The sequence below is a fragment of the Coregonus lavaretus genome, assembly GCF_964263955.1.
Source record: "Coregonus lavaretus genome assembly, contig: HAP1_SCAFFOLD_252, whole genome shotgun sequence".
In the NCBI taxonomy this organism is placed as follows: domain Eukaryota; kingdom Metazoa; phylum Chordata; class Actinopteri; order Salmoniformes; family Salmonidae; genus Coregonus; species Coregonus lavaretus.
This window is the reverse complement of record NW_028162386.1, coordinates 431,709-503,797: the sequence shown is the minus strand read 5'-3', so window position 1 is coordinate 503,797 and position 72,089 is coordinate 431,709. Positions and strand designations below refer to the sequence as shown.

Sequence of the window (72,089 nt, the reverse complement as noted above, 5' to 3'; positions counted from 1 at the left end):
CCTACTATACTATATACACCTTACCCATGCCCTACTTTACTATATACACACCTTACCCATGCCCTACTTTACTATATACACACCTTACCCATGCCCTACTTTACTATACACACCTTACCCATGCCCTACTTTCCTATATACACCTTACCCATGCCCTACTATACTATACACACACCTTACCCATGCCCTACTATACTATACACACACCTTACCCATGCCCTACTATACTATACACACCTTACCCATGCCCTACTTTACTATACACACCTTACCCATGCCCTACTATACTATATACACACCTTACCCATGCCCTACTATACTATACACACCTTACCCATGCCCTACTTTACTATATACACCTTACCCATGCCCTACTTTACTATACACACCTTACCCATGCCCTACTATACTATATACACACCTTACCCATGCCCTACTTTACTATACACACCTTACCCATGCCCTACTTTACTATATACACCTTACCCATGCCCTACTATACTATACACACCTTACCCATGCCCTACTTTACTATACACACCTTACCCATGCCCTACTATACTATACACACCTTACCCATGCCCTACTTTCCTATACACACCTTACCCATGCCCTACTTTACTATACACACCTTACCCATGCCCTACTATACACACCTTACCCATGCCCTACTTTACTATATATACACACCTTACCCATGCCCTACTTTACTATACACACACCTTACCCATGCCCTACTATACTATACACACCTTACCCATGCCCTACTTTACTATATACACCTTACCCATGCCCTACTATACTATACACACCTTACCCATGCCCTACTATACTATACACACCTTACCCATGCCCTACTTTACTATACACACCTTACCCATGCCCTACTATACTATACACACCTTACCCATGCCCTACTTTCCTATACACACCTTACCCATGCCCTACTATACTATACACACCTTACCCATGCCCTACTATACTATACACACCTTACCCATGCCCTACTTTACTATACACACCTTACCCATGCCCTACTTTACTATACACACCTTACCCATGCCCTACTTTACTATATACACACCTTACCCATGCCCTACTATACTATACACACCTTACCCATGCCCTACTTTACTATACACACCTTACCCATGCCCTACTTTACTATATACACCTTACCCATGCCCTACTATACTATACACACCTTACCCATGCCCTACTATACTATACACACCTTACCCATGCCCTACTTTACTATATACACACCTTACCCATGCCCTACTTTACTATACACACACCTTACCCATGCCCTACTTTACTATACACACCTTACCCATGCCCTACTTTACTATACACCTTACCCATGCCCTACTTTACTATACACACCTTACCCATGCCCTACTATACTATATATACACACCTTACCCATGCCCTACTATACTATACACACCTTACCCATGCCCTACTATACTATATACACACACCTTACCCATGCCCTACTTTACTATATACACACCTTACCCATGCCCTACTTTACTATATACACACACCTTACCCATGCCCTACTATACTATACACACCTTACCCATGCCCTACTTTACTATACACACACCTTACCCATGCCCTACTTTACTATACACACTTTACCCATGCCCTACTTTACTATACACACCTTACCCATGCCCTACTTTCCTATACACACCTTACCCATGCCCTACTATACTATACACACCTTACCCATGCCCTACTTTACTATATACACACCTTACCCATGCCCTACTTTCCTATACACACCTTACCCTTGCCCTACTATACTATATACACCTTACCCTTGCCCTACTATACTATATACACCTTACCCATGCCCTACTATACTATACACACCTTACCCATGCCCTACTATACTATACACACCTTACCCATGCCCTACTTTACTATACACACCTTACCCATGCCCTACTATACACACCTTACCCATGCCCTACTATACTATATATACACACCTTACCCATGCCCTACTTTACTATACACACCTTACCCATGCCCTACTTTACTATACACACCTTACCCATGCCCTACTTTACTATACACACCTTACCCATGCCCTACTATACACACCTTACCCATGCCCTACTTTACTATACACACCTTACCCATGCCCTACTTTACTATACACACCTTACCCATGCCCTACTTTACTATATACACACCTTACCCATGCCCTACTTTACTATACACACCTTACCCATGCCCTACTTTACTATACACACCTTACCCATGCCCTACTATACACACCTTACCCATGCCCTACTATACTATATATACACACCTTACCCATGCCCTACTTTACTATATACACACCTTACCCATGCCCTACTTTACTATACACACCTTACCCATGCCCTACTTTACTATACACACCTTACCCATGCCCTACTTTACTATACACACCTTACCCATGCCCTACTTTACTATACACACCTTACCCATGCCCTACTATACTATACACACCTTACCCATGCCCTACTATACTATATACACCTTACCCATGCCCTACTTTACTATATACACACCTTACCCATGCCCTACTTTACTATATACACACCTTACCCATGCCCTACTTTACTATACACACCTTACCCATGCCCTACTTTCCTATATACACCTTACCCATGCCCTACTATACTATACACACACCTTACCCATGCCCTACTATACTATACACACACCTTACCCATGCCCTACTATACTATACACACCTTACCCATGCCCTACTTTACTATACACACCTTACCCATGCCCTACTATACTATATACACACCTTACCCATGCCCTACTATACTATACACACCTTACCCATGCCCTACTTTACTATATACACCTTACCCATGCCCTACTTTACTATACACACCTTACCCATGCCCTACTATACTATATACACACCTTACCCATGCCCTACTTTACTATACACACCTTACCCATGCCCTACTTTACTATATACACCTTACCCATGCCCTACTATACTATACACACCTTACCCATGCCCTACTTTACTATACACACCTTACCCATGCCCTACTATACTATACACACCTTACCCATGCCCTACTTTCCTATACACACCTTACCCATGCCCTACTTTACTATACACACCTTACCCATGCCCTACTATACACACCTTACCCATGCCCTACTTTACTATATATACACACCTTACCCATGCCCTACTTTACTATACACACACCTTACCCATGCCCTACTATACTATACACACCTTACCCATGCCCTACTTTACTATATACACCTTACCCATGCCCTACTATACTATACACACCTTACCCATGCCCTACTATACTATACACACCTTACCCATGCCCTACTTTACTATACACACCTTACCCATGCCCTACTATACTATACACACCTTACCCATGCCCTACTTTCCTATACACACCTTACCCATGCCCTACTATACTATACACACCTTACCCATGCCCTACTATACTATACACACCTTACCCATGCCCTACTTTACTATACACACCTTACCCATGCCCTACTTTACTATACACACCTTACCCATGCCCTACTTTACTATATACACACCTTACCCATGCCCTACTATACTATACACACCTTACCCATGCCCTACTTTACTATACACACCTTACCCATGCCCTACTTTACTATACACACCTTACCCATGCCCTACTATACTATACACACCTTACCCATGCCCTACTTTCCTATACACACCTTACCCATGCCCTACTTTACTATACACCCCTTACCCATGCCCTACTTTACTATATATACACACCTTACCCATGCCCTACTATACTATACACACCTTACCCATGCCCTACTATACACACCTTACCCATGCCCTACTTTACTATACACACCTTACCCATGCCCTACTTTACTATATACACCTTACCCATGCCCTACTATACTATACACACCTTACCCATGCCCTACTTTCCTATACACACCTTACCCATGCCCTACTTTCCTATACACACCTTACCCATGCCCTACTATACTATATATACACACCTTACCCATGCCCTACTATACTATACACACCTTACCCATGCCCTACTTTACTATACACACCTTACCCATGCCCTACTTTACTATATACACACCTTACCCATGCCCTACTATACTATATACACCTTACCCATGCCCTACTATACTATACACACCTTACCCATGCCCTACTATACTATACACACCTTACCCATGCCCTACTATACACACCTTACCCATGCCCTACTATACTATATACACACCTTACCCATGCCCTACTTTACTATACACACCTTACCCATGCCCTACTATACTATACACACCTTACCCATGCCCTACTTTACTATATACACACCTTACCCATGCCCTACTTTACTATACACACACCTTACCCATGCCCTACTTTACTATACACACCTTACCCATGCCCTACTTTACTATACACCTTACCCATGCCCTACTTTACTATACACACCTTACCCATGCCCTACTATACTATATATACACACCTTACCCATGCCCTACTATACTATACACACCTTACCCATGCCCTACTATACTATATACACACACCTTACCCATGCCCTACTTTACTATATACACACCTTACCCATGCCCTACTTTACTATATACACACACCTTACCCATGCCCTACTATACTATACACACCTTACCCATGCCCTACTTTACTATACACACACCTTACCCATGCCCTACTTTACTATACACACCTTACCCATGCCCTACTTTACTATACACACCTTACCCATGCCCTACTTTCCTATACACACCTTACCCATGCCCTACTATACTATACACACCTTACCCATGCCCTACTTTACTATATACACACCTTACCCATGCCCTACTTTCCTATACACACCTTACCCTTGCCCTACTATACTATATACACCTTACCCTTGCCCTACTATACTATATACACCTTACCCATGCCCTACTATACTATACACACCTTACCCATGCCCTACTATACTATACACACCTTACCCATGCCCTACTTTACTATACACACCTTACCCATGCCCTACTATACACACCTTACCCATGCCCTACTATACTATATATACACACCTTACCCATGCCCTACTTTACTATACACACCTTACCCATGCCCTACTTTACTATACACACCTTACCCATGCCCTACTTTACTATACACACCTTACCCATGCCCTACTATACACACCTTACCCATGCCCTACTTTACTATACACACCTTACCCATGCCCTACTTTACTATACACACCTTACCCATGCCCTACTTTACTATATACACACCTTACCCATGCCCTACTTTACTATACACACCTTACCCATGCCCTACTTTACTATACACACCTTACCCATGCCCTACTATACACACCTTACCCATGCCCTACTATACTATATATACACACCTTACCCATGCCCTACTTTACTATATACACACCTTACCCATGCCCTACTTTACTATACACACCTTACCCATGCCCTACTTTACTATACACACCTTACCCATGCCCTACTTTACTATACACACCTTACCCATGCCCTACTTTACTATACACACCTTACCCATGCCCTACTATACTATACACACCTTACCCATGCCCTACTATACTATATACACCTTACCCATGCCCTACTTTACTATATACACACCTTACCCATGCCCTACTTTACTATATACACACCTTACCCATGCCCTACTTTACTATACACACCTTACCCATGCCCTACTTTCCTATATACACCTTACCCATGCCCTACTATACTATACACACACCTTACCCATGCCCTACTATACTATACACACACCTTACCCATGCCCTACTATACTATACACACCTTACCCATGCCCTACTTTACTATACACACCTTACCCATGCCCTACTATACTATATACACACCTTACCCATGCCCTACTATACTATACACACCTTACCCATGCCCTACTTTACTATATACACCTTACCCATGCCCTACTTTACTATACACACCTTACCCATGCCCTACTATACTATATACACACCTTACCCATGCCCTACTTTACTATACACACCTTACCCATGCCCTACTTTACTATATACACCTTACCCATGCCCTACTATACTATACACACCTTACCCATGCCCTACTTTACTATACACACCTTACCCATGCCCTACTATACTATACACACCTTACCCATGCCCTACTTTCCTATACACACCTTACCCATGCCCTACTTTACTATACACACCTTACCCATGCCCTACTATACACACCTTACCCATGCCCTACTTTACTATATATACACACCTTACCCATGCCCTACTTTACTATACACACACCTTACCCATGCCCTACTATACTATACACACCTTACCCATGCCCTACTTTACTATATACACCTTACCCATGCCCTACTATACTATACACACCTTACCCATGCCCTACTATACTATACACACCTTACCCATGCCCTACTTTACTATACACACCTTACCCATGCCCTACTATACTATACACACCTTACCCATGCCCTACTTTCCTATACACACCTTACCCATGCCCTACTATACTATACACACCTTACCCATGCCCTACTATACTATACACACCTTACCCATGCCCTACTTTACTATACACACCTTACCCATGCCCTACTTTACTATACACACCTTACCCATGCCCTACTTTACTATATACACACCTTACCCATGCCCTACTATACTATACACACCTTACCCATGCCCTACTTTACTATACACACCTTACCCATGCCCTACTTTACTATATACACCTTACCCATGCCCTACTATACTATACACACCTTACCCATGCCCTACTATACTATACACACCTTACCCATGCCCTACTTTACTATACACACCTTACCCATGCCCTACTATACTATACACACCTTACCCATGCCCTACTTTCCTATACACACCTTACCCATGCCCTACTATACTATACACACCTTACCCATGCCCTACTATACTATACACACCTTACCCATGCCCTACTTTACTATACACACCTTACCCATGCCCTACTTTACTATACACACCTTACCCATGCCCTACTTTACTATATACACACCTTACCCATGCCCTACTATACTATACACACCTTACCCATGCCCTACTTTACTATACACACCTTACCCATGCCCTACTTTACTATATACACCTTACCCATGCCCTACTATACTATACACACCTTACCCATGCCCTACTTTCCTATACACACCTTACCCATGCCCTACTTTACTATACACCCCTTACCCATGCCCTACTTTACTATATATACACACCTTACCCATGCCCTACTATACTATACACACCTTACCCATGCCCTACTATACACACCTTACCCATGCCCTACTTTACTATACACACCTTACCCATGCCCTACTTTACTATATACACCTTACCCATGCCCTACTATACTATACACACCTTACCCATGCCCTACTTTCCTATACACACCTTACCCATGCCCTACTTTCCTATACACACCTTACCCATGCCCTACTATACTATATATACACACCTTACCCATGCCCTACTATACTATACACACCTTACCCATGCCCTACTTTACTATACACACCTTACCCATGCCCTACTTTACTATATACACACCTTACCCATGCCCTACTATACTATATACACCTTACCCATGCCCTACTATACTATACACACCTTACCCATGCCCTACTATACTATACACACCTTACCCATGCCCTACTATACACACCTTACCCATGCCCTACTATACTATATACACACCTTACCCATGCCCTACTTTACTATACACACCTTACCCATGTCCTACTATACTATACACACCTTACCCATGCCCTACTTTACTATATACACACCTTACCCATGCCCTACTTTACTATACACACACCTTACCCATGCCCTACTTTACTATACACACCTTACCCATGCCCTACTTTACTATACACCTTACCCATGCCCTACTTTACTATACACACCTTACCCATGCCCTACTATACTATATATACACACCTTACCCATGCCCTACTATACTATACACACCTTACCCATGCCCTACTATACTATATACACACACCTTACCCATGCCCTACTTTACTATATACACACCTTACCCATGCCCTACTTTACTATATACACACACCTTACCCATGCCCTACTATACTATACACACCTTACCCATGCCCTACTTTACTATACACACACCTTACCCATGCCCTACTTTACTATACACACCTTACCCATGCCCTACTTTACTATACACACCTTACCCATGCCCTACTTTCCTATACACACCTTACCCATGCCCTACTATACTATACACACCTTACCCATGCCCTACTTTACTATATACACACCTTACCCATGCCCTACTTTCCTATACACACCTTACCCTTGCCCTACTATACTATATACACCTTACCCTTGCCCTACTGTACTATATACACCTTACCCATGCCCTACTATACTATACACACCTTACCCATGCCCTACTATACTATACACACCTTACCCATGCCCTACTTTACTATACACACCTTACCCATGCCCTACTATACACACCTTACCCATGCCCTACTATACTATATATACACACCTTACCCATGCCCTACTTTACTATACACACATTACCCATGCCCTACTTTACTATACACACCTTACCCACTCCCTACTTTACTATACACACCTTACCCATGCCCTACTATACACACCTTACCCATGCCCTACTTTACTATACACACCTTATCCATGCCCTACTTTACTATACACACCTTACCCATGCCCTACTTTACTATATACACACCTTACCCATGCCCTACTTTACTATACACACCTTACCCATGCCCTACTTTACTATACACACCTTACCCATGCCCTACTATACACACCTTACCCATGCCCTACTATACTATATATACACACCTTACCCATGCCCTACTTTACTATATACACACCTTACCCATGCCCTACTTTACTATACACACCTTACCCATGCCCTACTTTACTATACACACCTTACCCATGCCCTACTTTACTATACACACCTTACCCATGCCCTACTTTACTATACACACCTTACCCATGCCCTACTATACTATACACACCTTACCCATGCCCTACTATACTATATACACCTTACCCATGCCCTACTTTACTATATACACACCTTACCCATGCCCTACTTTACTATATACACACCTTACCCATGCCCTACTTTACTATACACACCTTACCCATGCCCTACTTTCCTATATACACCTTACCCATGCCCTACTATACTATACACACACCTTACCCATGCCCTACTATACTATACACACACCTTACCCATGCCCTACTATACTATACACACCTTACCCATGCCCTACTTTACTATACACACCTTACCCATGCCCTACTATACTATATACACACCTTACCCATGCCCTACTATACTATACACACCTTACCCATGCCCTACTTTACTATATACACCTTACCCATGCCCTACTTTACTATACACACCTTACCCATGCCCTACTATACTATATACACACCTTACCCATGCCCTACTTTACTATACACACCTTACCCATGCCCTACTTTACTATATACACCTTACCCATGCCCTACTATACTATACACACCTTACCCATGCCCTACTTTACTATACACACCTTACCCATGCCCTACTATACTATACACACCTTACCCATGCCCTACTTTCCTATACACACCTTACCCATGCCCTACTTTACTATACACACCTTACCCATGCCCTACTATACACACCTTACCCATGCCCTACTTTACTATATATACACACCTTACCCATGCCCTACTTTACTATACACACACCTTACCCATGCCCTACTATACTATACACACCTTACCCATGCCCTACTTTACTATATACACCTTACCCATGCCCTACTATACTATACACACCTTACCCATGCCCTACTATACTATACACACCTTACCCATGCCCTACTTTACTATACACACCTTACCCATGCCCTACTATACTATACACACCTTACCCATGCCCTACTTTCCTATACACACCTTACCCATGCCCTACTATACTATACACACCTTACCCATGCCCTACTATACTATACACACCTTACCCATGCCCTACTTTACTATACACACCTTACCCATGCCCTACTTTACTATACACACCTTACCCATGCCCTACTTTACTATATACACACCTTACCCATGCCCTACTTTACTATACACACCTTACCCATGCCCTACTTTACTATACACACCTTACCCATGCCCTACTTTACTATATACACCTTACCCATGCCCTACTATACTATACACACCTTACCCATGCCCTACTTTCCTATACACCCCTTACCCATGCCCTACTTTACTATACACCCCTTACCCATGCCCTACTTTACTATATATACACACCTTACCCATGCCCTACTATACTATACACACCTTACCCATGCCCTACTATACACACCTTACCCATGCCCTACTTTACTATACACACCTTACCCATGCCCTACTTTACTATATACACCTTACCCATGCCCTACTATACTATACACACCTTACCCATGCCCTACTTTCCTATACACACCTTACCCATGCCCTACTTTCCTATACACACCTTACCCATGCCCTACTATACTATATATACACACCTTACCCATGCCCTACTATACTATACACACCTTACCCATGCCCTACTTTACTATACACACCTTACCCATGCCCTACTTTACTATATACACACCTTACCCATGCCCTACTATACTATATACACCTTACCCATGCCCTACTATACTATACACACCTTACCCATGCCCTACTATACTATACACACCTTACCCATGCCCTACTATACACACCTTACCCATGCCCTACTATACTATATACACACCTTACCCATGCCCTACTTTACTATACACACCTTACCCATGCCCTACTATACTATACACACCTTACCCATGCCCTACTTTACTATATACACACCTTACCCATGCCCTACTTTACTATACACACCTTACCCATGCCCTACTATACTATATACACCTTACCCATGCCCTACTTTACTATATACACACCTTACCCATGCCCTACTTTACTATATACACACCTTACCCATGCCCTACTATACTATATACACACCTTACCCATGCCCTACTTTACTATACACACCTTACCCATGCCCTACTATACTATATACACCTTACCCATGCCCTACTTTACTATACACACCTTACCCATGCCCTACTATACTATACACACCTTACCCATGCCCTACTTTACTATATACACACCTTACCCATGCCCTACTTTACTATATACACACCTTACCCATGCCCTACTTTACTATACACACCTTACCCATGTCCTACTTTACTATATACACACCTTACCCATGCCCTACTTTACTATATACACACCTTACCCATGCCCTACTATACTATATATACACACCTTACCCATGCCCTACTTTACTATATACACCTTACCCATGCCCTACTATACTATATACACCTTACCCATGCCCTACTATACTATATACACCTTACCCATGCCCTACTATACTATATACACCTTACCCATGCCCTACTTTACTATACACACCTTACCCATGCCCTACTATACTATATACACACCTTACCCATGCCCTACTATACACACACCTTACCCATGCCCTACTATACTATACACACCTTACCCATGTCCTACTTTACTATATACACACACCTTACCCATGCCCTACTTTCCTATATACACACCTTACCCATGCCCTACTTTACTATACACACCTTACCCATGCCCTACTATACTATACACACCTAACCCATGCCCTACTTTACTATACACACCTTACCCATGCCCTACTTTACTATACACACCTTACCCATGCCCTACTATACTATACACACCTTACCCATGCCCTACTTTACTATACACACCTTACCCATGCCCTACTTTACTATACACACCTTACCCATGCCCTACTTTACTATACACACCTTACCCATGCCCTACTTTACTATACACACCTTACCCATGCCCTACTATACTATACACACCTTACCCATGCCCTACTTTACTATATATACACACCTTACCCATGCCCTACTTTACTATATACACCTTACCCATGCCCTACTTTACTATATACACCTTACCCATGCCCTACTTTACTATACACACCTTACCCATGCCCTACTATACTATACACACCTTACCCATGCCCTACTTTACTATACACACCTTACCCATGCCCTACTTTACTATACACACCTTACCCATGCTCTACTTTACTATATACACCTTACCCATGCCCTACTTTACTATACACACCTTACCCATGCCCTACTATACTATACACCCCTTACCCATGCCCTACTATACTACACACACCTTACCCATGCCCTACTATACTATATACACCTTACCCATGCCCTACTTTACTATATACACACCTTACCCATGCCCTACTTTCCTATACACACACCTTACCCATGCCCTACTATACTATACACACCTTACCCATGCCCTACTATACTATATACACACCTTACCCATGCCCTACTATACTATATACACACCTTACCCATGCCCTACTATACTATATACACACCTTACCCATGCCCTACTATACTATATATACACACACCTTACCCATGCCCTACTATACTATATATACACACCTTACCCATGCCCTACTATACTATATACACACCTTACCCATGCCCTACTATACTATACACACCTTACCCATGCCCTACTATACTATACACACCTTACCCATGCCCTACTATACTATACACACCTTACCCATGCCCTACTTTACTATACACACCTTACCCATGCCCTACTTTACTATACACACCTTACCCATGCCCTACTATACACACCTTACCCATGCCCTACTTTACTATACACACCTTACCCATGCCCTACTTTACTATACACACCTTACCCATGCCCTACTTTACTATACACACCTTACCCATGCCCTACTTTACTATATACATGCCTTACCCCCACCAGTTCCTGCTGCACACGTGGCCTATCAGGGCCAAGAGAAACCACAGCCTCCACCACCCTGTGAAATGTTCAGTAGGGAACAAAACATTTTCCACCGCTAACTGTAATCTGATCCTGACAGACCACAGAAAACTAACGCTGTTCTTAACTGAACAGAATAAAGGAACTGAGTTAAACAATGTCTTTATTTCAACTTTTAAAACAACTTGAACAACAAGTATAGTGACATTGAGTTGAAGATAGTGGTGATCTCAGCAGGCTGCTGGTATGCTGATGGCTTCGGTCTTCCCACTGCTCTGCTCCACACAGCTCACATGGAGAGATCCGTCCCTGAAACACAGGTCAGACCCAGTAAACACACAGACACCGGGTCCAGTCCACAGCTGGTTAGACCCAGTAAACACACAGACACCAGGTCCAGTCCACAGCTGGTTAGACCCAGTAAACACACAGACACCAGGTCCAGTCCACAGCTGGAAGCAGTGTGCTGCTGGGCGTTACCTCTTCATGGTTACCACGGCATCAATGTCATGGTTGTCCTCTTTGGTCTCCAGGTCTCTCAGAACAATCTGCAGACAAGAGGGAGACCTGTTGGTTCTCTGGTGGAGGGGTGTGTGTGTGTGTGTGTGTGTGTGTGTGTGTGTGTGTGTGTGTGTGTGTGTGTGTGTGTGTGTGTGTGTGTGTGTGTGTGTACACGTACCTTGGCCAGTCTCTCTGGCTGCTCTGTGGTTTTCTGGTAAAGCTCCAGACAGAGGGATGCCAGGCGGCCGGGACCGGACAGGATGTGATGTCGCCGAGCAGGAAGGGGCGTGCCCGAGGGGAGGAGCACAGAGAACACCTCAGCCCCAGTTTCATCCACCTCCTGTCAATCACAAAGATTAGCCAATCAGAAGCTACTCTACTAGTCACTGATCTCTCTGTGTGTGTGTGTGTGTGTGTGTGTGTGTGTGTGTGTGTGTGTGTGTGTGTGTGTGTGTGTGTGTACCTTGAGCAGAATGTCTGAGACACAGGCTTCCACGGTAACAGACTCGGGGGAGGAGCCAATCTCCCGGCCAACTAGAAGGCCCGCCTCCATCGCTGCGCCGACAGCAATGACCTCATCAGGAGGGGCGGAGCTGAGCAGCTCCACGTCAGCGAACAGATCTTTGATCATCTGCTGCAGCCGAGGAATCCTCGCAGATCCCCCGCATAGAACCACCTAGAACACACACAATTAAAACCCCTGCATAGAACCACCTAGAACACACAGAATCCCCACATAGAACCACCTAGAACACACAGAATCCCCACATAGAACCACCTAGAACACAGAATCCCCACATAGAACCACCTAGAACACACAATCCCCACATAGAACCACCTAGAACACAGAATCCCCACATAGAACCACCTAGAACACACAGAATCCCCACATAGAACCACCTAGAACACACAGAATCCCCACATAGAACCACCTAGAACACAGAATCCCCACATAGAACCACCTAGAACACACAGAATCCCCACATAGAACCACCTAGAACACACAGAATCCCCACATAGAACCACCTAGAACACACAGAATCCCCACATAGAACCACCTAGAACACACAGAATCCCCACATAGAACCACCTAGAACACAGAATCCCCACATAGAACCACCTAGAACACACAGAATCCCCACATAGAACCACCTAGAACACACAGAATCCCCACATAGAACCACCTAGAACACACAGAATCCCCACATAGAACCACCTAGAACACACAGAATCCCCACATAGAACCACCTAGAACACACAGAATCCCCACATAGAACCACCTAGAACACACAGAATCCCCACATAGAACCACCTAGAACACACAGAATCCCCACATAGAACCACCTAGAGCACACAGAATCCCCACATAGAACCACCTAGAGCACACAGAATCCCCACATAGAACCACCTAGAACACAGAATCCCCACAGAACCACCTAGAACACAGAATCCCCACAGAACCACCTAGAACACAGAATCCCCACATAGAACCACCTAGAACACACAGAATCCCCACATAGAACCACCTAGAACACACAGAATCCCCACATAGAACCACCTAGAACACACAGAATCCCCACATAGAACCACCTAGAACACACAGAATCCCCACATAGAACCACCTAGAACACACAGAATCCCCACATAGAACCACCTAGAACCCCCACATAGAACCACCTAGAACACACAGAATCCCCACATAGAACCACCTAGAACAAACAGAATCCCCACATAGAACCACCTAGAACACACAGAATCCCCACATAGAACCACCTAGAACACACAGAATCCCCACATAGAACCACCTAGAGCACACAGAATCCCCACATAGAACCACCTAGAACACACAGAATCCCCACATAGAACCACCTAGAACACAGAATCCCCACATAGAACCACCTAGAACACAGAATCCCCACAGAACCACCTAGAACACAGAATCCCCACATAGAACCACCTAGAACACAGAATCCCCACATAGAACCACCTAGAACACACAGAATCCCCACATAGAACCACCTAGAACACACAGAATCCCCACATAGAACCACCTAGAACACAGAATCCCCACATAGAACCACCTAGAACACACAGAATCCCCACATAGAACCACCTAGAACACACAGAATCCCCACATAGAACCACCTAGAACACAGAATCCCCACATAAGCAGTTGACACTCAGTCGGTACAACACACAGAACAAAAATATAAACGCAACATGTAAAGTGTTGGTCCCATGTTTCATGAGCTGAAATAAAAGATCCCAGAAATGTTCCATACCCACAAAAAGCTTATTTCTCTACAGTTTTGTGCACAAATGTTTTTACATCCCTGTTAGTGAGCATTTCTCCAAGATAATCCATCCACCTGACAGGTGTGGCATATCAAGAAGCTGATTAAACAGCATGATCATTACACAGGTGCACCTTGTGCTGGGGACAATAAAAGGCCACTAAAATGTGCAGTTGTCAAAACTTAATGCCACAGATGTCTCAAGTTGAGGGAGTGTGTAATTGGCATGCTGACTGCAGGAATGTCCACCAGAGCTGTTGCCATAGAATGTAATGTTAATTTCTCTATCATAAGCCGCCTCTCCAACGTTGTTTTAGAGAATTTGGCAGTACGTCCAACCCGCCTCACAACCGCTGACCACGTGTAACCACGCCAGCCCGGGACCTCCCCAGACCACGTGTAACCACGCCAGCCCAGGACCTCCCCAGACCACGTGTAACCACGCCAGCCCAGGACCTCCCCAGACCACGTGTAACCACGCCAGCCCAGGACCTCCCCAGACCACGTGTAACCACGCCAGCCCAGGACCTCCCCAGACCACGTGTAACCACGCCAGCCCAGGACCTCCCCAGACCACGTGTAACCACGCCAGCCCAGGACCTCCCCAGACCACGTGTAACCACGCCAGCCCAGGACCTCCCCAGACCACGTGTAACCACGCCAGCCCAGGACCTCCCCAGACCACGTGTAACCACGCCAGCCCAGGACCTCCCCAGACCACGTGTAACCAGGCCAGCCCAGGACCTCCCCAGACCACGTGTAACCAGGCCAGCCCAGTACCTCCCCTGACCACGTGTAACCACGCCAGCCCAGGACCTCCCCAGACCACGTGTAACCACGCCAGCCCAGGACCTCCCCAGACCACGTGTAACCACGCCAGCCCAGGACCTCCCCAGACCACGTGTAACCACGCCAGCCCAGGACCTCCCCAGACCACGTGTAACCACGCCAGCCCAGGACCTCCCCAGACCACGTGTAACCAGGCCAGCCCAGGACCTCCCCAGACCACGTGTAACCAGGCCAGCCCAGGACCTCCCCAGACCACGTGTAACCACGCCAGCCCAGGACCTCCCCAGACCACGTGTAACCACGCCAGCCCAGGACCTCCCCAGACCACGTGTAACCACGCCAGCCCAGGACCTCCCCAGACCACGTGTAACCACGCCAGCCCAGGACCTCCCCAGACCACGTGTAACCACGCCAGCCCAGGACCTCCCCAGACCACGTGTAACCACGGCAGCCCAGGACCTCCCCAGACCACGTGTAACCAGGCCAGCCCAGGACCTCCCCAGACCACGTGTAACCACGCCAGCCCAGGACCTCCCCAGACCACGTGTAACCACGCCAGCCCAGGACCTCCCCAGACCACGTGTAACCACGCCAGCCCAGGACCTCCCCAGACCACGTGTAACCAGGCCAGCCCAGGACCTCCCCTGACCACGTGTAACCACGCCAGCCCAGGACCTCCCCAGACCACGTGTAACCACGCCAGCCCAGGACCTCCCCAGACCACGTGTAACCACGCCAGCCCAGGACCTCCCCAGACCACGTGTAACCACGCCAGCCCAGGACCTCCCCAGACCACGTGTAACCACGCCAGCCCAGGACCTCCCCAGACCACGTGTAACCACGCCAGCCCAGGACCTCCCCAGACCACGTGTAACCAGGCCAGCCCAGGACCTCCCCAGACCACGTGTAACCAGGCCAGCCCAGGACCTCCCCAGACCACGTGTAACCAGGCCAGCCCAGGACCTCCCCAGACCACGTGTAACCACGCCAGCCCAGGACCTCCCCAGACCACGTGTAACCACGCCAGCCCAGGACCTCCCCAGACCACGTGTAACCAGGCCAGCCCAGGACCTCCCCAGACCACGTGTAACCACGCCAGCCCAGGACCTCCCCAGACCACGTGTAACCAGGCCAGCCCAGGACCTCCCCAGACCACGTGTAACCAGGCCAGCCCAGGACCTCCCCAGACCACGTGTAACCACGCCAGCCCAGGACCTCCCCAGACCACGTGTAACCACGCCAGCCCAGGACCTCCCCAGACCACGTGTAACCAGGCCAGCCCAGGACCTCCCCAGACCACGTGTAACCACGCCAGCCCAGGACCTCCCCAGACCACGTGTAACCAGGCCAGCCCAGGACCTCCCCAGACCACGTGTAACCACGCCAGCCCAGGACCTCCCCAGACCACGTGTAACCACGCCAGCCCAGGACCTCCCCAGACCACGTGTAACCAGGCCAGCCCAGGACCTCCCCAGACCACGTGTAACCACGCCAGCCCAGGACCTCCCCAGACCACGTGTAACCACGCCAGCCCAGGACCTCCCCAGACCACGTGTAACCACGCCAGCCCAGGACCTCCACATCCGGCTTCTACACCTACAGGATCGTCTGAGACCAGCCACCCGGACAGCTGATGAAACTGAGGAGTATTTGTCTGTATTGAAGGCCTTGTGTGGGGGGAAAACTCATTCTGATTGGCTGGGCCTGGCTCCCCAGTGGGTGGGCCTATGCCCTCCCAGGCCCACCCATGGCGGTGCCCCTGCCCAGCCATGTGAAATCCATAGATTAGGGCCTAATTTAAGTTATTGCATGTTGTTCAGTATATAGTATTGTAATTTGCACTGTACTATGTATTAGACCTAGATAGTGTGTATGTACTGATATGTAGGCTGTCGTTCTGTACTATGGATTAGACCTAGATAGTGTGTATGTACTGATATGTAGGCTGTAGTTCTGTACTATGGATTAGACCTAGATAGTGTGTATGTACTGATATGTAGGCTGTAGTTCTGTACTATGGATTAGACCTAGATAGTGTGTATGTACTGATATGTAGGCTGTAGTTCTGTACTATGGATTAGACCTAGATAGTGTTTATGTACTGATATGTAGGCTGTAGTTCTGTACTATGGATTAGACCTAGATAGTGTTTATGTACTGATATGTAGGCTGTGTGATATTTTAAATGTATGTATTTCAGTCCTTGACTAATAATGTTCTGTACTATGTATTATGTCATGTTTCATGTGGACCCCAGGAAGAGTAGCTGACGCTTTTGCAGCGGCTAATGGGGATCCTAATAAATACCAATAGAACCACCTAGACCACAGTTAGAACCCCCACCTAGAACACACACAGAGACACACAGAACCACATTTAGAACCCCCTAGAACACGCACAGTTAGAATGCCCACATTGAACCACCTATAACAGTTAGAACCCCCACATAGAACACAGAAGCACCAAGAACACAACCCACACCATTTAGAACCCCCACAGATCCACCAAGAACACACCGACATTAGAACCCCCACATGGAGATTCAATTGGGGCCGTATTCGGTATCCTTCGGACTTCCCTACCCCTAAACTTAACGCTTACCGTAACCAACATTACCTCTAAACTACTTGCGTGCGCACCTCCTCCAGGACTGCTGCGCAGACGCATGAGAATGACCTTCACTGAGTTCCGACACATTAGTTTGCACTATATAGATCACCGTTTTTTTCTATGATCGAATCAACATTATATCAGGCCGTTTTCAATGCAACAAACCAAAACAAATCTAACTCTGCAAGATTGAGTGATTTTATTGTAGGCAGAGCCAGAGCCAACGGAGTAGAATTCTATCGGCGGGGGTTGAGTCCCACGACCCGTCTTTCAATCACCCGCGAGTGAATGCGCTTTTCAGATCAGAGCGCAGAGACGCGCGTCTGCACCTTTCTACATATTCTTTGCTAGTTAGCGAGTTATTAGCCCAGTTGTAGTTAGCGAGTTATTAGCCCAGTTGTAGTTAGCGAGTTATTAGCCCAGTTGTAGTTAGCGAGTTATTAGCCCAGTTCTAGTTAGCGAGTTATTAGCCCAGTTCTAGTTAGCGAGTTATTAGCCCAGTTGTAGTTAGCGAGTTATTAGCCCAGTTCTAGTTAGCGAGTTATTAGCCCAGTTGTAGTTAGCGAGTTATTAGCCCAGTTCTAGTTAGCGAGTTATTAGCCCAGTTCTAGTTAGCGAGTTATTAGCCCAGTTCTAGTTAGCGAGTTATTAGCCCAGTTGTAGTTAGCGAGTTATTAGCCCAGTTCTAGTTAGCGAGTTATTAGCCCAGTTCTAGTTAGCGAGTTATTAGCCCAGTTCTAGTTAGCGAGTTATTAGCCCAGTTGTAGTTAGCGAGTTATTAGCCCAGTTCTAGTTAGCGAGTTATTAGCCCAGTGCTAGTTAGCGAGTTATTAGCCCAGTGCTAGTTAGTGAGTTATTAGCCCAGTTGTAGTTAGCGAGTTATTAGCCCAGTTGTAGTTAGCGAGTTATTAGCCCAGTGCTAGATAGCGAGTTATTAGCCCAGTGCTAGATAGCGAGTTATTAGCCCAGTTCTAGTTAGCGAGTTATTAGCCCAGTTCTAGTTAGCGAGTTATTAGCCCAGTTCTAGTTAGCGAGTTATTAGCCCAGTTCTAGTTAGCGAGTTATTAGCCCAGTGCTAGATAGCGAGTTATTAGCCCAGTGCTAGTTAGTGAGTTATTAGCCCAGTTCTAGTTAGCGAGTTATTAGCCCAGTTCTAGTTAGCGAGTTATTAGCCCAGTTATAGGTAAGTATAGGTCAGCAATGGGGAGTTGCTGCTTCCTACATGAGCACAAACCGTGTAGGCTACATTTCAAGCTGTCTGAAAAGCCAGTCAGGTAAAAAAAAAAGCTTATGTCTTAATTAAAGGGGCAGTGTTGTATTTTGAGAAAGGCTTGAATGTGCAAATAAGCCAATAGGCAGAGGGGTAGCCCACATTGTCGAATTCTCTGTATGGTAATCATTACTTTTATTTTGTAAAGTGGTTTCTTGCATCATACAACAATGACATTTACAGTCACCTAATTGGCCCACGGTGTTACAGACCAAGTAAAAAAAATAATTAAATGTCAAGTCCTTCATAATGTAGAAACGTTAAGTCTCATGCAACGTAGGTCTGCATTGAACACTACATATATGCTACATCATAGAAATCAAAAGCTATGTCCATGTGAAAATGTTATGGGATTCGCTCCATTGGTTATGTTGGTAGGCCTACATTATGCTCAGATAGCCACAATAACCTATTGGCTACTGTCTAAAACTGTCAGGGTTCAGCCTGTTGGCTACTGTCTAAAACTGTCAGGATACAGCCTGTTGGCTACTGTCTAAAACTGTCAGGATACAGCCTATTGGCTACTGTCTAAAACTGTCAGGGTACAGCCTGTTGGCTACTGTCTAAAACTGTCAGGATACAGCCTGTTGGCTACTGTCTAAAACTGTCAGGGTACAGCCTGTTGGCTACTGTCTAAAACTGTCAGGATACAGCCTGTTGGCTACTGTCTAAAACTGTCAGGATACAGCCTGTTGGCTACTGTCTAAAACTGTCAGGATACAGCCTGTTGGCTACTGTCTAAAACTGTCAGGATACAGCCTGTTGGCTACTGTCTAAAACTGTCAGGATACAGCCTGTTGGCTACTGTCTAAAACTGTCAGGATACAGCCTGTTGGCTACTGTCTAAAACTGTCAGGATACAGCCTGTTGGCTACTGTCTAAAACTGTCAGGATACAGCCTGTTGGCTACTGTCTAAAACTGTCAGGGTACAGCCTGTTGGCTACTGTCTAAAACTGTCAGGATACAGCCTGTTGGCTACTGTCTAAAACTGTCAGGATACAGCCTGTTGGCTACTGTCTAAAACTGTCAGGGTACAGCCTGTTGGCTACTGTCTAAAACTGTCAGGGTACAGCCTGTTGGCTACTGTCTAAAACTGTCAGGGTACAGCCTGTTGGCTACTGTCTAAAACTGTCAGGGTACAGCCTGTTGGCTACTGTCTAAAACTGTCAGGGTACAGCCTGTTGGCTACTGTCTAAAACTGTCAGGGTACAGCCTCATTGTTCACTAAACGCGCCCCCGGAAGTTGCACAAAATTCTCAATGTTCAAGTTTCCGCTCACAAGATAAAAAATTTGCTCAGTGCCCCAAAATAGAGGGGAACATTGACCGTAACCATTTAAAAATGTCAACTTCTATGTGGGTAAGGACGTCCCACGGATCCCGGATTGAACGAACCCAATTTAATCTCCGTTTACGTAGTACAAGTAAAAAGTCGGTGGTTTTAGTCGCTAAAAGTATGCATATTTTCAGAATTGACATTTTTACAACAAATCGACTGATGGTGACTCAATGTTGTTGCTAGCAAATCCCTTGACCAGTCATCAAACCTCAACTCTGCCTCGATATAAGAGAAAAGAGTTCAGGGTTCCTCAGCCACTGGCTAGCTAGCTAATAAATGTACTGAGTCAGACCAAACGTAGCTAGCTAGTAAATGTATTGAGTCAGACCAAACGTAGCTAGCTAGTAAATGTATTGAGTCAGACCAAACGTAGCTAGCTAGTAAATGTACTGAGTCAGAGCAAACGTAGCTAGCTAATAAATGTACCGAGTCAGACCAAACGTAGCTAGCTAGTAAATGTACTGAGTCAGAGCAAACGTAACTAGCTAATAAAATGTACTGAGTCAGACCAAACGTAGCTAGCTAGTAAATGTACTGAGTCAGACCAAACGTAGCTAGCTAATAAATGTACTGAGTCAGACCAAACGTAGCTAGCTAATAAATGTACTGAGTCAGACCAAACGTAGCTAGCTAATAAATGTACTGAGTCAGACCAAACGTAGCTAGCTAATAAATGTACTGAGTCAGACCAAACGTAGCTAGCTAATAAATGTACTGAGTCAGACCAAACGTAGCTAGCTAATAAATGTATTGAGTCAGACCAAACGTAGCTAGCTAGTAAATGTATTGAGTCAGACCAAACGTAGCTAGCTAATAAATGTACTGAGTCAGACCAAACGTAGCTAGCTAATAAATGTACTGAGTCAGACCAAACGTAGCTAGCTAATAAATGTACTGAGTCAGACCAAACGTAGCTAGCAAATAAATGTATTGAGTAAGACCAAACGTAGCTAGCTAATAAATGTATTGAGTCAGACCAAACGTAGCTAGCTAATAAATGTATTGAGTCAGACCAAACGTAGCTAGCTAATAAATGTATTGAGTCAGACCAAACGTAGCTAGCTAATAAATGTACTGAGTCAGACCAAACGTAGCTAGCTAATAAATGTACTGAGTCAGACCAAACGTAGCTAGCTAATAAATGTATTGAGTCAGACCAAACGTAGCTAGCTAATAAATGTACTGAGTCAGACCAAACGTAGCTAGCTAATAAATGTACTGAGTCAGACCAAACGTAGCTAGCAAATAAATGTATTGAGTAAGACCAAACGTAGCTAGCTAATAAATGTATTGAGTCAGACCAAACGTAGCTAGCTAATAAATGTATTGAGTCAGACCAAACGTAGCTAGCTAATAAATGTATTGAGTCAGACCAAACGTAGCTAGCTAATAAATGTACTGAGTCAGACCAAACGTAGCTAGCTAATAAATGTACTGAGTCAGACCAAACGTAGCTAGCTAATAAATGTATTGAGTCAGACCAAACGTAGCTAGCTAATAAATGTACTGAGTCAGACCAAACGTAGCTAGCTAATAAATGTACTGAGTCAGACCAAACGTAGCTAGCTAATAAATGTACTGAGTCAGACCAAACGTAGCTAGCTAATAAATGTACTGAGTCAGACCAAACGTAGCTAGCTAATAAATGTACTGAGTCAGACCAAACGTAGCTAGCTATACAGCCTGGTACCAGTGATGGTGTAAACCTAGATCAGCATGTTTGTCCAACAGTATCTTCTAAATCAAAGAGGAATAAGTGAAGCATGAATATGTTACCAACATCAGAGAGCTGTATATAAATGACGAGATGCTCATGTCTTTGCCCTAACAATAGGAGTCGTCCCAAAGGCTGGAAGGCAGGCAACAAGCTTAGGTCCAAAATAAGCCCATAGAAACACATTGGGCTTATTTTGGACTGATTTTGGCAGAGTGAAACCTCTCACTGTGCTACTTCATGTAGCCTGAGAGGAAGACGCGAAGAGAACATTTAATGTAGCCAAAGATTACAGGGTCCCCTAGGAAACACTGACCAACACTATGGTTCCTACACCGTCAACTCCTCCCTGGCTTTTTCATTCGTTGTCATGCCAACGCTGTATTCAAAGTGCCCACTATTATATTCTAACTATAGAATTAGAATATTCACCTTTTTACCCCCCCATTATTCCAAAAGTTCACCCAAGTGTTTGATCTAAATCGCAATATCTGGTTCTAAATAAGGCCTATATTTTTGCCCATATTGAGCAGCCGTACGTGGCAGCGTGGAAATGCAGAAATGGATTAATGATTTTTGGTTGAAGTTTAATTGAACAGTATAAAACAAAATCAGAATGGAGAAAGATCCATTTGAAATCACTTTAAAAGTTATGTGTTGCCACCCTAGGGTCACGCACTACTCAAAACATACTTAGAACTAGGTACTCACATCTGAGCCATCTTTGTTGCAGGTTCATCGTAACACTTGAATAACACGAGAAAAGAGAAACCTGCACACTGCTCTTGCTAGTATCACTGTTCTTTATTCATTTAGCAGATGCTCTTATCCAGAGTGACTTACAGTTAGTGAGTGCATACATTTTTTTTTTTCATTCCATACTGGCCCCCCGTGGGAATCGAACCCACAACCCTGGCGTTGCAAGCGCCATGCTCTACCAACTGAGCTACACGGGGCTATTATTCAGCTTACATATCGGCCTCAAGGCCTTCAGAGCTTTTGTGAGTGTGTTTAATTTGCACCCTTATGTAGACATTGCTCCACCCACATCCGTTCAGTGAATTGAATGGGGTTTGAGTCAAGGAATAAATATGTACGTTTTCATAAAATCATTGGGTACAGTGCAGGATAAAAAAACGTCAGAGTAGGCTGAAGTGGTTTAACGACAAGGTATTCATTCATGTTGACATTTACAACAACATGCATTTCATCATTAAGACCTTTTAGGGAATCATGTCTGGAGGATGAAAACCAACGAGTATTTCGATCACCTCCCCTGTCGGATGTCTCGACTTTCTCTATGCCACAAAATAACTAAATGTAGACGTCATGTTTTTATTCATTAAAATGTACTGCGACAGGATAATCCCTGACATTTCTCCTAAATGAATTTATGTTCACTAATTCTCTGAAATAACGAGTTTTCTATATAACACAACCCACATGGACATTTAATCATGGAGATAACATGGGTGGAGGAGCACGTAATAAATGGAATTTATTTGGGACCCTTAGTTGGAAATATTCACGCGTCATCATATCGTTGCACTGTGAGCCGCCTCTGCATTTATAGCTACTATTCAGAAGAGGATGCAAGTCTGGCTTATTTTCTTTAGTGGCTGGAAGTTGGCATGGACCAACTGGTCTTCTCTCCTATAGACAATAAGTGGTGGGTTCTTCAATTCAGCTGGCAAAGCACATGATAAAACATGCCAGTGTTTCTTGCTGGTCCCATGATAAAACATGCCAGTGTTTCTTGCTGGTCCCATGATAAAACATGCCAGTGTTTCTTGCTGGTCCCATGATAAAACATGCCAGTGTTTCTTGCTGGTCCCATGATAAAACATGCCAGTGTTTCTTGCTGGTCCCATGATAAAACATGCCAGTGTTTCTTGCTGGTCCCATGATAAAACATGCCAGTGTTTCTTGCTGGTCCCATGATAAAACACGCCAGTGTTTCTTGACAGCATCTCCCACGTTGCGCCAGTTCAAAGTTTATGTGGTGGTGAACATTCCAGTGTTCATCTCTTGTTTTCCCTAGTGCCATATTAAAGAGCTTCATTTACACATTGTGGAGGGTAGCCTCTTATCAGAAACCTGTTGCGCATCTCTGCTGCTTTTTCTAGATAACTCTGGAGTGGCATATACGGGCAGACTGAAACTGGCTACTTCCAAGTCCTCTTTTTAAAATGTCTCTGGGTGGAAGCTGTCCCCGGTAATATAGTATCTCTGTCCGTTACTTTTCTGTAGAGTTGTAAACAGGGTTCCAATTGATTTCTCAATCCACATATCGGGGTAATGAACACGTTTAATACATTTTACACACACACACACAGTACCAGTCAAATGTTTGGACACACCTACTCATTCAAGGGTTTTTCTTTATTTTTACTATTTTCAACATTGTAGAATAATAGTGAAGACAAAATGAGGTAGTCACCTGGAACGCATTTCAATTAACAGGTGTGCCGCCTTAAAAGTTAATTTGTGGAATTTCTTTCCTCCTTAACGCATTTGAGCCAATCAGTTGTGTTGTGACAAGGTAGGGGGGTATACAGAAGATAGCCCTATTTGGTAAAAGACCAAGTCCATATTATGGCAAGAACAGCTTAAATAAGCAAAGAGAAACGACAGTCCATCATTACTTTAAGACATGAAGGTCTGTCAAGCCGGAAAATTAAGAACTTTGAAAGTTTCTTCAAGTGCAGTCAAAAAAACCATTAAGCGCTATGATGAAACTGGCTCTCATGAGGACCACCACAGGAATGGAAGACCCAGAGTTACCTCTGCTGCAGAGGATAAGTTCATTAGAGTTACCAGCCTCAGAAATTGCAGCCCAAATAAATGCTTCACAGAGTTCAAGTAACAGATGTCAACATCAACTGTTCAGAGGGGACTGTGTGAATCAGGCCTTCACGGTCAAATTTCTGCAAAGAAACCACTACTAGAGGACACCAATAAGAAGAGACCTGCTTGGGCCAAGAAACACGAGCAATGGACATTAGACCGGTGGAAATCTGTCCTTTGGTCTGGAGTCCAAATTTGAGATTTTTGGTTCCAACCACGTGTCTTTGTGAGACACGGTGTGGGTGAACGGATGATCTCCGCATGTGTGGTTCCCACCGTGAAGCATGGAGGAGGAGGTGTTATGGTGCTTTGCTGGTGACACGGTCTGTGATTTATTTAGAATTCAAGGCACACTTAACCAGCATGGCTACCACAGCATTCTGCAGTGATACGCCATCCCATCTGGTTTGCGCTTAGTGGGACTATCATTTGTTTTTCAACAGGACAATGACCCAACACACCTCCAGGCTGTGTAAGGGCTATTTTACCAAGAAGGAGAGTGATGGAGTGCTGCATCAGATGACCTGGCCTCCACAATCTCCCAACCTCAACCCAATTGAGATGGTTTGGGATGAGTTGGACAGCAGAGTGAAGGAAAAGCAGCCAACAAGTGCTCAGCATATGTGGGAACTCCTTCAAGACTGTTGGAAAAGCATTCCAGGTGAAGCTGGTTGAGAGAATGCCAAGAGTGTGCAAAGCTGTCATCAACGCAAAGGGTGGCTACTTTGAAGAATATAAAATATATTTTATTACTTTCTTGGTTACTACATGATTCCATATGTGTTATTTCATAGTTTTGATGTCGTCATCATTATTCTACAAGGTAGAACATAGTAAAAATAAAGAAAACCCTTGAATGAGTAGGTGTGTCCAAACTTTTGACTGGTACTGTACGTTATTATAATATTTATGAAATGCACATTGTTCTAACATTTGTTTTTCCTCGACTCCAAACACATTCGATGCACTGAATGGATGAGGGTGGAGCAATGTCTACACAAGGGTGCAAATTAAAAACTCAAAAGCACTGATGGAGGCCTTGAGGCCGATACGGAAGCTGAATAAAGAACAGTGATACTAGCAGGAGCAGTATGCGGGTTTCTCTTTTTTCACATGATTTAAAAACAAAATATTGTGCTATTATATTTTGGCCATATCAGCCAGCCCTAGCTAACAGCCTAGTACTAGACCATACAGGAGGTGACCAGGACAGAACAATACAACTGGAAAAGAACAGAACACTAGCAACATACACAGATCACATTAAGAGAAAGCCAGTTTGTTGAGCTCAGACTTAAAGGCAGTGGGTTAGGGTTAGGGTCTGGGGCATGCAGAGGTAGAGCCGGGGGCCGAGACAGCAGAACGCTCAGTCACCCATTGTTTTTAGGAGGGTCTCTGGGACTGCAAGGAGACTGATCATTTGACCGGCGTAAATGTGAAGTCTGTTTGGGGCTGCGGAGTTCAATGAGGTATTGGGGACCAGAGGCACTGAGGGGTTTGGAGACTAACAGGAATATTGCTGTGAGGACCCTGGCAGCCCTATTCTGCAGCCAGTGGAGAGAGGCTAGCATGGGGTGATGTTGGCAGATCTCTGGGTTCCTGTGAGGACCCTGGCAGCCCTATTCTGCAGCCAGTGGAGAGAGGCTAGCATGGGGGTGATGTTGGCAGATCTCTGGGTTGCTGTGAGGACCCTGGCAGCCCTATTCTGCAGCCTGTGGAGAGAGGCTAGCATGGGGGTGATGTTGGCAGATCTCTGGGTTGCTGTGAGGACCCTGGCAGCGCTATTCTGCAGCCAGTGGAGAGAGGCTAGCATGGGGGTGATGTTGGCAGATCTCTGGGTTCCTGTGAGGACCCTGGCAGCCCTATTCTGCAGCCTGTGGAGAGAGGCTAGCATGGGGGTGATGTTGGCAGATCTCTGGGTTGCTGTGAGGACCCTGGCAGCCCTATTCTGCAGCCTGTGGAGAGAGGCTAGCATGGGGGTGATGTTGGCAGATCTCTGGGTTGCTGTGAGGACCCTGGCAGTGCTATTCTGCAGCCAGTGGAGAGAGGCTAGCATGGGGGTGATGTTGGCAGATCTCTGGGTTGCTGTGAGGACCCTGGCAGCCCTATTCTGCAGCCAGTGGAGAGAGGCTAGCATGGGGGTGATGTTGGCAGATCTCTGGGTTGCTGTGAGGACCGTGGCAGTGCTATTCTGCAGCCTGTGGATGCTTGAGGGGAGACCACCAGGGAGAGCATTGCAGTAATCGAGTCGGAAGGTGACTAGGGAGTTGACCAGCCTCTCCAGATCAGGTTTAGAGAGAACAGGACTGAGTCGGTGATGTTTCTCAGGTTAAATAATGATTATTTATGTGGCCCGAGAAAGTCCAAATAGCCGGCTAGCTAGAGAGTCCAAATAGCCAGCTAGCTAGAAAGTCCAAATAGCCAGCTAGCTAGAAAGTCCAAATAGCCAGCTAGCTAGAGAGTCCAAATAGCCAGCTAGCTAGAGAGTCCAAATAGCCAGCTAGCTAGAAAGTCCAAATAGCCAGCTAGCTAGAAAGTCCAAATAGCCAGCTAGCTAGAGAGTCCAAATAGCCAGCTAGCTAGAGAGTCCAAATAGCCAGCTAGCCAGAGAGTCCAAATAGCCAGCTAGCTAGAGAGTCCAAATAGCCAGCTAGCTAGAAAGTCCAAATAGCCAGCTAGCTAGAAAGTCCAAATAGCCAGCTAGCTAGAGAGTCCAAATAGCCAGCTAGCTAGAGAGTCCAAATAGCCAGCTAGCCAGAAAGTCCAAATAGCCAGCTAGCTAGAGAGTCCAAATAGCCAGCTAGCTAGAGAGTCCAAATAGCCAGCTAGCTAGAGAGTCCAAATAGCCAGCTAGCTAGAGAGTCCAAATAGCCAGCTAGCTAGAGAGTCCAAATAGCCAGCTAGCCAGAAAGTCCAAATAGCCAGCTAGCTAGAGAGTCCAAATAGCCAGCTAGCTAGAGAGTCCAAATAGCCAGCTAGCTAGAAAGTCCAAATAGCCAGCTAGCTAGAGAGTCCAAATAGCCAGCTAGCTAGAGAGTCCAAATAGCCAGCTAGCTAGAGAGTCCAAATAGCCAGCTAGCTAGAGAGTCCAAATAGCCAGCTAGCTAGAGAGTCCAAATAGCCAGCTAGCCAGAAAGTCCAAATAGCCAGCTAGCTAGAAAGTCCAAATAGCCAGCTAGCCAGAGAGTCCAAATAGCCAGCTAGCCAGAGAGTCCAAATAGCCAGCTAGCTAGAGAGTCCAAATAGCCGGCTAGCTAGAGAGTCCAAATAGCCAGCTAGCTAGAGAGTCCAAATAGCCAGCTAGCTAGAGAGTCCAAATAGCCAGCTAGCTAGAGAGTCCAAATAGCCAGCTAGCCAGAGAGTCCAAATAGCCAGCTAGCTAGAGAGTCCAAATAGCCAGCTAGCTAGAGAGTCCAAATAGCCAGCTAGCCAGCTATCAAGCCAAACAAGTTGACTGTTCATCCCGCAAAATAATGTAAATGTTATTTGTTTTAAGTAACAATATGTCCAGTATTTACAGAGCTCTATGCCTATGCTACTTCAGTGCCATGGCAACTTCCAAGCCCATATTAGGTAGGTAGGGGTCAGGTAGGTAGGTAGGTAGGGGTCAGGTAGGTAGGGGTCAGGTAGGTAGGGGTCAGGTAGGTAGGGGTCAGGTAGGTAGATAGGGGTCAGGTAGGTAGATAGGGGTCAGGGTTACCTTGTTGATGTCACTAGTAGAGAGCCCAGTTGTCTCCAGCAGGGTTCTGATTGGTTGGACACTCTTGTTGAACAGGGACGAACACAGCAGCTCAAAACGGGCCCTGAGAAAAAACACAAGAGCATGACTTTCCTGTGGCATTGTATGAAGAGGAGGATTGTGGTGGGTAAGAGAGCAGGGGCTTGTGGGTAGTGTAGTCACCTGGAGACGTTGCAGTCAAAGTCCATGCCGTCGTGTAGAGAGTCAACGAAGCAATTGGCAGAACCCAGCGTGGAGAGAGAATGTTTGGCCATGTCTGCTCCATTCATCAGCTTCAACATGGCCCGCGCACTACGACTAACATCCTGTTTAAACGACCTACAGACAGACGCACAGCATTAAAACCAGTGGATCAGATGTAGGAGACTAAGTTCTCTCATGTCACCCCGCTCCTCTGCACACTCCACTGGCTTCCAGTCGAAGCTCCCATCCACTATAAGACTATGGTGCTTATCTACAGAACAGCAAGAGGAACTGCCCCTCCCTATCTCCAGGCTATGCTCCAACCCTACACCCCAACCAGAGCCCTCTGTTCTGCGACCTCTGGTCTCTTGGCCCTCCCACCCCTATGAGAGGTCAGCTCCCCCTCAGCCCAGTCCAAGCTCTTCTCTGTCCTGGCACCCCAATAGTGGAAGCAGCTTTCCCCTGAAGCTAGGACAGCAGAGTCCATGCCCCTTTTTTCCTGCTAGAAATGCTCTGAATTTGGGCTGACAGGCTAAGCTAACAGGCTGAGCTAACAGGCTGTACCGTTTGAACTCTGCAGCCAGGTGTGTGTGTGTTACCGTTTGAACTCTGCAGCCAGGTGTGTGTGTGTGTGTGTGTGTGTGTGTGTGTGTGTGTGTGTGTTACGGTTTGAACTCTGCAGCCAGGTGTGTGTGTGTGTGTGTGTGTGTGTGTTACCGTTTGAACTCTGCAGCCAGGTGCTGTGCCAGGGCGATAGTGAAGCTCTCTCCTCCGATGCTGTGGTCTGTATGTGTGTTCAGAACCCGGAACATTCCACCGTTCACTTGCAGCACCGTCACACTCAGAGACGTCCCACCTAGTTTATACACTAGGACATGACTACACACACACAATGACCAGTTATACACCAGGACAGGACCAGTTATACACCAGGACAGGACCAGTTATACACCAGGACAGGACCAGTTATACACCAGGGCAGGACCAGTTATACACCAGGGCAGGACCAGTTTATACACCAGGACAGGACCAGTTTATACACCAGGGCATGACCAGTTTATACACCAGGGCATGACCAGTTTATACACCAGGGCATGACCAGTTTATACACCAGGACAGGACCAGTTATACACCAGGACAGGACCAGTTTATACACCAGGGCATGACCAGTTTATACACCAGGACAGGACCAGTTTATACACCAGGACAGGACCAGTTTATACACCAGGACAGGACCAGTTATACACCAGGGCATGACCAGTTTATACACCAGGACAGGACCAGTTATACACCAGGACAGGACCAGTTTATACACCAGGGCATGACCAGTTTATACACCAGGACAGGACCAGTTATACACCAGGACAGGACCAGTTTATACACCAGGACAGGACCAGTTTATACACCAGGGCATGACCAGTTTATACACCAGGACAGGACCAGTTATACACCAGGACAGGACCAGTTTATACACCAGGACAGGACCAGTTTATACACCAGGACAGGACCAGTTTATACACCAGGACAGGACCAGTTTATACACCAGGGCATGACCAGTTTATACACCAGGACAGGACCAGTTTATACACCAGGACAGGACCAGTTTATACACCAGGGCAGGACCAGTTTATACACCAGGACAGGACCAGTTATACACCAGGACAGGACCAGTTTATACACCAGGACAGGACCAGTTATACACCAGGGCAGGACCAGTTTATACACCAGGGCAGGACCAGTTATACACCAGGGCAGGACCAGTTTATACACCAGGACAGGACCAGTTATACACCAGGACAGGACCAGTTTATACACCAGGACATGACCAGTTTATACACCAGGACAGGACCAGTTATACACCAGGACAGGACCAGTTATACACCAGGACAGGACCAGTTTATACACCGGGGCATGACCAGTTTATACACCAGGACAGGACCAGTTATACACCAGGACAGGACCAGTTTATACACCAGGACAGGACCAGTTTATACACCAGGGCATGACCAGTTTATACACCAGGACATGACCAGTTATACACCAGGACAGGACCAGTTTATACACCAGGACAGGACCAGTTTATACACCAGGACAGGACCAGTTTATACACCAGGACAGGACCAGTTTATACACCAGGACATGACCAGTTTATACACCAGGACATGACCAGTTTATACACCAGGACAGGACCAGTTTATACACCAGGACAGGACCAGTTTATACACCAGGACATGACCAGTTTATACACCAGGGCATGACCAGTTTATACACCAGGACATGACCAGTTTATACACCAGGGCATGACCCGTTATACACCAGGACAGGACCAGTTTATACACCAGGGCATGACCAGTTTATACACCAGGGCATGACCAGTTTATACACCAGGGCATGACCAGTTTATACACCAGGACATGACCAGTCTATACACCAGGGCATGACCAGTTTATACACCAGGGCATGACCAGTTTATACACCAGGACAGGACCAGTTTATACACCAGGACATGACCCGTTTATACACCAGAAGGAGTAGTGGGTACCTCTTCCCAGATGGACAGTCCTGTCCGATGCCGTATGCCAGTAAAGCAGCTGCTGGCTCGTGGATCAGCCTCAACACCCGGAACCCTGCCGCCTCCGCAGCCTCCCTCAACGCCACCTTCTGAGCATGTGCGAACTCGAAGGGGACAGTGATGACAGCCTCCGTGACATCAGCACCCAAGGCCGACTGAGCCGTCTCTATGGAAACAACAATAGATGGGAGGTCCAATCCCAGGTGGACCTCTTGTACTACACCCTCCCCCTAGACATCTGACAGGTTTCACAGGTGGATGCAGTTGGGAACAGAGGAGATGGAGTAGAGGGGATGCAGGGGGGAACGGAGGAGGAGATGGAGTAGAGGAGATGGAGTAGAGGGGATGCAGGGGGGAACGGAGGAGATGGAGTAGAGGGGATGGAGTAGAGGGGATGCAGGGGGGGAACGGAGGAGGAGATGGAGTAGAGGGGGAACGGAGGAGGAGATGGAGTAGAGGGGGAACGGAGGAGGAGATGGAGTAGAGGGGGAACGGAGGAGGAGATGGAGTAGAGGGGATGCAGGGGGGAACGGAGGAGGAGATGGAGTAGAGGGGGAACGGAGGAGGAGATGGAGTAGAGGGGGAACGGAGGAGGAGATGGAGTAGAGGGGATGCAGGGGGGGAACGGAGGAGGAGATGGAGTAGAGGGGGAACGGAGGAGGAGATGGAGTAGAGGGGGAACGGAGGAGATGGAGTAGAGGGGATGCGGGGGGCGGAGGAGGAGATGGAGTAGAGGGGGAACGGAGGAGGAGATGGAGTAGAGGGGATGCAGGGGGGAACGGAGGAGGAGATGGAGTAGAGGGGATGCAGGGGGGAACGGAGGAGGAGATGGAGTAGAGGGGATGCAGGGGGGAACGGAGGAGGAGATGGAGTAGAGGGGATGCAGGGGGGGAACGGAGGAGGAGATGGAGTAGAGGGGATGCGGAGGAGGAGATGGAGTAGAGGGGATGCGGGGGGCGGAGGAGGAGATGGAGTAGAGGGGGAACGGAGGAGGAGATGGAGTAGAGGGGATGCAGGGGGGAACGGAGGAGGAGATGGAGTAGAGGGGATGCAGGGGGGGGAACGGAGGAGATGGAGTAGAGGGGATGCAGGGGGGAACGGAGGAGGAGATGGAGTAGAGGGGATGCAGGGGGAACGGAGGAGGAGATGGAGTAGAGGGGATGCAGGGGGGGGACGGAGGAGTAGAGGGGATGCAGGGGGGGACGGAGGAGGAGATGGAGTAGAGGGGATGCAGGGGGGAACGGAGGAGGAGATGGAGTAGAGGGGATGCAGGGGGGAACGGAGGAGGAGATGGAGTAGAGGGGATGCAGGGGGGAACGGAGGAGGAGATGGAGTAGAGGGGATGCAGGGGGGAACGGAGGAGGAGATGGAGTAGAGGGGATGCAGGGGGGAACGGAGGAGGAGATGGAGTAGAGGGGATGCAGGGGGGGAACGGAGGAGGAGATGGAGTAGAGGGGATGCAGGGGGGGAACGGAGGAGATGGAGTAGAGGGGATGCAGGGGGGGACGGAGGAGGAGATGGAGTAGAGGGGATGCAGGGGGGAACGGAGGAGGAGATGGAGTAGAGGGGATGCAGGGGGGAACGGAGGAGGAGATGGAGTAGAGGGGATGCAGGGGGGAACGGAGGAGGAGATGGAGTAGAGGGGATGCAGGGGGGAACGGAGGAGGAGATGGAGTAGAGGGGATGCAGGGGGGGAACGGAGGAGGAGATGGAGTAGAGGGGATGCAGGGGGGGAACGGAGGAGATGGAGTAGAGGGGATGCAGGGGGGAACGGAGGAGGAGATGGAGTAGAGGGGATGCGGGGGGGAACGGAGGAGATGGAGTAGAGGGGATGCAGGGGGGGACGGAGGAGGAGATGGAGTAGAGGGGATGCAGGGGGGGACGGAGGAGGAGATGGAGTAGAGGGGATACAGGGGGGGAACGGAGGAGATGGAGTAGAGGGGATGCGGGCGGGGGAACGGAGGAGATGGAGTAGAGGGGATGCAGGGGGGGAACGGAGGAGGAGATGGAGTAGAGGGGATGCAGGGGGGGACGGAGGAGGAGATGGAGTAGAGGGGATGCAGGGGGGGACGGAGGAGGAGATGGAGTAGAGGGGATGCAGGGGGGGACGGAGGAGGAGATGGAGTAGAGGGGATGCAGGGGGGGACGGAGGAGGAGATGGAGTAGAGGGGATGCAGGGGGGGACGGAGGAGGAGATGGAGTAGAGGGGATGCAGGGGGGGACGGAGGAGGAGATGGAGTAGAGGGGATGCAGGGGGGAACTGAGGAGATGGAGTAGAGGGGATGCAGGGGGGACGGAGGAGGAGATGGAGTAGAGGGGATGCAGGGGGGAACGGAGGAGGAGATGGAGTAGAGGGGATGCAGGGGGGGAACGGAGGAGGAGATGGAGTAGAGGGGATGCAGGGGGGGACGGAGGAGGAGATGGAGTAGAGGGGATGCAGGGTGGAACGGAGGAGGAGATGGAGTAGAGGGGATGCAGGGGGGGACGGAGGAGGAGATGGAGTAGAGGGGATGCGGGGGGGAACGGAGGAGATGGAGTAGAGGGGATGCAGGGGGGGACGGAGGAGGAGATGGAGTAGAGGGGATGCGGGGGGGAACGGAGGAGATGGAGTAGAGGGGATGCAGGGGGGGACGGAGGAGGAGATGGAGTAGAGGGGATACAGGGGGGGAACGGAGGAGATGGAGTAGAGGGGATGCGGGCGGGGGGGCGGTGAGGCTAGGTGGAAGCAGTTGGAGAATAGTTGTAACTTTCCGTCTGATAAACTCGGTGGAAGTTTCACCATATTGCTTAGACCCATTCAATCATCTCAGATCTCCACTAGGGCATAGGGCATAGTGTCTAGGGGTGGATTTGGGATTGGGCTGGGGACAGAGATGGGAGGGGGCGGATGTGGGATTGGGCTGGGGACAGAGATGGGAGGGGGTGGATTTGGGATTGGGCTGGGGACAGAGATGGGAGGGGGCGGATGTGGGATTGGGCTGGGGACAGAGATGGGAGGGGGTGGATTTGGGATTGGGCTGGGGACAGAGATGGGAGGGGGCGGATTTGGGATTGGGCTGGGGACAGAGATGGGAGGGGGTGGATTTGGGATTGGGCTGGGGACAGAGATGGGAGGGGCGGATGTGGGATTGGGCTGGGGACAGAGATGGGAGGGGGCGGATTTGGGATTGGGCTGGGGACAGAGATGGGAGGGGGCGGATTTGGGATTGGGCTGGGGACAGAGATGGGAGGGGGTGGATTTGGGATTGGGCTGGGGACAGAGATGGGAGGGGCGGATGTGGGATTGGGCTGGGGACAGAGATGGGAGGGGGTGGATTTGGGATTGGGCTGGGGACAGAGATGGGAGGGGCGGATGTGGGATTGGGCTGGGGACAGAGATGGGAGGGGGCGGATTTGGGATTGGGCTGGGGACAGAGATGGGAGGGGGCGGATGTGGGATTGGGCTGGGGACAGAGATAGGAGGGGTGGATGTGGGATTGGGCTGGGGACAGAGATGGGAGGGGGTGGATGTGGGATTGGGCTGGGGACAGAGATGGGAGGGGGTGGATTTGGGATTGGGCTGGGGACAGAGATGGGAGGGGGTGGATTTGGGATTGGGCTGGGGACAGAGATGGGAGGGGGTGGATTTGGGATTGGGCTGGGGACAGAGATGGGAGGGGGCGGATGTGGGATTGGGCTGGGGACAGAGATGGGAGGGGGCGGATGTGGGACAGATAGGAGGGGTGGATTTGGGATTGGGCTGGGGACAGAGATGGGAGGGGGCGGATGTGGGACAGATAGGAGGGGTGGATTTGGGATTGGGCTGGGGACAGAGATGGGAGGGGGCGGATGTGGGACAGATAGGAGGGGTGGATTTGGGATTGGGCTGGGGACAGAGATGGGAGGGGGCGGATTTGGGATTGGGCTGGGGACAGAGATGGGAGGGGATGGATGTGGGATTGGGCTGGGGACAGAGATGGGAGGGGGTGGATTTGGGATTGGGCTGGGGACAGAGATGGGAGGGGGCGGATGTGGGACAGATAGGAGGGGTGGATTTGGGATTGGGCTGGGGACAGAGATGGGAGGGGGCGGATGTGGGATTGGGCTGGGGACAGAGATGGGAGGGGGCGGATGTGGGATTGGGCTGGGGACAGAGATGGGAGGGGGTGGATTTGGGATTGGGCTGGGGACAGAGATGGGAGGGGGTGGATTTGGGATTGGGCTGGGGACAGAGATGGGAGGGGATGGATTTGGGATTGGGCTGGGGACAGAGATGGGAGGGGGTGGATTTGGGATTGGGCTGGGGACAGAGATGGGAGGGGGCGGATTTGGGATTGGGCTGGGGACAGAGATGGGAGGGGGCGGATGTGGGATTGGGCTGGGGACAGAGATGGGAGGGGGTGGATTTGGGATTGGGCTGGGGACAGAGATGGGAGGGGGCGGATGTGGGACAGATAGGAGGGGTGGATTTGGGATTGGGCTGGGGACAGAGATGGGAGGGGGCGGATGTGGGATTGGGCTGGGGACAGAGATGGGAGGGGGCGGATGTGGGATTGGGCTGGGGACAGAGATGGGAGGGGGTGGATTTGGGATTGGGCTGGGGACAGAGATGGGAGGGGGTGGATTTGGGATTGGGCTGGGGACAGAGATGGGAGGGGCGGATGTGGGATTGGGCTGGGGACAGAGATGGGAGGGGGCGGATTTGGGATTGGGCTGGGGACAGAGATGGGAGGGGGCGGATGTGGGATTGGGCTGGGGACAGAGATGGGAGGGGGCGGATGTGGGACAGATAGGAGGGGTGGATTTGGGATTGGGCTGGGGACAGAGATGGGAGGGGGCGGATGTGGGATTGGGCTGGGGACAGAGATGGGAGGGGGCGGATTTGGGATTGGGCTGGGGACAGAGATGGGAGGGGATGGATTTGGGATTGGGCTGGGGACAGAGATGGGAGGGGTGGATTTGGGATTGGGCTGGGGACAGAGATGGGAGGGGGTGGATGTGGGATTGGGCTGGGGACAGAGATGGGAGGGGGTGGATTTGGGATTGGGCTGGGGACAGAGATGGGAGGGGGCGGATGTGGGATTGGGCTGGGGACAGAGATGGCAGGGGGTGGGACAGAGATGGGAGGGGGTGGATGTGGGATTGGGCTGGGGACAGAGATGGGAGGGGGTGGGACAGAGATTGGGCTGGTGTATATGTTCTAACCTTTCATCTTGTGTAGGATGAGTTTGGCGACATCTTGAGGAGCCACCTGTCTGGTCATCTCTCCAGTCATCTCATACACTGGCTTTTCTCCCTTGTTGACCAACTGACACACATCATCATCATCATCATTAGCTTCTCTATTACACACCATCACTGATAACTTAGTGTTAGGTAGTCTGGAATAGAGACATGTCTACCAGGTCCATCCCTGATAACTTAGTGTTAGGTAGTCTGGAATAGAGACATGTCTACCAGGTCCATCACTGATAACTTAGTGTTAGGTAGTCTGGAATAGAGACATGTCTACCAGGTCCATCACTGATAACTTAGTGTTAGGTAGTCTGGAATAGAGACATGTCTACCAGGTCCATCACTGATAACTTAGTGTTAGGTAGTCTGGAATAGAGACATGTCTACCAGGTCCATCACTGATAACTTAGTGTTAGGTAGTCTGGAATAGAGACATGTCTACCAGGTCCATCACTGATAACTTAGTGTTAGGTAGTCTGGAATAGAGACATGTCTACCAGGTCCATCACTGATAACTTAGTGTTAGGTAGTCTGGTCTGGAATAGAGACATGTCTACCAGGTCCATCCCTGATAACTTAGTGTTAGGTAGTCTGGAATAGAGACATGTCTACCAGGTCCATCACTGATAACTTAGTGTTAGGTAGTCTGGAATAGAGACATGTCTACCAGGTCCATCCCTGATAACTTAGTGTTAGGTAGTCTGGAATAGAGACATGTCTACCAGGTCCATCACTGATAACTTAGTGTTAGGTAGTCTGGAATAGAGACATGTCTACCAGGTCCATCCCTGATAACTTAGTGTTAGGTAGTCTGGAATAGAGACATGTCTACCAGGTCCATCCCTGATAACTTAGTGTTAGGTAGTCTGGAATAGAGACATGTCTACCAGGTCCATCACTGATAACTTAGTGTTAGGTAGTCTGGAATAGAGACATGTCTACCAGGTCCATCACTGAGGTAGGCTAATAGGGTGTAGAGGGGTTGTACTCACAGGACATTTACTCTCAGCTCTGTGTGTCTGAACCTCAGGATCCTCAAAGCTGCCAACAGGAAGAGGAAAAAGGGGAGAAGCAACAATGTGAGTTGAGTTCACTCTCCCTAGAACGTTACCAACTAACCCAACAATGTGAGTTGAGTTCACTCTCCCTAGAACGTTACCATTAACTAACCCAACAATGTGAGTTGAGTTCACTCTCCCTAGAACGTTACCAACTAACCCAACAATGTGAGTTGAGTTCCCTCTCCCTAGAACGTTACCATTAACTAACCCAACTATGTGAGTTGAGTTCACTCTCCCTAGAACGTTACCAACAATGTGAGTTGAGTTCACTCTCCCTAGAACGTTACCAACTAACCCAATGTGAGTTGAGTTCACTCTCCCTAGAACATTACCATTAACTAACCCAACAATGTGAGTTGAGTTCACTCTCCCTAGAACGTTACCAACTAAGAACACAGACACTCACCTCCTCCCCAGCACCTGTTTGACTTTAACCACAGTGTTGGCTGCATTACGGACACGGCCCTGCTTAGCTGCAATCCCTACTATCTGCAGGGCAGAGACAGAGACAGAGACGGAGAGACGGAGATGAGGACAGAGGGAGCGAACAGGGAGGTGGAGGGGGGGTTACAGAGGGAGATGACAGAGGGAGATGACAGAGGGATGGAGGGAGATGACAGAGGGATGGAGGGAGGACGGAGGGAGGACAGGTGATCATGATAAGATATATGATCCTACATGCCCTGTACGCCGCCACCCTAATAATGCCCTGTACGCCACCACCACCCTAATAATGCCCTGTACGCCACCACCCTAATAATGCCCTGTACGCCACCCCCCTAATAATGCCCTGTACGCCACAACCAACCCTAATAATGCCCTGTATGCCACCCCCCTAATAATGCCCTGTACGCCACCACCCCCCTAATAATGCCCTGTACGCCACCACCCCCCTAATAATGCCCTGTACGCCACCCCCCTAATAATGCCCTGTACGCCACCACCACCCTAATAATGCCCTGTACGCCACCACCCTAATAATGCCCTGTACGCCGCCCCCCTAATAATGCCCTGTACGCCACCACCCTAATAATGCCCTGTACGCCGCCACCCTAATAATGCCCTGTACGCCACAACCAACCCTAATAATGCCCTGTACGCCGCCGCCACCCTAATAATGCCCTGTACCCCGCCACCACCCTAATAATGCCCTGTACGCCACCCCCCTAATAATGCCCTGTACCCCGCCACCACCCTAATAATGCCCTGTATGCCACCGCCACCCTAATAATGCCCTGTACGCCACCCCCCTAATAATGCCCTGTACGCCACAACCAACCCTAATAATGCCCTGTACGCCACCCCCCTAATAATGCGCTGGGAATGGATAAGCTAAATATTTTGCACCCGCCTTTGACAAAGTGCCCATTATTGATCACAGGGCTGTATCAGCGCTCACCTAAAATGCCCATATGCCACTGATTGAGAGAAACTGTCATTGTTTTTGGGCAGAATTATGTGAGGTTTTGTGTTTGTTGTTGGAGGTGCGTCTTGGTCAGTTTAGTTCAGAAAATGCTGCCCTCGTCAATCTGCTGCCATAGGCAGCCGTCTAATCCTGCCTAATGAGCGGGCCGGCCCTGGTGAGGCCCATTGTGGTGCCATTCATCCATGTTTCAGCATGATAATGCACAGCCCCAAGGATCAGTACACAATTCCTGGAAGCTGAAAATGTCCCAGTTCGTCCATGGCCTGCACACTCAGACATGTAACCCATTGAGCATGTTTGGGATGCTCTGGATCGACATGTACGACAGCGTGTTCCAGTTCCCGCCAATATCCAGCAACTTCACAGTGGCAAAAGAAATGATAGGGATTGTCCAAAGGTGTTCAGAGCATGCTAGATAGCTCATTAACACAGGTGTTCAGAGCATGCTAGATAGCTCATTAACACAGGTGTTCAGAGCATGCTAGATAGCTCATTAACACAGGTGTTCAGAGCATGCTAGATAGCTCATTAACACAGGTGTTCAGAGCATGCTAGATAGCTCATTAACACAGGTGTTCAGAGCATGCTAGATAGCTCATTAACACAGGTGGTCGCCTCTTGTCTTCCATCTGTTTTCCGAAAACAAGCGCTGCCACATGGAGATGTGGCAGTGTGGGAACACTAACCTTATCAAGGTGTTTCACAAAAAAAGTTAAATTGATTCGCTGATATGAAAGATAAAGGTCCTTGTGCTTCCAAAACCATACCGCAAGTGATACATGTTAATGTTCAGACCAAGCGTCAGGGATCTTAAACGCCTTCCTTCAGTGACTATAATATTATAATTTAGTATGTTAGTTGGCTAGTTGTAGGGTTAGGGTCACATATTTAGCAGATGTAACAGTTGAGGTACCTAATATGAAATAGTTATATAGTATGTTAGTTGGCTAGTTGTAGGATACCTGCTCCGTGTCTCTGTAAGCCACCACGGCAGGAGTGACTCGGTCTCCGGCGTCATTGGCGACCACCTCCGCTCGGCCATCCTGCACAAAACACACAATACTGTCAAAAACCTTCCACACTGGCTTGCCCGATAAGAACAACATTTCAAAAGCCAAGCAAGTTATTTTCTAGTTAACGTTAGCTTACTAGATGACTAACACCGGCAACAACTCATTCACTCCATGCTAACGTTGGCTAGCTAGCTGGCTACCACCGGTAACGTTGACTAGCTAGCTGGCTACCACCGGTAACGTTGGCTAGCTAGCTGGCTACCACCGGTAACGTTGACTAGCTAGCTGGCTACCACCGGTAACGTTGGCTAGCTAGCTGGCTACCACCAGTAACGTTGGCTAGCTAGCTGGCTACCACCGGTAACGTTGGCTAGCTAGCTGGCTACCACCGGTAACATTGACTAGCTGGCTGGCTACCACCGGTAACGTTGACTAGCTAGCTGGCTACCACCGGTAACGTTGACTAGCTGGCTGGCTACCACCGGTAACGTTGACTAGCTAGCTGGCTACCACCGGTAACGTTGACTAGCTAGCTGGCTACCACCGGTAACATTGACTAGCTGGCTGGCTACCACCGGTAACGTTGACTAGCTAGCTGGCTACCACCGGTAACGTTGACTAGCTAGCTGGCTTCCACCGGTAACGTTGACTAGCATGTTTAACCACCTTAAGGATCTTTGCGGGCCACCTAAATAGAGCTTCTTCATAACGGGAAAAACAGAATAGTCCCACCACTAATAGCGTTACTAAAGGCAGCACAATACCTTGAAAATAGCTACACAGGCACATGTGTATCCGAAATGTACTCCTATCGCCGCCATGCTTGTTGAAATAATGATTCTTCTTCTTCTGTGGGTTTTATGACGGACTACATCCACAAGTTGAATTGTCGCCACCAGCTGGACGGTTTCAAACCACAAAATATATCCAATAAAAAATATATCCATACTTAATAGTGATACTTACTTACTCCACCCTAATAAAAATAGTACATTGCCAAAACAAACAAAACTCCCATTTCTTCCCTCTTTTAGTTCTCCATATCTCCCTTCTCAGGATCTAGGACCTGAGAGAGTGATACGGCTTTTGACAATATTCCATGTAACTCTTTTGCAGAGAAATTTTTCTACCCCAGTAACTGTTCCGCCGCAACCACAATGATTTCTATCTTCCTAGATCTTTTCTCAACCTTGGCAGTGTCATTAATCACCATTGTGATAAAGGCCACAAAGTCCACCTTTTTAACCTTTAAAATGTCAGGATCCTGTTGGTGAAAAGCAACCCCTGCAGCCTGCAGTGAAGGCCTATCCACCACCATGGACTCTTCAGGAGCACCATTCAAACCCTCAACTCTTTTAACAGCTGCTGCATATGAAATGCTCTGGACAGCCCTGACTTTGGCCACCTCACTCTCTTTCATCCTTGTCGGGCATTCAAAAGACGTGGGTTCATGGTTCCCACCACAATGGCAACATTTCACTTTTTCATCACTTTTATAACACATTAAATGATCTTTTCCCCAACTTGGCCTTCTTGGTTTCTCCCTTCTGCTAACCCTTGACACATGACCTAAAGCTTTACAGTGATCACATGACCTAAAGCTTTACAGTGATCACATGACCTAAAGCTTTACAGTGATCACACTGCATTGGTCTTGACACACGACCTAAAGCTTTACAGTGATCACACTGCATTGGTCTTGACACATGACCTAAAGCTTTACAGTGATCACACTGCATTGGTCTTGACACATGACCAAAAGCTTTACAGTGTTAACACACTGCATTGGTCTTGACACATGACCTAAAGCTTTACAGTGTTAACACACTGCATTGGTCTTGACACATGACCTAAAGCTTTACAGTGTTAACACACTGCATTGGTCTTGACACATGACCTAAAGCTTTACAGTGTTAACACACTGCATTGGTCTTGACACACGACCTAAAGCTTTACAGTGTTAACACACTGCATTGAGGATCTGATGGTTCACAGTATCAAAGGCAGCAGACAGGTCTAGAAGGATCACACTGCATTGGTCTTGGCATAAATGCTCTGACTTTGTAGTTTATATACCCCAACTGCACTTGAGTAGGGAGACTCCATATCAAAAAACAAAAGAACAGATCAACTCTTCACTTTTTCATAATTCACAACTTGATTCATCCAACGTGCATCAATCACTCCAGGAATATTTTTCATCTCTTTAACAACGACTTCCCACGAGACATTACCCCCTTGAGGGGTGCCCTGTTCCGAAGAGACACACATGACACGTCAAACTTTTCAAATCGATTAAGACACAAAGTGAAGGAAAAGCAGCCAACAAGTGCTCAGCATTTGTGGGAACTCCTTCAAGACTGTTTGAAAAGCATTCCAGGTGAAGCTGGTTGAGAGAATGCCAAGAGTGTGCAAAGCTATCACCAAGGCAAAGGGTGGCTATTTGAAGAATCTCAAATATAAAATATATTTTGATTTGTTTAACACTTTTTTGGTTACTAAATGATTCCATATGTGTTATTTCATAGTTTTGTTGTCTTCACTATTATTCTACAATTTAGAAAATTGTAAAAAATAAAGGAAAACCCTTGAATGAGTAAGTGTGTCCAAACTTTTGACTGGTACTGTATATATATAAAAATACAACAAATACCCTACCATCTAACACTACACTCACAAAAAATGACAAATAAAATGTAAAAAAAACTACAAACTAAAAATACCATACTCCACTATTTAAATCTATTTAGTCCTACTTCAGGCCAACAGCCTGAAAGGACTGGACACCACCACTCAACACACCCTGTAACTCTTCTGACGTCAAATCTCCTACACCCAAATACCTCTCTGCAGCTGCCACCACAACCTCTATTTTCTGCAACTTATGTTCCATCCCTGCAGTACAATTAATAACCATTGCTATAAACGCCCAAAATCCAATCTTACTGAAACATATATCACTTGTTGGCCTATCCCTCTGTACTGGTACAGATCTACTCCTCTCAGGATCCCTCCCCCTTGACCCATCTTCCTCTACTTTCTTCCCTGCCTCAGCATATGACAACTTCTTCACTACTCTAACCCTGGAAACCTCAACCTGCCTCTCTCGCACGGGACATGTCTGATCCCCAGCTCCATGGGCACCCCTACAATTACCACATACCACTACTTTCCCCAATGATGCACATTCCTTTCTACACACTTCTCACACCTAGGAACCTCCCTCCTACACATTGCTGTCACATGCCCATAAGCTTGACACCTGTAACAACGTAATGTATTTGGCACAAAAGCTCGTACAGGATAACTGATATATCCTAACATCACTTTGTCGGGCAAAGACTCAACATCAAAACTCAAAAGAACAGACAACGACTCTTCTATTTCTCCACTCACGCCATCCTGTCTGCATCGCACCAAACGACGAGCATCACAAACACCGGGAATCTTCCCCTTCAGTTGGTCAGCTTTCATATTTACCGCTACCCCAGTAATCACTCCTTTCAATGGCGCCCTTTTCTTGAGAGCAAAACAATTCACATCTCTTGTCCCCATTGGTTTAACACGGAGCGCCTGCTCCCTCTGAGGATCAGAAACACAAATAATTATCACTAGACCACTTCTGGTTACCCTCACCGATTCCACTTTACCCAACTCTCTTTTCACCCATCCTGAAACCACAAATGGATCAGCCAAAAGGCAAGGGTCCACTTTTCCAAAAACTTCACTCCTACTGTCACAGACTCATCTTTATCCTGACCCTCGGTGCAAGCCTCGCGCACAGAGAACTTCCCCCTCATTCTCTTCCGTTTCTCCTCCTGTCTTCAGCTCACTCTGCTAACACTTTCTACCGTTCTTCTTTAACAAACCATCTCCCTTTTTCCAGCCATTTTTAACCGACTCAAGCTCCCCCTCTCTCTTAGACCTCCTCTGCCTCTTTTTTCCCTCCATTCCTCCTCCGTATTCCAAGTATAACTCTCCTTATAATAACACTGCACTTCTCCTGATATACATCTTGTTCTTGCCTTGTCAAGGGCGCAACAATCTCGGTCCAATCAGGCCGAACCCCTGGGGATGTAGCGCTCAGCAGTGCATCCCACCTGTAAAGCAGCTGCTTCGTCTTGATGTTCTTCTTCATCAATAACTACCACGACGCTTTTCCGTTTCAAACAAGCGCGCTCTCTTTCTCCCGGATTCCGCGACTCGCTTCCGCCTGTTTCACATATGCCCCTTACCGGTAAAAACAGAGAAGGCAAAAAAAACCTGCTGTCAAAATAAAAGTCACACTAAACTGTAAAATATACAGTGAGGATTGAAAGCTCATACAGGGAAAATAAAAGTCCAAATATAGAGCACATTGTGATCTGACACTCGTTTTAATGGGTTCATTTAGAAGTAGTACAGAGTTAGGTAGGAGGATTTAGGTGTAAACCTAATGTAAACCGTGATTGGCCACACACTCCAGCACATTAGACGGCGACATGCACCTTAAAGCGGCAATCAGCAGTAGAAACAATAACAAAGGCTACACCCCGCCCCTGGTTCTGTAAAAAGTTGAGGGATGGGGCTGGAGAAATGTAATTACTCTCAAATTCATAGACAGAGCTATGTGTAACGAGTATTAATATTGTCTTATGTGTATTTCACTTAAATCCTTTCATTAGTTTTCCATATCCATGGATTGTGAGAGTATCGATTGCTCTGTGGTGTATTGCTCTAGCCTGCAGGACCTTCAAGTCAGCAGCGGGAGTTTCTCCTCGGTCTGTGGTCTATTGCTCTAGCCTGCAGTACCTTCAAGTCAGCAGCGGGAGTTTCTCCTCGGTCTGTGGTCTATTGCTCTAGCCTGCAGGACCTTCAAGTCAGCAGCGGGAGTTTCTCCTCGGTCTGTGGTCTATTGCTCTAGCCTGCAGGACCTTCAAGTCAGCAGCGGGAGTTTCTCCTCGGTCTGTGGTCTATTGCTCTAGCCTGCAGGACCTTCAAGTCAGCAGCGGGAGTTTCTCCTCCGTCTGTGTTGAGGTATGTGTTCAAATGTACATATGGTATAAACGTTTGGAAGAAGTAAAACTTCATGTAATTTTGATAGAATGTATTCCAACATTGTTGTGTTGCTAGCGAACCTTTTGATGAAATATTATGAAGCTGAAAGAGTTTTCTACCGAGTGGTGTAATGTTAGGCTAGCTAGCTACAGTACATGCTAGCAGGCTGTCTGTAACCTAGCTTCCCCTGTGCAGGCTTGACTTGTCCTCACGTTAGGTGAACATTGTGTGTCACATTGAGAAGTTGACCATGTTGACTTGTCCTCACGTTAGGTGAACATTGTGTGTCACATTGAGAAGTTGACCATGTTGACTTGACTTGTCCTCACGTTAGGTGAACATTGTGTGTCACATTGAGAAGTTGACCATGTTGACTTGACTTGTCCTCACGTTAGGTGAACATTGTGTGTCACATTGAGAAGTTGACCATGTTGACTTGTCCTCACGTTAGGTGAGCATTGTGTGTCACATTGAGAAGATGACCATGTTGACTTGTCCTCACGTTAGGTGAGCATTGTGTGTCACATTGAGAAGTTGACCATGTTGACTTGTCCTCACGTTAGGTGAGCATTGTGTGTCACATTGAGAAGTTGACCATGTTGACTTGACTTGTCCTCACGTTAGGTGAACATTGTGTGTCACATTGAGAAGTTGACCATGTTGACTTGACTTGTCCTCACGTTAGGTGAACATTGTGTGTCACATTGAGAAGTTGACCATGTTGACTTGACTTGTCCTCACGTTAGGTGAGCATTGTGTGTCACATTGAGAAGTTGACCATCCATTGTATTCACGGCCGGCCCGCTCATTAGACGGCAGATTGATGACTGCGGCCTTTTCTGAGTTAAACTGACCAAGACGCCCCCCCAAAATGACAGTTTCTCTCAACTAGTGGCATATGGGCTTTTTAGGTGAGCGTTGATACCGCCCTCTGATAAACAATGGCCACTTTGTCAAAGGCAGGGACGCTAAATATTTAGCTTGTCCATTCCCAGAGGATTGTTGGAGATGTATCGCCGCCGCACTCCACCAGAGGATTGTTGGAGATGTATCGCTGCCGCACTCCACCAGAGTATTGTTGGAGATGTATCGCTGCCGCACTCCACCAGAGTATTGTTGGAGATGTATCGCCGCCGCACTCCACCAGAGTATTGTTGGAGATGTATCGCTGCCGCACTCCACCAGAGTATTGTTGGAGATGTATCGCTGCCGCACTCCACCAGAGTATTGTTGGAGATGTATCGCTGCCGCACTCCACCAGAGGATTGTTGGAGATGTATCGCCGCCGCACTCCACCAGAGTATTGTTGGAGATGTATCGCTGCCGCACTCCACCAGAGGATTGTTGGAGATGTATCGCTGCCGCACTCCACCAGAGTATTGTTGGAGATGTATCGCTGCCGCACTCCACCAGAGTATTGTTGGAGATGTATCGCTGCCGCACTCCACCAGAGTTCCGTCAAAAACATAATCGAACATAAATCATGTAGCAGATATAGGATATGTTAGAAAGAGTATATGGCCATTTCTGTAGCCTACAGGCTGGAGATAAAATGTATGACAATGTAATGATGGACACTTTTTACATCATGCAGATTTCTCCTCCAGATTGGCGCAGCAGTCTAACGCTTTGAACACACCGACTGTGTCATTGTGCAAAATTGGATGCAGCATCATCTAGATATGTGTGCAACAAAAGTTAAACATTCACCTTCTGCTACCATTTCTGTCAACCCGTTTACACATACAGTTTGATGCATAAGTTCGATAAATCCAACGTATGCACCACACAGAATGCACTGCAACTGCCTCTGCAATGCTGCAAGGCAAACGCAGCGTTCCATTGGAAATTAATGAACTTCAGGAGTCCCATAGAGCGGCGCACAATTGGCCCAGCGTCGTTCGGGTTAGGGGATCATGGCGACTAGCTGATCATGGCGAAAAATAAAATCCTAATGCATTTCCCGCTGTGTAAACACATTGCAAATAGGCTCCTGATAAAGTTGGGTAGCTGATATTCAGCTTAAATAGCCAAGTTGATTAGTCACAGGAATCCGGACTAATAAAGCCAATGTAACGGCCTGTTTTATAAATGGTGGGCCTACCACATGGGGGGGCATTCATCCAATACCATTAAGGCCATCATGGTAGGCTACACCCCAGTAAGCACGAGCAAACGTATTTTTTTGGTAATGTCAAATCAAGTCAAATGTTATTTGCCACATGCTCTGAATACAACAGGTGTAGACCTTACAGTGAAATGCTAATTTACAAGCCCTTAACCAACAATGCAGTTTTAAGAAAAAAAGTGTTAAGTAAAAAATAATAATTAAAGAGCAGCAGTAAAATAAAATAACAGTAGGGAGGCTATATACAGGTGGTACCGGTACAGAGTCAATGTGCGGGGGCACCGATTAGTCGAGATAATATGTACACGTGTCCAGACCGGACCTCTTTTTTTGTTGATGTTTTACAAATGGTAGGCTTACAACATAGATGGGCATTCATAAAATGACATTTCAGGCAACACTATAGGCTCCACCTCAGGAAGCACGGACCGACACCAACGCCTTTTGGACTTCTTGTTTTGGTCCAGTCCGGACCCGCCTTGAGTTCCACATCCACAGACATTGGTTTTTGGTCCAGTCCGGACAAAATCTGAACCAATCACAGACGTCTATGTTTGGTTCAGATTGTTCCGGTCCGGACCATCCCTGATTTGGCCCAAACACAGACGTCTATAAATTACATATTTTCAACTTTCATTCAGAACCGAAAATGAACCTGATTTCAACATCTGGAAAATCTGTATTTTTCAATGTCCGGAAAAGAGGCCTTTTCAACGTCCTGGAAAATCTGTATTTTAAACCTACGGAAAATACATCTTCACCTTTCTTTCAGAGCCTAAATTGACTCCAACTTCAACGTCTGGAAAATTTTACACGTCTTTTCAATGTCATTTTTCTTACTGGGATTATTCTAGTTTTGCTTGGAGCCATTTTCTGACCGTTTTGTCTCTCCAAGGGCGGCAGAACAGCATAGACTGGCCCTGATTGTATTGCATCTATTTCATCCAGTCCAGGGATGGACACTGAACTAAAATAGAAATGTAACGTGTTTGTGTACATGTTTCATGAGCTGAAATAAAAGATCCCAACATTTTTCCATTTGCACAAAAAGCTTATGTCTCTCAATTTTGTGCACAAATTTGTTTGCATCCCTTTTAGTGAGCATTTCTCCTTTGTTTACATTTACATTTGAGTCATTTAGCAGATGCTCTTATCCAGAGCGACTTACAGTTAGTGAGTGCATACATACACATACATACATGTTTCATACTGGCCCCCCGTGGGAAACGAACCCACAACCCTGGCATTGCAAGCGCCATGCTCTACCAACTGAGCTACAGGGGACTAAGATAATCCATCCACCTGACAGGTGTGGCATTACAACAAGCTGATTAAACAGCATGATCATTACACAGGTGCACCTTGTGCTGGGGACAATAAAAGGCCACTCTAAAATGTGCAGTTTTGTCACAACACAATGCCACAGATGTCTCAAGTGACGAGATCCTGAGGCCCATTGTGGTGCCATTCATCCTCCGTCATCTCATGTTTCAGCGTGATAAAGCACGGCCCCATGTCGCAAGGATCTGTAAACAATTTCTGGAAGCTGAATATGTCCCAGTTCTTCCATGGCCAGCATACTCACCAGACATGTCACCCATTGAGCATGTTTGGGATGCTCTGGATCGACCTGTACGACAGCGTGTTCCAGTTCCCGCCAATATCCAGCAACTTCCCACAGCCATTGAAGAGGAGTGGGACAACATTCCACAGGCCACAGTCAACAGCCTGATCAACTCTATGCGAAGGAGATGTGTCGCGCTGCATGAGGCAAATGGCGGTCACACCAGAACTGACTGGTTTTCTGATCCACGCCCCGACTTAAAAAAAAAAAAGGGATCTGTGACCAATAGATGCATATCTGTATTCCCAGTCATGTGAAATCCATAGATTAGGGCCTAATTTCCTTATATGAACTGTATCGATGGGGCTGTAGTGGAGCGGGTCGAGAGTTTCAAGTTCCTTGGTGTCCACATCACCAACAAACTGTCATGGTCCAAACACACCAAGACAGTCATGAAGAGGGCACGACAATGCCTTTTCCCCCTCAGGAAACTGAAAAGATTTGGCATGGGTCCCCAGATCCTCAAAAGGTTCTACAGCTGCACCATCGAGAGCATCCTGACCGGTTGCATCACCGCCTGGTATGGCAACTGCTCGGCATCCGACCGTAAGGCACTACAGAGGGTAGTGCGTACGGCCCAGTACATCACTGGGGCCAAGCTTCCTACCATCCAGGACCTATATACTAGGCGGTGTCAGAGGAAGGCCCCAAAAATGGTCAAAGACTCCAGCCACCCTAGTCATAGACTGTTCTCTCTGCTACCGCACGGCAAGCGGTACCGGAGCGCCAAGTCTAGGTCCAAAAGGCTCCTTAACAGCTTCTACCCCCAAGCCATAAGACTGCTGAACAATTAATCAAATGGCCACCCGGACTATTTACATTGACCCCCCCCACCCCCCACCCCTCCCCCTTTGTATTTACACTGCTGCTACTTGCTGTTTATTATCTAAGCAGTCACTTTACCCCTACCTACATGTACAAATTACCTGGACTAACCTGTAGCCCCACACATTGACTCGGTACCGGTACCCACTGTACATAGCCTCATTATTGTTATTTTATTTTTTACTTTTATTTAGTAAATATTTTCTTAACTCTATTTCTTGAACTGCATTGTTGGTTAAGGGCTTGTAAGTAAGCATTTCACTAAGGTCTACACCTGTTGTGTTCGGCGCATGTGACAAATAAAATTTGATTTGAACTCAGTAAAATCTTTGAAATTGTTGCATGTTGCGTTTTATTTTTGTTCAGTACAGTTGTATTGTCTATTGCATTTCTATGTGGCCAGTTTGTCACTGTTTTCTAATATAGCTGGTGGCCTTTTGTAATGTGAAATGTTTGACACGTGTATTTGTAGAATGCAGAACTTTTATCACAACTAGAATATTATTACTTTGGAGTAATATTTAGATTCCTTGAATGTACAGTATCTGTCTGTCTGTGATTCTACTGAGGTGTGCACTGTCCAGCATTGAGAAGCTCACCACTCAATGTATTGCAGTTATTTGATATGATATACAGTTGAAGTCGGAAGTTTACATACACTTAGGTTGGAGTCATTAAAACTCGTTTTTCAACCACTCCACAAATTTCTTGTTAACAAACTATAGTTTTGGCAAGTCGGTTGGGACATCTACTTTGTGCATGACACAAGTAATCTTTCCCACAATTGTTTACAGACGGATTATTTCACTTCTAATTCACTGTATCACAATTCCAGTGGGTCAGAAGTTTACATACACTAAGTTGACTGTGCCTTTAAACAGCTTGGAAAATTCCAGAAAATGATGTCATGGCTTTAGAAGCTTCTGATAGGCTAATTGACATAATTTGAGTCAATTGGAGGTGTACCTGTGGATGTATTTCAAGGCCTACCTTCAAATTCAGTGCCTCTTTGCTTGACGTCATGGGAAAATCAAAAGAAATCAGCCAAGACCTCAGAAAATAAATTGTAGACCTCCACAAGACTGGTTCATCCTTGGGAGCAATTTCCAAACGCCTGAAGGTACCACGTTCATCTGTACAGACAATAGTACGCAAGTATAAACACCATGTGACCACGCAGCCGTCATATCGCTCAGGAAGGAGACGCGTTCTGTCTCCTAGAGATGAACGTACTTTGGTGCGAAAAGTGCAAATCAATCCCAGAACAACAGCAAAGGACCTTGTGAAGATGCTGGAGGAAACAGGTACAAAAGTATCTATATCCACAGTAAAACGAGTCCTATATCGACATAACCTGAAAGGCTGCTCAGCAAGGAAGAAGCCACTGCTCCAAAACCACCATAAAAAAGCCAGACTACGTTTGCAACTGCAGATGGGGACAAAGATCATACTTTTTGGAGAAATGTCCTCTGGTCTGATGAAACAAAAATAGAACTGTTTGGCCATAATGACCATCGTTATGTTTGGAGGAAAAAGGGGTCTGCTTGCAAGCCGAGGAACACCATCCCAACCGTGAAGCACGGGGTGGCAGCATCATGCTGTGGGGGTGCTTTGCTGCAGGAGGGACTGGTGCACTTCACAAAATAGATGGCATCATGAGAAAGGAAAATGATGTGGATATATTGAAGAAACATCTCAAGACATCAGTAAGGAAGTTAAAGCTTGGTCGCAAATTGGTCTTCCAAATGGACAATGACCCCAAGCATACTTCCAAAGTTGTGGCAAAATGGCTTAAGTACAACAAAGTCAAGGTATTGGAGTGGCCATCTCAAAGCCCTGACCTCAGTCCTATAGAAAATTTGTGGGCAGAACTGAAAAAGCATGTGCGAGCAAGGAGGCCTACAAACCTGACTCAGTTACACCAGCTCTGTCAGGAGGAATGGTCCAAAATTCACCCAACTTATTGTGGGAAGCTTGTGGAAGGCTACCCGAAACGTTTGACCCAAGTTAAACAATTTAAAGGCAATGCTACCAAATACTAATTGAGTGTATGTAAACTTCTGGCCCACTGGGAATGTGATGAAATAAATAAAAGCTGAAATAAATCATTCTCTCTACTATTATTCTGACATTTCACATTCTTAAAATAAAGTGGTGATCCTAACTGACCTAAGACAGGGAACTTTTACTTAAACTTCCGACTTCAACTGTAAACCTCTCTACCACTCTAACCCTAACATAACCCCAACTCAATACAGATATGATATAAACCTCTCTACCACTCTAACCCTAACTCAATACAGATATGATATAAACCTCTCTACCACTCTAACCCTAACATAACCCTAACTCAATACAGATATGATATAAACCTCTCTACCACTCTAACCCTAACATAACCCTAACTCAATACAGATATGATATAAACCTCTCTACCACTCTAACCCTAACTCAATACAGATATGATATAAACCTCTCTACCACTCTAACCCTAACTCAATACAGATATGATATAAACCTCTCTACCACTCTAACCCTAACTCAATACAGATATGATATAAACCTCTCTACCACTCTAACCCTAACTCAATACAGATATGATATAAACCTCTCTACCACTCTAACCCTAACTCAATACAGATATGATATAAACCTCTCTACCACTCTAATCCTAATATAACTCGGTACAGCTCAGAGATGCCGTCTAACGTGGAGATCAAGGCGAGGGTGAGCAATGCGACACGATTGGCAGAGAGAGCCAGCCAGCTAAGCCAATCAGAGGGCACAGTAATCCGCCAGCAGGACACGTTCTTTAACTGCAGCACCGGACGACTTAAACTACGCAACCTGATGGTACACAGACACACACAGACACACATAAACACACACACAAACATAAAAACACACACAAACATAGACACACACACAGACACACACACACAGACAGACACACACACACACACAGACATAAAAACACACACAGACAGACACACACACACACAGACAAACACACAGACACACAGACACAGACACACACACACAGACACACACAGACACACACAGACAGACACACCTACACACACAGACAGACACACCTACACACACAGACAGACACACACACACAGACAGACACAGACACACACACAGACACACACAAACACAAACACAGACACACACTCATACACAGACACACATAAACACACATGCTTTGGACTGACGTTTTGTTTGTCCAGCAGGATGGGAGGGGTCAGCTGATCTTCTATGAGAGACCAGATTGTGATGGGCCCAAGGTGTCCAACTACTCCATCTCTGATACACAGGATCCAGAGGGACTCAGAGTGAGTAGCTACTACAACACTACTCCATCTCTACTACACAGTGAGTAGCTACTACAACACTACTCCATCTCTACTACATTGAGTAGCTACTACAACACTACTCCATCTCTACTACACAGTGAGTAGCTACTACAACACTACTCCATCTCTACTACAGTGAGTAGCTACTACAACACTACTCCATCTCTACTACACAGTGAGTAGCTACTACAACACTACTCCATCTCTACTACACAGTGAGTAGCTACTACAACACTAATCCATCTCTACTACACAGTGAGTAGCTACTACAACACTACTCATCTCTGCTACACAATGAGTAGTGACTACAACACTACTCCATCTCTACTACACAGTGAGTAGCTACTACAATACTACTCCATCTCTACTACACAGTGAGTAGCTACTACAACACTACTCCATCTCTACTACACAGTGAGTAGCTACTACAACACTAATCCATCTCTACTACAGTGAGTAGCTACTACAACACTACATCTCTACTACAGTGAGTAGCTACTACAACATCTCTGCTACACAGTGAGTAGCTACTACAACACTACTCCATTTCTGCTACACAGTGAGTAGCTACTACAACACTACTCCATCTCTACTACACAGTGAGTAGCTACTACAACACTACTCCATCTCTGCTACACTATGAGTAGCTACTACAACACTACTCCATCTCTACTACTACACAGTGAGTAGCTACTACAACACTACTCCATCTCTACTACAGTGAGTAGCTACTACAACACTACTCCATCTCTACTACACAGTGAGTAGCTACTACAACACTACTCCATCTCTACTACACAGTGAGTAGCTACTACAACACTACTCCATCTCTACTACAGTGAGTAGCTACTACAACACTACTCCATCTCTACTACAGTGAGTAGCTACTACAACACTGCTCCAACTCTGCTACACAATGAGTAGCTACTACAACACTACTCCATCTCTACTACACAGTGAGTAGCTACTACAACACTACTCCATCTCTGCTACACAATGAGTAGCTACTACAACACTACTCCATCTCTACTACACAGTGAGTAGCTACTACAACACTACTCCATCTCTACTACACAGTGAGTAGCTACTACAACACTACTCCATCTCTACTACACAGTGAGTAGCTACTACAACACTACTCCATCTCTACTACACAGTGAGTAGCTACTACAACACTACTCCATCTCTACTACACAGTTAGTAGCTACTACAACACTACTCCATCTCTACTACACAGTGAGTAGCTACTACAACACTACTCCATCTCTACTACACAGTGAGTAGCTACTACAACACTACTCCATCTCTACTACACAGTGAGTAGCTACTACAACACTACTCATCTCTACTACACAGTGAGTAGCTACTACAACACTACTCATCTCTGCTACACAATGAGTAGTGACTACAACACTAATCCATCTCTACTACACAGTGAGTAGCTACTACAATACTACTCATCTCTACTACACAATGAGTAGTGACTACAACACTACTCCATCTCTACTACACAGTGAGTAGCTACTACAACACTAATCCATCTCTACTACACAGTGAGTAGCTACTACAATACTACTCCATCTCTACTACACAGTAAGTAGCTACTACACTACTACTCTATCTCTACTACACAGTGAGTAGCTACTACAACACTACTCCATCTCTACTACACAGTGAGTAGCTACTACAACACTACTCCATCTCTACTACAGTGAGTAGCTTTCTACAACACTACTCCATCTCTACTACACAATGAGTAGCTACTACAACACTACTCCATCTCTGCTACACAATGAGTAGCTACTACAACACTAATCAATCTCTACTACAGTGAGTAGCTACTACAACACTACTCCATCTCTACTACACAGTGAGTAGCTACTACAACACTACTCCATCTCTACTACACAGTGAGTAGCTACTACAACACTACTCCATCTCTACTACACAATGAGTAGCTACTACAACACTACTCCATCTCTGCTACACAATGAGTAGCTACTACAACACTACTCCATCTCTACTACACAGTGAGTAGCTACTACAACACTACTCCATCTCTACTACACAGTGAGTAGCTACTACAACACTACTCCATCTCTACTACACAGTGAGTAGCTACTACAATACTACTCCATCTCTACTACACAGTGAGTAGCTACTACAACACTACTCCATCTCTACTACACAGTGAGTAGCTACTACAACACTACATCTCTACTACAGTGAGTAGCTACTACAACACTAATCCATCTCTACTACAGTGAGTAGCTACTACAACACTACTCCATCTCTACTACAGTGAGTAGCTACTACAACATCTCTGCTACACAGTGAGTAGCTACTACAACACTACTCCATCTCTGCTACACAGTGAGTAGCTACTACAACACTACTCCATCTCTACTACACAGTGAGTAGCTACTACAACACTACTCCATCTCTACTACACAGTGAGTAGCTACTACAACACTACTCCATCTCTACTACAGTGAGTAGCTACTACAACACTACTCCATCTCTACTACAGTGAGTAGCTACTACAACACTGCTCCAACTCTGCTACACAATGAGTAGCTACTACAACACTACTCCATCTCTACTACACAGTGAGTAGCTACTACAACACTACTCCATCTCTGCTACACAATGAGTAGCTACTACAACACTACTCCATCTCTACTACACAGTGAGTAGCTACTACAACACTACTCCATCTCTACTACACAGTGAGTAGCTACTACAACACTACTCCATCTCTACTACACAGTGAGTAGCTACTACAACACTACTCCATCTCTACTACACAGTGAGTAGCTACTACAACACTACTCCATCTCTACTACACAGTTAGTAGCTACTACAACACTACTCCATCTCTACTACACAGTGAGTAGCTACTACAACACTACTCCATCTCTACTACACAGTGAGTAGCTACTACAACACTACTCCATCTCTACTACACAGTGAGTAGCTACTACAACACTACTCATCTCTACTACACAGTGAGTAGCTACTACAACACTACTCATCTCTGCTACACAATGAGTAGTGACTACAACACTAATCCATCTCTACTACACAGTGAGTAGCTACTACAATACTACTCATCTCTACTACACAATGAGTAGTGACTACAACACTACTCCATCTCTACTACACAGTGAGTAGCTACTACAACACTAATCCATCTCTACTACACAGTGAGTAGCTACTACAATACTACTCCATCTCTACTACACAGTAAGTAGCTACTACAATACTACTCTCTCTACTACACAGTGAGTAGCTACTACAACACTACTCCATCTCTACTACAGTGAGTAGCTTTCTACAACACTCCTCCATCTCTACTACACAATGAGTAGCTACTACAACACTACTCCATCTCTGCTACACAATGAGTAGCTACTACAACACTAATCAATCTCTACTACAGTGAGTAGCTACTACAACACTACTCCATCTCTACTACACAGTGAGTAGCTACTACAACACTACTCCATCTCTACTACACAGTGAGTAGCTACTACAACACTACTCCATCTCTACTACACAATGAGTAGCTACTACAACACTACTCCATCTCTGCTACACAATGAGTAGCTACTACAACACTAATCAATCTCTACTACAGTGAGTAGCTACTACAACACTACTCCATCTCTACTACAGTGAGTAGCTACTACAACACTACTCCATCTCTACTACACAGTGAGTAGCTACTACAACACTACTCCATCTCTGCTACACAGTGAGTAGCTACTACAACGCTACTCCATCTCTGCTACAGTGAGTAGCTACTACAACACTACTCCATCTCTACTACACAGTGAGTAGCTACTACAACACTACTCCATCTCTACTACAGTGAGTAGCTACTACAACACTACTCCATCTCTACTACACAGTGAGTAGCTACTACAACACTACTCCATCTCTACTACACAGTGAGTAGCTACTACAACACTACTCCATCTCTACTACACAGTGAGTAGCTACTACAACACTACTCCATCTCTACTACACAGTGAGTAGCTACTACAACACTACTCCATCTCTACTACACAGTGAGTAGCTACTACAACACTACTCCATCTCTACTACAGTAAGTAGCTACTACAACACTACTCCATCTCTGCTACACAGTGAGTAGCTACTACAACACTACTCCATCTCTGCTACACAGTGAGTAGCTACTACAACACTACTCCATCTCTGCTACAGTGAGTAGCTACTACAACACTACTCCATCTCTACTACACATTGAGTAGCTACTACAACACTACTCCATCTCTACTACAGTGAGTAGCTACTACAACACTACTCCATCTCTACTACACAGTGAGTAGCTACTACAACACTACTCCATCTCTGCTACAGTGAGTAGCTACTACAACACTACTCCATCTCTACTACACAGTGAGTAGCTACTACAACACTACTCCATCTCTACTACAGTGAGTAGCTACTACAACACTACTCCATCTCTACTACACAGTGAGTAGCTACTACAACACTACTCCATCTCTACTACAGTGAGTAGCTACTACAACACTACTCCATCTCTACTACACAGTGAGTAGCTACTACAACACTACTCCATCTCTACTACAGTAAGTAGCTACTACAACACTACTCCATCTCTGCTACACAGTGAGTAGCTACTACAACACTACTCCATCTCTGCTACACAGTGAGTAGCTACTACAACACTACTCCATCTCTGCTACAGTGAGTAGCTACTACAACACTACTCCATCTCTACTACACATTGAGTAGCTACTACAACACTACTCCATCTCTACTACAGTGAGTAGCTACTACAACACTACTCCATCTCTACTACACAGTGAGTAGCTACTACAACACTACTCCATCTCTGCTACAGTGAGTAGCTACTACAACACTACTCCATCTCTACTACACAGTGAGTAGCTACTACAACACTACTCCATCTCTACTACAGTGAGTAGCTACTACAACACTACTCCATCTCTACTACACAGTGAGTAGCTACTACAACACTACTCCATCTCTACTACAGTGAGTAGCTACTACAACACTACTCCATCTCTACTACACAGTGAGTAGCTACTATAACACTACTCCATCTCTACTACAGTGAGTAGCTACTACAACACTACTCCATCTCTACTACACAGTGAGTAGCTACTACAACACTACTCCATCTCTGCTACACAATGACTAGCTACTACAACACTACTCCATCTCTACTACAGTGAGTAGCTACTACAACACTACTCCATCTCTACTACAGTGAGTAGCTACTACAACACTACTCCATCTGAGGGAATGAGTGACTGGTTTAGTGTAGAGATGGCTGGTCATGAGGTGAGGTGGTGTATATTAATCTTAGTGTGTGTGTGTGTGTAGACTGTGTTGGCTGATTCTCTAGGGGTGAAGGGTGAGGTGAGGAAGGAGAGGAGGCTGTTCCTGGTTGGTCAGACGAGGGTTCACTTGGACACAGTGGAGGGCCTGGGACATTACATGGAACTAGAGGTAGATTCACCTGGCTGGGACATTACATATAACTAGAGGTAGATTCACCTGGCTGGTACATTACATATAACTAGAGGTAGATTCACCTGGCTGGGACATTACATATAACTAGAGGTAGATTCACCTGGCTGGGACATTACATATAACTAGAGGTAGATTCACCTGGCTGGGACATTACATATAACTAGAGGTAGATTCACCTGGCTGGGACATTACATATAACTAGAGGTAGATTCACCTGGCTGGGACACTACATATAACTAGAGGTAGATTCACCTGGCTGGGACATTACATATAACTAGAGGTAGATTCACCTGGCTGGGACACTACATGGAACTAGAGGTAGATTCACCTGGCTGGGACATTACATATAACTAGAGGTAGATTCACCTGGCTGGGACATTACATATAACTAGAGGTAGATTCACCTGGCTGGGACATTACATATAACTAGAGGTAGATTCACCTGGCTGGGACATTACATATAACTAGAGGTAGATTCACCTGGCTGGGACACTACATATAACTAGAGGTAGATTCACCTGGCTGGGACATTACATATAACTAGAGGTAGATTCACCTGGCTGGGACATTACATATAACTAGAGGTAGATTCACCTGGCTGGGACATTACATATAACTAGAGGTAGATTCACCTGGCTGGGACATTACATATAACTAGAGGTAGATTCACCTGGCTGGGACATTACATATAACTAGAGGTAGATTCACCTGGCTGGGACATTACATATAACTAGAGGTAGATTCACCTGGCTGGGACATTACATATAACTAGAGGTAGATTCACCTGGCTGGGACATTACATATAACTAGAGGTAGATTCACCTGGCTGGGACATTACATATAACTAGATTCACCTGGCTGGGACATTACATATAACTAGAGGTGTGTGTGTGTGTGTGTGTGTGTGTGTGTGTGTGTGTGTGTGTGTGTGTGTGTGTGTGTGTGTGTGTGTGTGTGTGTGTGTGTGTGTGTCTAGGTGGTGATGAGGGAGGACCAGAGGCCTGAGGAGGGGGAGGCGATAGCTCGCAGCCTGATGAAGGAGCTCGGTGTTGGGGATGACAGCCTGGTGACTGGGGCCTACCTGGACCTCTTGCTGGAAGGCCAGGGATAGAAACACACAGTGACCCTCCCATGCAGGACTAAAACATTCCCATACTGGAGTGTGAAAGCAACTGGAAAACTGTTTTTGTAATAAAAAGTAAAATAACAAAACTGTGTGTTATGTTTAATAAGGTCTAAGGGCCCCAGGGTTTCTACCAAGCTAACATATGGACTTTTTAAAAGATGGTCATGCCCCGTGTACTTCAGTTGGTAGAGCTAACTGTAAGGGGTTTCTACCAAGCTAACATATGGACTTTTTAAAGATGGTCATGCCAAGGATCATTTAGCTATTTGATTTTACATTTTAGGAGCCTTGTAGGTATACAAATGAATTTGAACAAACATTGAATTTGCCCTTCCTGCTATTAGCCATAGAAACCCATTGAATAACAGATTCATACATGGAAAAACAGTCAAAAAATGAATAAAAAGGAAGTTCTCTCTGAAGTGTCTGTCTCTATCTGAGAGATAAAAGAACCATCAGTGGAATGATCTGTATACCTTTGATGTGGAACATTCACTTCCATTCATTTTTCAGCCCGGCACTGGGTTACCTTCAGACGAGTCACGTGACACTTGTGGGGATGGTGTTTCCTGAGCGTCTCATCTTTCCATAGAGGGGTCATATTAGTGTGTAGCCCAAACTGCTTGTGAGAAGACTGATGTTCTGGATATTCTCCTGGTCTGTCAAACAGCGCTGTAGGTCTGCCTCCTTCCACCGCAGATGAGGAACGCCGACAGGCCAACAGCTCTATTATACAGAGGCCTGACCAGCTCTAGCATACAGAGGCCTGACCAGCTCTAGCATACAGAGGCCTGACCAGCTCTAGCATACAGAGGCCTGACCAGCTCTAGCATACAGAGGCCTGACCAGCTCTAGCATACAGAGGCCTGACCAGCTCTAGCATACAGAGGCCTGGCCAGCTCTAGCATACAGAGGCCTGACCAGCTCTATTATACAGAGGCCTGACCAGCTCTAGCATACAGAGGCCTGACCAGCTCTAGCATACAGAGGCCTGAACAGCTCTAGCATACAGAGGCCTGACCAGCTCTAGCATACAGAGGCAGACCAGCTCTAGCATACAGAGGCCTAACCCTAACTCTAACCCTAACATAACCCTAACTCAATACAGATATTATATAAACCTCTACCACTCTAACCCTAACTCAATGCAGATATGATATAAATCTCTCTACCACTCTAACCCTAACTCAATACAGATATGATATAAACCTCCCTACCACTCTAACCCTAACTCAATACAGATATTATATAAACCTCTCTACCACTCTAACCCTAACTCAATACAGATATGATATAAACCTCTCTACCACTCTAACCCTAACTCAATACAGATATGATATAAACCTCTCTACCACTCTAACCCTAACATAACCCTAACTCAATACATATATGAAATAAACCTCTCTACCACTCGAACCCTAACATAACCCTAACTCAATACAGATATGATATAAACCTCTCTACCACTCTAACCCTAACATAACCCTAACTCAATACAGATATGATATAAACCTCTCTACCACTCTAACCCTAACTCAATACAGATATGATATAAACCTCTCTACCACTCTAACCCTAACTCAGTACAGATATGATATAAACCTCTCTACCACTCTAACCCTAACATAACCCTAACTCAATACAGATATGATATAAACCTCTCTACCACTCTAACCCTAACATAACCCTAACTCAGTACAGATATGATATAAACCTCTCTACCACTCTAACCCTAATATAACTCGGTACAGCTCAGAGATGCCGTCTAACGTGGAGATCAAGGCGAGGGTGAGCAATGCGACACGATTGGCAGAGAGAGCCAGCCAGCTAAGCCAATCAGAGGGCACAGTAATCCGCCAGCAGGACACGTTCTTCAACTGCAGCACCGGACGACTTAAACTACGCAACCTGATGGTACACAGACACACATAAACACAGACACACACAGACAGACAAACACACAGACACACACACAGACACACACACAAACACACAGACACACACACACACAGAGACACACAGTCACACACACATAAAAACACAAACAGACACACACACACAGACACACACAAACACACATACAGACACACACTCATACACAGACACACATAAACACACATGCTTTGGACTGACGTTTTGTTTGTCCAGCAGGATGGGAGGGGTCAGCTGATCTTCTATGAGAGACCAGATTGTGATGGGCCCAAGGTGTCCAACTACTCCATCTCTAATACACAGGATCCAGAGGGACTCAGGGTGAGTAGCTACTACAACACTACTCCATCTCTACTACACAGTGAGTAGCTACTACAACACTACTCCATCTCTACTACAGTGAGTAGCTACTACAACACTACTCCATCTCTACTACACAGTGAGTAGCTACTACAACACTACTCCATCTCTACTACAGTGAGTAGCTACTACAACACTACTCCATCTCTACTACACAATGAGTAGCTACTACAACACTACTCCATCTCTACTACAGTGAGTAGCTACTACAACACTACTCCATCTCTACTACACAGTGAGTAGCTACTACAACACTACTCCATCTCTACTACAGTGAGTAGCTACTACAACACTACTCCATCTCTACTACACAATGAGTAGCTACTACAACACTAATCCATCTCTGTTACACAATGAGTAGCTACTACAACACTACTCCATCTCTACTACACAGTGAGTAGCTACTACAACACTACTCCATCTCTACTACACATTGAATAGCTACTACAACACTACTCCATCTCTACTACAGTGAGTAGCTACTACAACACTACTACATCTCTACTACACAATGAGTAGCTACTACAACACTAATCCATCTCTGCTACACAATGAGTAGCTACTACAACACTACTCCATCTCTACTACACAGTGAGTAGCTACTACAACACTACTCCATCTCTACTACACAGTGAGTAGCTACTACAACACTACTCCATCTCTACTACACAGTGAGTAGCTACTACAACACTACTCCATCTCTGCTACACAATGAGTAGCTACTACAACACTAATCCATCTCTACTACAGTGAGTAGCTACTACAACATTACTCCATCTCTACATCAGTGAGTAGCTACTACAACACTACTCCATCTCTGCTACACAATGAGTAGCGACTACAACACTACTCCATCTCTACTACACAGTGAGTAGCTACTACAACACTAATCCATCTCTGCTACACATTGAGTAGCTACTACAACACTAATCCATCTCTGCTACACAATGAGTAGCTACTACAACACTAATCCATCTCTACTACAGTGAGTAGCTACTACAACACTACTCCATCTCTACTACAGTGAGTAGCTACTACAACACTAATCCATCTCTACTACACAGTGAGTAGCTACTACAACACTACTCCATCTCTGCTACACAATGAGTAGCTACTACAACACTAATCCATCTCTACTACAGTGAGTAGCTACTACAACATTACTCCATCTCTACTACACAGTGAGTAGCTACTACAACACTACTCCATCTCTGCTACACAATGAGTAGCGACTACAACACTACTCCATCTCTACTACACAGTGAGTAGCTACTACAACACTAATCCATCTCTGCTACACAGTGAGTAGCTACTACAACACTAATCCATCTCTGCTACACAATGAGTAGCTACTACAACACTACTCCATCTCTACTACACAGTGAGTAGCTACTACAACACCACTCCATCTCTACTACACAGTGAGTAGCTACTACAACACTACTCCATCTCTACTACACAGTGAGTAGCTACTACAACACTACTCCATCTCTACTTCACAGTGAGTAGCTACTACAACACTACTCCATCTCTACTACACAGTGAATAGCTACTACAACACTACTCCATCTCTACTACACAGTGAGTAGCTACTACAACACTACTCCATCTCTACTACACAGTAAGTAGCTACTACAACACTACTCTTTCTCTGCTACACAATGAGTAGCTACTACAACACTAATCCATCTCTACTACAGTGAGTAGCTACTACAACATTACTCCATCTCTACTACAGTGAGTAGCTACTACAACACTACTCCATCTCTACTACACAGTGAGTAGCTACTACAACACTACTCCATCTCTGCTACACAATGAGTAGCTACTACAACACTAATCCATCTCTACTACAGTGAGTAGCTACTACAGCACTACTCCATCTCTACTACACAGTGAGTAGCTACTACAACACTACTCCATCTCTACTACACAGTGAGTAGCTACTACAACACTACTCCATCTCTACTACACAGTGAGTAGCTACTACAACACTACTCCATCTCTACTACACAATGAGTAGCTACTACAACACTACTCCATCTCTGCTACACAATGAGTAGCTACTACAACACTACTCCATCTCTACTACACAATGAGTAGCTACTACAACACTAGTCCATCTCTACTAAACAGTGAGTAGCTAATACAACACTACTCCATCTCTACTACAGTGAGTATCTACTACAACACTACTCCATCTGAGGGAATGAGTGACTGGTTTAGTGTAGAGATGGCTGGTCATGAGGTGAGGTGGTGTATATTAATCTTAGTGTGTGTTTGTGTAGACTGTGTTGGCTGATTCTCTAGGGGTGAAGGGTGAGGTGAGGAAGGAGAGGAGGCTGTTCCTGGTTGGTCAGACGAGGGTTCACTTGGACACAGTGGAGGGCCTGGGACACTACATGGAACTAGAGGTAGATTCACCTGGCTGGGACACTACATATAACTAGAGGTAGATTCACCTGGCTGGGACATTACATATAACTAGAGGTAGATTCACCTGGCTGGGACATTACATATAACTAGAGGTAGATTCACCTGCCTGGGACATTACATATAACTAGAGGTAGATTCACCTGGCTGGGACATTACATATAACTAGAGGTAGATTCACCTGGCTGGGACATTACATATAACTAGAGGTAGATTCACCTGGCTGGGACATTACATGGAACTAGAGGTAGATTCACCTGGCTGGGACATTACATATAACTAGAGGTAGATTCACCTGGCTGGGACATTACATATAACTAGAGGTAGATTCACCTGGCTGGGACATTACATATAACTAGAGGTAGATTCACCTGGCTGGGACATTACATATAACTAGAGGTAGATTCACCTGGCTGGGACATTACATATAACTAGAGGTAGATTCACCTGGCTGGGACATTACATATAACTAGAGGTAGATTCACCTGGCTGGGACATTACATATAACTAGAGGTAGATTCACCTGGCTGGGACATTACATATAACTAGAGGTAGATTCACCTGGCTGGGACATTACATATAACTAGAGGTAGATTCACCTGGCTGGGACATTACATATAACTAGAGGTAGATTCACCTGGCTGGGACATTACATATAACTAGAGGTAGATTCACCTGCCTGGGACATTACATATAACTAGAGGTAGATTCACCTGGCTGGGACATTACATATAACTAGAGGTAGATTCACCTGGCTGGGACATTACATATAACTAGAGGTAGATTCACCTGGCTGGGACATTACATATAACTAGAGGTAGATTCACCTGGCTGGGACATTACATATAACTAGAGGTAGATTCACCTGGCTGGGACATTACATATAACTAGAGGTAGATTCACCTGGCTGGGACATTACATATAACTAGAGGTAGATTCACCTGGCTGGGACATTACATATAACTAGAGGTAGATTCACCTGGCTGGGACATTACATATAACTAGAGGTAGATTCACCTGGCTGGGACATTACATATAACTAGAGGTAGATTCACCTGGCTGGGACATTACATATAACTAGAGGTAGATTCACCTGGCTGGGACATTACATATAACTAGAGGTAGATTCACCTGGCTGGGACATTACATATAACTAGAGGTAGATTCACCTGGCTGGGACATTACATATAACTAGAGGTAGATTCACCTGGCTGGGACATTACATATAACTAGATGTAGATTCACCTGGCTGGGACATTACATATAACTAGAGGTAGATTCACCTGGCTGGGACATTACATATAACTAGAGGTAGATTCACCTGGCTGGGACATTACATATAACTAGAGGTAGATTCACCTGGCTGGGACATTACATATAACTAGATGTAGATTCACCTGGCTGGGACATTACATATAACTAGAGGTAGATTCACCTGGCTGGGACATTACATATAACTAGAGGTAGATTCACCTGGCTGGGACATTACATATAACTAGAGGTAGATTCACCTGGCTGGGACATTACATATAACTAGAGGTAGATTCACCTGGCTGGGACATTACATATAACTAGAGGTAGATTCACCTGCCTGGGACATTACATATAACTAGAGGTAGATTCACCTGGCTGGGACATTACATATAACTAGAGGTAGATTCACCTGGCTGGGACATTACATATAACTAGAGGTAGATTCACCTGGCTGGGACATTACATATAACTAGAGGTAGATTCACCTGGCTGGGACATTACATATAACTAGAGGTAGATTCACCTGGCTGGGACATTACATATAACTAGAGGTAGATTCACCTGGCTGGGACATTACATATAACTAGAGGTAGATTCACCTGGCTGGGACATTACATATAACTAGAGGTAGATTCACCTGCCTGGGACATTACATATAACTAGAGGTAGATTCACCTGGCTGGGACATTACATATAACTAGAGGTAGATTCACCTGGCTGGGACATTACATATAACTAGAGGTAGATTCACCTGGCTGGGACATTACATATAACTAGAGGTAGATTCACCTGGCTGGGACATTACATATAACTAGAGGTAGATTCACCTGGCTGGGACATTACATATAACTAGAGGTAGATTCACCTGGCTGGGACATTACATATAACTAGAGGTAGATTCACCTGGCTGGGACATTACATATAACTAGAGGTAGATTCACCTGGCTGGGACATTACATATAACTAGAGGTAGATTCACCTGGCTGGGACATTACATATAACTAGAGGTAGATTCACCTGGCTGGGACATTACATATAACTAGAGGTAGATTCACCTGGCTGGGACACTACATATAACTAGAGGTAGATTCACCTGGCTGGGACATTACATATAACTAGAGGTAGATTCACCTGGCTGGGACACTACATATAACTAGAGGTAGATTCACCTGGCTGGGACATTACATATAACTAGAGGTAGATTCACCTGGCTGGGACATTACATATAACTAGAGGTAGATTCACCTGGCTGGGACATTACATATAACTAGAGGTAGATTCACCTGGCTGGGACATTACATATAACTAGAGGTAGATTCACCTGGCTGGGACATTACATATAACTAGAGGTAGATTCACCTGGCTGGGACATTACATATAACTAGAGGTAGATTCACCTGGCTGGGACATTACATATAACTAGAGGTAGATTCACCTGGCTGGGACATTACATATAACTAGAGGTAGATTCACCTGGCTGGGACATTACATATAACTAGAGGTAGATTCACCTGGCTGGGACATTACATATAACTAGAGGTAGATTCACCTGGCTGGGACATTACATATAACTAGAGGGGTGTGTGTGTGTGTGTGTGTGTGTGTGTGTCTAGGTGGTGATGAGGGAGGACCAGAGGCCTGAGGAGGGGGAGGCGATAGCTCGCAGCCTGATGAAGGAGCTCGGTGTTGGGGATGACAGCCTGGTGACTGGGGCCTACATGGACCTCTTGCTGGAAGGCCAGGGCTAGAAACACACAGTGACCCTCCCATGCAGGACTAAAACATTCCCATACTGGAGTGTGAAAGCAACTGGAAAACTGTTTTTGTAATAAAAAGTAAAATAACAAAACTGTGTGTTATGTTTAATAAGGTCTAAGGGCCCCGGGGTTTCTACCAAGCTAACATATGGACTTTTTAAAGATGGTCATGCCAAGGATCATTTAGCTATTTGATTTTACATTTTAGGAGCCCTGTAGGTATACAAATAAATTTGAACAAACATTGAATTTGGCCTTCCTGCTATTAGCCATAGAAACCCATTGAATAACAGATTCATACATGGAAAAACAGTCAAAAAATGAATAAAAAGGAAGTTTTCTCTGAAGTGTCTGTCTCTATCTGAGAGATATAAGAACCATCAGTGGAATGATCTGTATTCCTTTGATGTGGAACATTCACTTCCATTCATTTTTCAGCCCGGCACTGGGTTACCTTCAGACGAGTCACGTGACACTTGTGGGGATGGTGTTTCCTGAGCGTCTCATCTTTCCATAGAGGGGTCATATTAGTGTGTAGCCCAAACTGCTTGTGAGAAGACTGATGTTCTGGATATTCTCCTGGTCTGTCAAACAGCGCTGTAGGTCTGCCTCCTTCCACCGCAGATGAGGAACGCCGACAGGCCAACAGCTCTATTATACAGAGGCCTGACCAGCTCTAGCATACAGAGGCCTGACCAGCTCTAGCATACAGAGGCCTGACCAGCTCTAGCATACAGAGGCCTGACCAGCTCTAGCATACAGAGGCCTGACCAGCTCTAGCATACAGAGGCCTGACCAGCTCTAGCATACAGAGGCCTGACCAGCTCTAGCATACAGAGGCCTACCACTCTAACCCTAACTCAAAACAGATATTATATAAACCTCTCTACCACTCTAACCCTAACTCAATACAGATATGATATAAACCTCTCTACCACTCTAACCCTAACATAACACTAACTCAATACAGATATGATATAATCCTCTCTACCACTCTAACCCTAACTCAATACAGATATGATATAAACCTCTACCACTTTAACCCTAACTCAATACAGATATGATATAAACCTCCCTACCACTCTAACCCTAACTCAATACAGATATGATATAAACCTCTCTACCACTCTAACCCTAACTCAGTACAGATATAATATAAACCTCTCTACCACTCTAACCCTAACTCAAAACAGATATTATATAAACCTCTCTACCACTCTAACCCTAACTCAATACAGATATGATATAAACCTCTACCACTCTAACCCTAACTCAATACAGATATGATATAAACCTCTCTACCACTCTAACCCTAACTCAGTACAGATATGATATGAACCTCTCTACCACTCTAACCCTAACTCAAAACAGATATGATATAAACCTCTCTACCACTCTAACCCTAACTCAATACAGATATGATATAAACCTCTCTACAACTCTTAACCCTAACTCAATTCAGATATGATATAATCCTCTCTACCACTCTAACCCTAACATAACCCTAACTCAATACAGATATTATATAAACCTCTCTACCACTCTAACCCTAACATAACCCTAACTCAATACAGATATGATATAAACCTCTCTACCACTCTAACCCTAACATAACCCTAACTCAATACAGATATGATATAAACCTCTCTACCACTCTAACCCTAACTCAATACAGATATGATATATACCTCTCTACCACTCTAACCCTAACTCAATACAGATATGATATAAACCTCTACCACTCTAACCCTAACTCAATACAGATATGATATAAACCTCCCTACCACTCTAACCCTAACTCAATACAGATATGATATAAACCTCTCTACCACTCTAACCCTAACTCAAAACAGATATTATATAAACCTCTCTACCACTCTAACCCTAACTCAATACAGATATGATATAAACCTCTCTACCACTCTAACCCTAACTCAATACAGATATGATATAAACCTCTACCACTCTAACCCTAACTCAATACAGATATGATATAAACCTCTCTACCACTCTAACCCTAACTCAGTACAGATATGATATAAACCTCTCTACCACTCTAACCCTAACTCAAAACAGATATGATATAAACCTCTCTACCACTCTAACCCTAACTCAATACAGATATGATATAAACCTCTCTACAACTCTAACCCTGACTCAATTCAGATATGATATAATCCTCTCTACCACTCTAACCCTAACATAACCCTAACTCAATACAGATATTATATAAACCTCTCTACCACTCTAACCCTAACATAACCCTAACTCAATACAGATATGATATAAACCTCTCTACCACTCTAACCCTAACATAACCCTAACTCAATACAGATATGATATAAACCTCTCTACCACTCTAACCCTAACTCAATACAGATATGATATATACCTCTCTACCACTCTAATCCTAACTCAATTCAGATATGATATAAACCTCTCTACCACTCTAACCCTAACATAACCCTAACTCAATACAGATATGATATAATCATCTCTACCACTCTAACCCTAACTCAATACAGATATGATATAAACATCTCTATCACTCCAACCCTAACTCAAGACAGATATGATATAAACCTCTCTACCACTCTAACCCTAACATAACCCTAACTCAATACAGATATGATATAAACATCTCTATCACTCTAACCCTAACTCAATACAGATATGATATAAACCTCTCTACCACTCTAACCCTAACATAACCCTAACTCAATACAGATATGATATAAACCTCTCTACCACTCTAACCCTAACTCAATACAGATATGATATAAACCTCTCTACATTTAAATTTTTACATTTTAGTCATTTAGCAGACGCTCTTATCCAGAGCGACTTAGTTAGTGAGTGCATACATAATTTATGTTTTATTTTTCATGCAGGCCCCCCATGGGAATCGAACCTACCACTAAAACCCTAACATAACCATAACTCAATACAGATATGATATAAACCTCTCTACCACTCTAATCCTAACTCAGTACAGATATGATATAAACCTCTCTACCACTCTAACCCTAACTCAATACAGATAT

General features: G+C 45.8%; 3 protein-coding genes across 4 annotated transcripts; 2 read left to right on the top strand and 1 right to left on the bottom strand.

The window, feature by feature from the left end:
• Window positions 1-13,234: 13,234 nt before the first annotated feature.
• Window positions 13,235-45,859, bottom strand: hspa14 (heat shock protein 14). Its single transcript, XM_084194031.1, has 14 exons — window positions 45,761-45,859; window positions 42,425-42,559; window positions 41,610-41,690; window positions 39,628-39,710; window positions 39,153-39,201; window positions 38,131-38,233; window positions 32,917-33,112; window positions 31,092-31,253; window positions 30,354-30,509; window positions 30,153-30,255; window positions 14,053-14,265; window positions 13,768-13,929; window positions 13,569-13,636; window positions 13,235-13,397 (listed from the first exon to the last, which is right to left on the bottom strand). The coding sequence occupies exons 2-14, from the start codon at window positions 42,479-42,481 to the stop codon at window positions 13,319-13,321; spliced, it is 1,512 nt and encodes a 503-aa protein (XP_084050157.1). The 5' UTR covers window positions 42,482-42,559; window positions 45,761-45,859; the 3' UTR covers window positions 13,235-13,318.
• Window positions 45,860-46,601: 742 nt separating this feature from the next.
• LOC311119305 (uncharacterized protein) lies at window positions 46,602-61,721 on the top strand. The gene is made up of 5 exons (XM_084194027.1): window positions 46,602-46,676; window positions 53,965-54,127; window positions 54,511-54,612; window positions 60,034-60,159; window positions 61,160-61,721. Exons 2-5 carry the CDS (start codon window positions 53,972-53,974, stop codon window positions 61,292-61,294), a joined length of 519 nt encoding a protein of 172 aa, XP_084050153.1. The 5' UTR covers window positions 46,602-46,676; window positions 53,965-53,971; the 3' UTR covers window positions 61,295-61,721.
• Window positions 61,722-63,064: 1,343 nt separating this feature from the next.
• Window positions 63,065-69,131, top strand: LOC311119303 (uncharacterized protein). Of its 2 annotated transcripts, none has more exons than XM_084194024.1 (4): window positions 63,065-63,223; window positions 63,461-63,562; window positions 65,890-66,015; window positions 68,902-69,131. In XM_084194024.1, the coding sequence occupies exons 1-4, from the start codon at window positions 63,068-63,070 to the stop codon at window positions 69,034-69,036; spliced, it is 519 nt and encodes a 172-aa protein (XP_084050150.1). In that variant the 5' UTR covers window positions 63,065-63,067; the 3' UTR covers window positions 69,037-69,131. The 2 variants fall into 2 exon arrangements, with proteins under 2 accessions (XP_084050150.1, XP_084050149.1); XM_084194023.1 differs by having other exon boundaries at window positions 63,458-63,562.
• The last annotated feature ends 2,958 nt before the right edge of the window (window positions 69,132-72,089 follow it).

What these genes read in the sequence shown, in the direction of transcription:
- LOC311119305 (XM_084194027.1), top strand. Translation starts at nt 53,972, where the DNA reads ATGCCGTCTAACGTGGAGATCAAGGCGAGGGTGAGCAATGCGACACGA. An exon ending in TTAAACTACGCAACCTGATG is followed by an intron (nt 54,128 to 54,510) that starts GTACACAGACAC and finishes TTTGTCCAGCAG; the next exon opens with GATGGGAGGGGTCAGCTGAT. An exon ending in AGGATCCAGAGGGACTCAGA is followed by an intron (nt 54,613 to 60,033) that starts GTGAGTAGCTAC and finishes GTGTGTGTGTAG; the next exon opens with ACTGTGTTGGCTGATTCTCT.
- hspa14 (XM_084194031.1), bottom strand. Translation starts at nt 42,481, where the DNA reads ATGGCGGCGATAGGAGTACATTTCGGATACACATGTGCCTGTGTAGCT. An exon ending in TTTGACTGCAACGTCTCCAG is followed by an intron (nt 30,256 to 30,353) that starts GTGACTACACTA and finishes GTTTTTTCTCAG; the next exon opens with GGCCCGTTTTGAGCTGCTGT. An exon ending in AGCCAGAGAGACTGGCCAAG is followed by an intron (nt 13,637 to 13,767) that starts GTACGTGTACAC and finishes TCTTGTCTGCAG; the next exon opens with ATTGTTCTGAGAGACCTGGA.
- LOC311119303 (XM_084194023.1), top strand. Translation starts at nt 63,068, where the DNA reads ATGCCGTCTAACGTGGAGATCAAGGCGAGGGTGAGCAATGCGACACGA. An exon ending in TTAAACTACGCAACCTGATG is followed by an intron (nt 63,224 to 63,457) that starts GTACACAGACAC and finishes TTGTTTGTCCAG; the next exon opens with CAGGATGGGAGGGGTCAGCT. An exon ending in GACACTACATGGAACTAGAG is followed by an intron (nt 66,016 to 68,901) that starts GTAGATTCACCT and finishes GTGTGTGTCTAG; the next exon opens with GTGGTGATGAGGGAGGACCA.